General features: G+C 41.2%; 1 long non-coding RNA gene across 1 annotated transcript; it reads left to right on the forward strand.

Moving 5' to 3' along the window:
- The first annotated feature begins 48,767 nt into the window (after window positions 1-48,767).
- Window positions 48,768-57,228, forward strand: LOC121830439 (uncharacterized). Its single transcript, XR_006073651.2, has 3 exons — window positions 48,768-48,923; window positions 51,081-51,142; window positions 57,029-57,228. It is a non-coding gene; the product is annotated as an uncharacterized LOC121830439 (long non-coding RNA).
- Window positions 57,229-72,089: the final 14,861 nt, after the last annotated feature.

Genomic DNA, 72,089 nt, shown 5'->3' on the forward strand with positions numbered 1-72,089 from the left:
ACATTGACAAAAATGTACATATATGGTGTATAATATTTTGGTTCATTAGAACATCAGGAAATGCCTATAAATGTTACTTAACATACCACCTCATATACTTTATTTTGTAGTGAGAACACTTGTATTAGCGTTCCACAATTTTCAATTATATCACTTATTAACTGTCATTGACATGCTATACAGGGGATTTCTTAAACTTGCTCTTTCTATCACACTGAAAGTAGACTCTTTCCACCCCAATCTTCCCAACCCAGCACATGAACATCTCAGCTGTTAGGAATTTTAATTTACTTTATTTTTGTGACATCTTTAAGTAAGTTAAAGAAAGTGAACTATGACAGCACATTTTATCTCAAACAGTTTGGCAACATGTATTTTATTCTGATGCTATATGTAATTTTTCCTAAGTCTAAACTTCAATAATTTTTAAATTCTTAATTTTTCTTCCATTTTCAATATTCTGTTTCTTGGAATTTTCATCTTGGTCCCTGGCCACCATATGTGTGTAAACTGGTATCTGCCACTGATGTCTAAGTTCAAAGGTCATAGCTGCCAAACCAGACCTGATTCTCATTCTAATGAAACAAAACAATAAAACAAAACCAGATACCTCATCCTTATTTTAGACACTCTATGGGACAGTATTATGGATTTTTAAAGAAAAGAAAGTGTAAGAAATCACTTTATCAATGTTTTTTGTTGCACACAGCATTTTGCTCTTATGTGCAGGTTTGTTCTCTGAGGGTTAGTTGCTCATGATGAACTGGAGTTTGAAAGTATTACATGTAAAAGTTTCAGAAATAAACAGTTCACAAGTTTTATTTATTTGGGTTTTCTGTGATGGTGTTCAAGCTCACAGACTCACGAATGCTAGGTAAGTGCTCTCTTCCTGAGTTTCATGTTTTAAATGGTGTGTTGTTCTGAAAAACATGATAACATATCAGATTCTACCAACCTGTTCTGTCCAGAGCTTGAATCACCCCTTTATTCTGTATGTATGTAAAGGAAGACATATGCATATGTGCGCGTGTGTGTGGAGAGAGAGAGAGAGAGAGAGAGAGAGAGAGAGAGAGAGAGAGAGAGAGAGAGAGAGAGAGAGAGAAAGAGAGAGAGAGAGAGAGAAAGAGAGAGAATAATTTCTGGAATCCCCTGAACACCACCAACCCACACACAGAAGATGAAATTCCACACGAGTCAGCTCTTGCCGTTCTGGTTCCAAGGTTGAAGCGTAGAGCTGGAAATTGTGTTTTTAACTATGTGTGTGAGTGTATGAAGGTGGCCCTGTGAGGGAGAAGTGTAGGATCCCTTGGAGTTACAGAAGATTGTGAATGGGTGCTGGGAACGGAAACCACATCCTCTGGTCTGGGAGAGCAGTACATTCTCTTAATTGCTGAGCCATTTCTCCAGTCAGTGATCTTTCAGTAAGTGTGTGTTGAATGACAGGAGTACAAAACCCCACTCTACAAATGTCAGTGAATCTGAAGGGCTATGTTCAAACTTATGGTGAAGAATGGGTCATTCTTCTGAGTGATAACCAGCCCCAAATCAGGGCAAGCCTTCAGTGAAATCCTATTAAAATAAGCAAAGGCCTCTGGCTCTTCTGGGATGATAGCTGCTCTCATTTCAGAATGAGCCAACCACAAGCTCTACGCACACTTTCCCTCATACCTTATCCCTTCTATAGTCCTTTGGGACAGAGTTCCCAGGGACGTTCCTTCATGGCTGGGCTGACTGCCAGTGGGCCAGATAGAGCTAGAAGCTCGAATGGAATATTCTCTTCCAGGACAGCTTTAACCTTCCAGCCACTGGAGGTTTCATTATCTTTCCAGGGAAGGCTGTGTTCCTGTCAGAGAGATGGAGGGGCATCATTATAGTCCCAACAGAGTATCTAAGAGGAAGTGGGCACCAGGCATAGGAATGGCCTGGCAGGAAACCATAGCTATTCCAAAGCAGCATGTCACTCAGCCACAGTCTGTAACACATGCTTGGGTTTTCTTTCCCAGTCAGGACTGACTTCCAGGATTCTATGAGCAATACAGACACAAAGGTAATTTACTTTATATTTTTAGCTAGACATCTCAGTGTTCCCATCTAAATGAAGCAATAGTTAAGGACAATAAGGCAGCCAGTTCCTCAGACTTCAGCACAGTGAAACAAAAGCCAGATGACAGGAACAATTACATCAGAGATGCAATGAAGAATTATGATTCTTGCATTGGCACACACCTTCCTACCAGCACTAGGCAGGGGCAGAGGCAGGGGCAGGGGCATCTCTGTGGGTTCGAAGCCAGCTGGTCTGCATAGGGAACTCCAGGCCAGCTAAGAGTTCAAGTTACCATGACTCATACAGCATGACCCTGACTCAAGTAAATAAATAAGTAAATACTTTAAAATTATGAATGTTGAAATTCTACACTATAATTTCTGCAAGAGGCTGGGCCAGTTTCAGGAAGACTCTCTGAATCTTGTTCAGGTCCCTCTGTATGAAGATGGGAGGAGGCAGGGGAGAGTGTGTGGTGTGGGAAAAAGGAGGGAGGGCCTGGTGAAGGGTAAGTGAACTTGACTTCATGTGTGAAAATCACATTCACTGTCGAGTCATTAAATTCAGTAATCCTGTCCTTTTCATGTCTATGACAGTTTAGAACCATATGTTTTATGGAAAATGAATTAGAAGCATTAAATATTCGATTTTGTAGGAATTGGACAAAAACAGTGATCTTTTCCCCAACCACTTTTTTCCTTTTTTTCCCCGTTTCATGATTTCACATGTTTGCATTCTAATGAAGCGTCCCAACAGTCTCAAGGTACTGTCCCTGAGGGGATAAAAAGCTACTTTTATGCTTCCCCCCCCCTGGGCTAAAGGCATTTCCCTTTTTCTACAGAATTACCTTACATCTCTTGTATCCTTCTAACCAAATACAGGTGATTGTTGCCATCCTTTTCAGAGAACTCCCGTTTCCAGGCTGTCAAATGTTTTCAGCTCCTGGAGAAACAGATGACTTAGATGAAGGCTAATGGATGATCAGAGTCTCAAACCTACTCCAGTTCCCAAGCCTGATGACTTCACAGACATCTCTCTCTGGCTTCATTGTTTGAATCAATAACCAAGGGAGGGAAGGATAGTCTCACCTAGTTGTTTGTCCTCATATACATTAAATCATAAAACTAAGGACCCAAAGGAAATATTATGAGATAAAGCCCCTGTGACCCTGCCTCCAGGGAAATGTTCATTTGGATAACTTGAGAAAGCCAGCTACCCTGAATAGGGTCCAGAAGGGTCTTATTATTTCTTACAGGCACGTGATTCTTCACAAACTGATCTTAGCTAATTCCAAAACAAGCTAAAAATGCTGCTCTTTGCTTCATTTACAGCATCTCCAATTTCTGGAGAGAATGATTGGTGTCTAATATGTGTTGGCTGGATACCATTTGAATAAAGAACTACACAATTGAATAAATAAATCAAATTAAGCTGTATAACAGAGAAAATGGCATAATCATTCAAGTTACTGTGACTCATCAGGAAACTTAAGTCCCACACACCACTGTTAAGGCAGTATGTGTAACTCAAAGATGCCAAAGGGAGTATAGTCTGTTAAAGCTAGATTTGTGCTACTCAGCCACAGTCTAAGGCAAGCCCAAACATACAGAATCCAAAGATGAAGCAGCCTAAAAGGAAAGCATTTACACTGGGTCAAATCAGGATGGCCTGGAGATGACACTAGAAGGAGTTGGGAGTGACTTGGTAGAACTTGGGTGTTGAAGACCTCAAAGGCACCTGTAGAAAATGCAGTTGAACCACAGCCGTGTCTGGTCAGCTGTGCACATTTGTGCATGTGTCTGAGAGTGGTAATGACATCATTGTCAGGAACAGGTAAATAAGGGCTAGACAGATTCACAGAAGACCGTATTACAGTTACTATAGTTCAGAGTAGAACATAAAATATTCATCTTACCCCACACTGCTGTGGGACGGTCTATATGTCAAATTGCTCTGATTGGTCAATAAATAAAACACTGGTTGGCCAGTGGCCAGGCAGGAAGTAGGTGGGACAAAGAGAGAGGAGAATTCTGGGAAGGAGAAGGCTGAGGCAGAGAGACACTGCAGCCGCCGCCATGACCAGCAGCATGTGAAGACGCTGGTAAGCCACCAGCCACGTGGCAAGGTATAGATTTATGGAAATGGATTAATTTAAGCTACAAGAACAGTTAGCAAGAAGCCTGCCACGGCCATACAGTTTGTAAGCAATATAAGTCTCTGTGTTTACTTGGTTGGGTCTGAGTGGCTGTGGGACTGGCGGGTGACAAAGATTTGTCCTGACTGTGGGCAAGACAGGAAAACTCTAGCAACACCACACCATGTCGTAGGTGCCACAAGACCTGGAGGTTTTGTCCACTTGGTTTGCTGTTTTTTTTGTGGACTTTGGTGTGGTTACTGGAATATAGTTGGCGTGGGACATGTGTTTGTTGAGTGAATATGAAACATGATTGTGCTGAGGAGGACAAATTGAGGCCATGCCTTTGGGGGAATGGGTTAATGCCATCTTGTTTACAATTTCTCTGCCAGAATTAAAATTCAATCTGGTAACAAACAGAACATTCATTATTAAATAGCATTTAAGGTATAGATGGTAAAATAATGCTGAGCTTCTTGGAGTAATTTCAGTGTCTTCAGGTCTTTAAAAATGAGTTTAAATACTGAAATAATCGCAGATATACTTCTGTCTATACCACTGTCGATATTTTTAGACTAGCAGGAGAATAACAAAGCAGACACAAAAATGTATTGATTAACATTGGCCTGATTCTTAGAAGCAAGTTCTAGAAAGCAACATGCAAAATTTCATCTATGCAAAATTTTAGAATTCTCAACTCTTATAAAATGGATAATTTATAAGTGCTTGGGGATACTAACTGTAATAGGTATCGTGTGCTAGTTCTAGATAGAAGGTAGGTAGAGAAGAGAGCTATGGATGAGAGAAGGTTCATGGTTAGTGTCATAGCTATGGGCTTGAAAGGCTGCCTAATGGCCAAAGCCAGCATAGTTCATAGTCATTGGGAGTGAGTTACAGGCCATTGGTAATTGATTCATCATCAAGAAAACAATCAGGCTACACACACTCTCAGTTTTACAAACAGACTTACGTGAAAACAAACGAATATCTAATTTAAAATTACTCCTCAAATTGTGACCTAGTAAATAAATATATATAGTAACAAATAATAGAAGCCATAGTCAGAGTGATTAAAATGAGTTATTAAAATAGTTTTAAATGTGTGACCCAAGTTTATACACAAATGTCTCCAACTTGTAGGGTTATTGTGATTTCAACCATACTAATGCTTGGCAATCCTTAAGTACAATGCCTGATAAAAGTAAGCAGTCAATTGTTGTCACAGTATTAGTGTTCAATAAAATACAATCATCTTGGGGCTGAAGAGATGACTCAGAAGTTAAGAGCACTGGCTGCTCTTGCAGAGGACACAGTGTCCACATGGAAGCTCACAACCATCTATAACTCTAATTTCAGGGGATCCAACACTCTCAAATACTCTCTGTAGACACTGCAAGCATGTGAGGTACATACATACATTTAGGCAAACACTCATACACACAAAATAAAAATAAATAATCTCTATTTTTTTAAACTTTCATTTGCAATTACACTTTTTGTGAATGAGGATTGTCTAACTGTGATACTATGACCATTTCTGTGCTTCATTTGTATATTCAGTGAGCAGCTCCTATCTTTTTCCACTTTCCCAGAAGTAAGATATGGAAAAGCATTTGCAGTAACATTATTTTAAGTAGTTTATCATAGTATAGGATCCATTAGTACAATATCTTTGATGCTGACAGCGCCATTACACAAATTTAAACAAAGCTGTTTTATTGAATATTTACTTTGTGAGGGCTAACTGCCTTATTTCTACCATATATTGACACCAATAACACACTATGTTCCCAATAGATCTCTCTCTCTCTCTCTCTCTCTCTCTCTCTCTCTCTCTCTCTCTCTCCATATACCTTTAAATGTCCAAAGTGACTCAACAAACATTCTTCTAATTGTGTACTAAGCTTGCAAAGGAGAAATGAACTGTGCAAATTGGCAAGGTGAAAGAGGGATTTGAAAAGATTAGCTAGGAGCCCTTGTGTGGTTTGAATGAGAATACTTAAACCTAGCCTTCATTGGTATATTAGTCAGGGTTCTCTAGAGTAACAGAATTTAAAAAATGAATCTCTCTCTCTCTCTCTCTCTCTCTATATATATATATATATATATAGAGAGAGAGAGAGAGAGAGAGATTTATTAGAATGACTTCCAGGCTGTGGTCCAGCTAATCCAACAATGGCTAGCTATGAAAGGAAAGCTCCAGTATCCAGTAGTTGCTCAGTCCACAAAGGCTGGATGTCTCAACTGGTCTTCAGTATATGCTGGAATTCTGAAGACATAGGCTCTAATGCTAGTAAAGGAATGGACTTGCTAGCAAGGTGAGAGGAAGCAGGCAAAGAGCAAGGGCTCTCTTCTTCCCTGTCCTCACATAGACTTCCAGAGAAGGTGTGGTCCAGATAATATCTCAATTAAAGATCTGGATTAAAGGTGTGTCTTCCTACCTTAAAGACCCAAATTAGAAGTAGATCTTCCTATTTCAAATTAAGCAGAAATTCCTTACAAGTGTGCCCTCCATTTTTAGGTTTTTGTTAATTCCCAGATGTAGTCAAGTTGACAACCAAGAATAGCCATCACAATTGGATTATATAATATCCTGGCTAGTAAAGAGCTAAAAGATGACAGAATAAAACTCAATAATCAATATCAGATAGAGAAATAGGAAAACCAGACAAAGTATGATTCACTGAAAATACAGAGTAAGTTGAAAAAAATAAGAAAAGAAAAAGAAAATATAAGTTGAAAGAATGAGTACAATGACTTAAATTTGCAATTATAACTAGAGATATTTTTCATACTGGATTTTAAAAATATAGGCTATGGTATTTAGAGACATATCATAAAAATGATCCGAGGGACTGAGGAAAATAAGCATAGCACATGCTAACCGAATTTAAAGGAAGTTGCCATATGCACAAGTGTGTGCCCACGTTTTGTTTGTATATATTTTTCTTACACAAACACATACTTAATAGGTTGTTGAGATGGTTCAGTGGGCAAAAGTGCTTGTTACACAAACCTGAAACCCAGGTTCAATCTCTAGAATCTGTGTGAACATGCCAGATGTGGTGACATACAGCTGTAATTCCAGAACACCTACATGGAAATGGGAGGTGGAGATGGGTGTATTGTCTGAAGACACAGCATGGCAGAAACAAGAGAAAACCTGCCTTAAAAACAAGGTGTGGCCCTGGAGACACAGCTCACTGTTTAAGAACACTGGCTGCTCTCCCACAGGACCTGTGTTTGGTGCCCAGCACATATATGGTGGCTCACAACCAACCTGTACTCCAGTTCCAGGGGTGTAACACCATCCATTAGCCTTTTTGGGTGCTAGGCACACATGTGACACATATACATACAGGCAAAATATATACACAGAAAATTTTTAAAAAGTTAAGGGAGGAGAGAATGGACTTCAAAAGTTGTCCTTTGATGCTATACAATTGCTGTGGCATAATATACTTGCTCTCTCTCTAATAATAACAATAATAATGATAATAATAATTATAGTAATAATAGTAATAATAATAGATAATAATAACAACACACAAGTACTAAGGCATGAGATTATTTAAAATACTAGAGGTCAGTTTCAAGCCTTCTGTGATTTACACCTACATGTAGGTGTAAATCATATCACACTACTGTGGATTATTGATTTTTCAAAGCAATAACATGGCCTGGGGCTTATTATATAGCTCAAATTGGCCTCAAAATCATGGCAAACCTCCTGTCTAAGCTTCCCAAACATTGGGACTATAGGTGGTGGTCATCATACTTTGGAATAAAATGTTATTTTTGTTACATTGGATATCAGGGATAATCTTGATCTTGGGAAGAGAGGGAGAGAGAAAGTGAGGGAGAGAGAGACAGAGACAGAGACAAAGACAGAATATGAATGAGAATAGAGCCATATAAAATGTGAAGAAAGAGCATTCTAAACAAAGATAAAAAAATACCTGCATAGACAAAGCTAGGTTCTAAGGCTGGCATTTTCAAGGAAGCCTCCAATTCTGGAATGGCAGGAAGAGAGTAGAGATGTGAGATGCTGGACTGGAGTGTGTGAGCTCATCTGTAGGTACCAGAGACTCAGAAGGATGCCTGAAGTAAGGGAAGCAATCTCAGTGTTTTGATTTCTAACTTTAAGGCTTCCAAAAGCAGATTTCTATGAACCTCAGTTTCTTCATCTTTGATTTTCACCCTTTAATCAGATGTGAAGCTGCTGAAATATTTGAGCAGAGATGAGACCAATCTCGACTTACCTCTAAAATATCCCTCTGGCAAAACCCAAGCAGTGTTTATGTCTTCCACATGAGAAACATGGTATTTTACACAAAGTTTATTAAAAATGTAAGCTAAAAAGAAAATTGAATCTGTCAACATCATTTCTCTAAACCCTTTCTCTGGATTTGCCAGACATGTACTCTGGTATTAAAAATGGTATTAACAGTGGTAAAAATACCACTGACACAGAATGACTAGTAAAAGCAGCATATTGAGTCCTGGTCTTCCATTTTTTAGTTCTTGGGTTCTCACTTTTAATAGAATCGAACTTTTCTGGAAGAGAGGAAATTTCATTTGAGCTGAATCATAGGTAGGATGTGGAATTACACAGGCTGTGTTCAGTTACTTTTAAAATAAACTGCTAAAGTCTCAGGTGACTCAGAATGAAGTCATACAGGACAAATGATGAAACCTCAGTGTTACAGTTTCAATTAAATAAAATCCTAGCTATTCATGCTTAGTTTGAGAAATGATGATTGTTTATTGTTAGGCCCAATTTGAAATCTGAACAGAAAATGATTTCTTTTCAATGTCCAGATACCCTCTTTCTGTTCGAGATTTTTGAAAATTTTGCATTCCTTTACATTTGAGAGTTTCTTGGCATGGAAAATGAAATGTGTATGTCCCCCAAGGCTTGTTGTAGAGTATGGCAAAGCTTTCATTGAACTACCATCTAAGGAAATTTTCTTTTGGGGACTTAATTTTTCCTCATGTTTTACTATTTTCTCAAGCTTTATTGTTTTCTTTATTTTTCATTTCCTTCCATTTTGTACTAATTTTTACTATCTGATAATTTAACACACACACACATGTTGAATTATTATATTCTACCTGAGTTACAGATGGTTGTGAGCCACCATGTGGGTGCTGGAAACCAAACCCAGTCTTCTGCAAGAACAGCTAGTGCTCTTAACCACTGATCCATCTCTTCATACCTTGTGAAAGAAATTTGAAAATCAGAAGCACCTAATGAGATTTCAAGATGGCTTGTAAAAAACATACTGCCAATAAACTGTGTATCTGCAAACAACAGTTTATCAGAGCCCAGAGACTAGAGATGAGGTTGGCAAAATTGCTGGCTGACATCATAGAAAAAACAGAAGGGATAGAATGTTTTCAAATATATTGAAAACAAGTGGGTGCACGAGAAAGCAGGACTGCCAAGGACCAGGGATGGAGAAATCCATGTTGGCTAAAGTATCTTAAGAGGAAACTGCTTCGAGAGCTCTTGTGTCTGACAAGGAGAACATGCTTTGAGCAGTTGATGTCATGAGGACCCACTTCATTAGAAGATGATTTAGGCAGCCGATGGAGCTTCTGCATACCAATGACCAGACCTCAGTGTCCTTCAGCATGCCCACTGCTACCTGTACTAAAATGACCATAAAGTTAATTTTCTATCTAAGCCACTTCTTTATCTAGGTCTGCAGCCAGGTTCTGACTTCAGCCCCGAAACATCTCCACAAAATTAAAAAATTAAATAGAATCTGTGATGTCCCAAAGGACTGATAAAAATCCTACATAGCCAAAGCTGTGAGTTCTCATTTTCCTGTTGTCCTTGGTCTTCTTAGTGTCATTGTAGCCCCTGTGTTCATGTGCTTTCTGATCCATCATCCTGGTCATTATAGTCAGTTACCATTTACCAGCACCACATGGGTGGCTTAAACAAATTTAGTATATGCTGTGAATATGCTAAGCACAGTGTTTTTTGAACATGCTAGGCATAGTGTTTTTAAAGTATCCAAACAGGGAAGATAATGGGTTGGAGTCTATAAGCAGGAAGTTATTTCAATAATCTTTAGAGACAATGTGGATGAGAGGCCATGTACATAGTGTACAGAGGCAAGCTGTCTTGGTTGTCTCTACCTGAATGCTCATGCCAAATTACTAAACTACTCTAGACCTTCTTTCCCTCATTTGTAAAGCTAGGCTTACTTATTACAAAGAGAAAAAAGATAAGACATGTACTGCTTAAGGATCAGGGATATAGCTCAGTTGGTAGAGTGCTCTGGTAGCATGCAAGCCTGGGTTTGATCCCTCACAGTGTATAAACTGGGAGTGGTGCAGCACCTGCTTACCATCCCAGCACTCAGGAGGTAGAAGCAGGAGGATTACGAGTTTCAAGGTCTTTTGCTGAAACATAGCAGTTCAAGGCTGCCTTTGGATACAGAAGACCCTATCTCCAAAGAAGAAGAGGAAGAGGAAGGGAAGGAGGAGGAGGAGGGGGAGGAGGAATAGAAAGAGGAGGAGGTACAGAATAGGAGGAGGAAGAAGTATAGAAGGAAGAGGAGGAAGAACCACCCACTGCTTAATAAAATCAACGCCAGCTGCTATTTTTCTTAGACTCAAAGAGAATGCTAGAATTCTGCAACTACATTGTGTGAACGGAAAGAAAATGTGTTTATAATAGGCCTAGCTGGGCGGGGGTGGCACATGCCTTTAATCCCAGCACTCAGAAGGCAGAGCTAGGCGGATCAGTGAGTTCAAGGCCAGCCTGGTCTACAGAGCGAGATCCAGGGTAGGTGCCAAAACTACACAGAGAAACCCTGTCTTGAAAACAAAAACACCCTCCCCCCAAATAAACAACAAATAAAAGAGTTAGGCCTAAAACCTCCTTTCAGAATATACTGATTTTCCTTTCGGCATATACTAACTATGAGTAGAAGCTGAGCTGAGGTACTTGAAGATTCAGCTGTCACAGCTTGGCATATGTCTGTAGCCTTTAGAGATAATGATAAAGCACTGAGCTTTGGCTTGCTGTTCAGAAGGATACTAGGGACGGTCAATAAGGCTGGAAAACTACAAACAAGCCTGGAACTGTTAAAATGTACTGTGACCTCATCCGGTTGATGGTAATCTTAGGAAGTTGTCTCTCAGTCTCCCTTGGGGCATCAAAGGGTGTGTTTGTCCTTCTCACACCTGTACATTTGGGACAATATAAGGATTCTTTCTGCAATGGACAATTGTCTTGCTTCAGGTTATCCAAAGCTTGGGCCAGAGCAGGGATCTAGAGCAGGTCCCCAATACTGCTGATACTAGCCCATATACCTCATTATTGAGGAACCTCCCAGAGGGATGCTATAGGGGGTCCCTTGCCACTGGTGCCAGGAACTATTGATGGCCCCAGACTTGAGGGGCTGCTTGGAAGATCTAGAAACCAACAAGATCCTTGAGTTAAGGAGAATAAGAGCATGTCTATGGCAAAGCATCTCAAAATCTGGAATAATACTGTTTTAGAATTGGGTCTTGTCCAACATATTATTTTATTGATCAGCTCTTATCTTTATACATTTTGTTTTCTGTTACTTGTGGTGCACTTGAGACCAGGAGGATAAACAAAACATGATGGTCTCGATCATACCTGCAGATCCTGCAGTGTTTTAATCAATGGTAGTGATGGTGGTGATCTGGAGTAGCTCATGCTGCTGACAGTGGATTTTCCCCTTTACCTTTGCAAAAGGAGGTGCTTGTCACACCAGCAAATCCAAACCAGGAAGTACCATGTGTTTCAGGTGGCAAAAGGCAGTGAAAGGAAAGACTAACTTACACCCTTGGTTGTATTTTGTGTGGGAAAGGCAAGGAAGCGAAGGATTTAGGTTTGGCTAGTTTGAATAATCCCAGGAGGTTTGGAGGCAAGTGCTGGTTGTATGGTACCTTGTCTTGTGTCATATGTTGATGTGGGCAAGGGCTGGCTTGGTGTCTGTGACCATGACAAAAGTTGTTGGGAATGTGGATTGCAAATGAAAGACTTGTTCTTGGAGATCTCTTTGCTAACACTAAAATCTTCTCTCTGATAGGTGTACTCTTCGTAGTCTGCTGGGCTGCAAACACTACAACATCAAGTATACAGAGAAGAGGAGCTGAGTATACAGCTCATCAAGTAAAGTGCTTTCCTCACAAGCTTGGAAACCTGAATTTGACCCCAGTACCCATGTAAATAGCCGGGCACTATTGCTCTCAGCTGTAATCCCAGCACTAGGGAAAGGATAATAGGAGAAACCCTAAGCTCATTGGCCAGCCAAGTAGCCTCATTAGTAAGCCGCAGGTCCTAGTATCTAAGGTTAACCACTGGCATATATATATATATGTATATACACACCTGTGCAGGCATACACACACACACACACACACACACACACACACACACACATGCACACGCGCGTGCCCCTAAACGATAAGAGGTATGGTAGCACATAGCTATAAACCCAGTAATAATGAGAGAGATGCAGAACAGGGAGGATCCCATGTTCAAGGCTAGCCTAGACTCTGGAATACATAATGAGACCATGTCTAAAACAAATTGATCAATCATCATCACCATCATCCCTCCCCAAAATGTGTGTGTGTGTATGTGTGTGTAAAACGTATGTTGTGTATATATGTGTATGAGTGTATATATACATATATATACACTCATACACATATATACACAATATGATATGTGGATATATAGATTTTGTATGTAATTTGAGACTCACCTTTTGAAACCTGCAGTTGACTTCAGGTATAGAGTTAGTTACCTGGATTTGAATTCCTGAAAGTAGACTAGAGATTTACAGCTTGGAGTTAGAATATCTGCTGCCTGTCATTTGTCTATCTATATACTACAGTTTGAAAGAGTCTCCATATTTTCATGTGTTGGAAAGTTGGTCTCCAAATAATTATGTTAGTGGTACTGAAAGGTGAGGTCTCTCAGTGGTTGGATCATAAGAATCTGTCCTTATGATGGATTATTCCATCCCTCAGTTAATGAATCAATGGATTTTCAGGAGTCTGATTTTGTTGGGAAGGTGAACTGAGGAAGCTCTACCACACAGGGAAATATCCTCAGCTGCGCAGCACCTAGGAAGCCCTCACCAGGGGCCAAGCTGGCATTGACCCATGCTCTCCACTAAACAACCCCCCCTCCCACTTTAAATAGTCTCTTTTCTTCAAGGATTACATGGCCTGTGGTATTCCCTTACAGCAGCAGAAAAGTCCTAAGCATGTGTTTGCTAACTGATCTCAGGGTTTCCAAGAGATTCCCATGGGGAAAAGCATGGAGTAAGAAGAGTTATTTGAAGCCTACAGGAGCAGAGGGAGATGAGTCTGCAAAGGGAACAGGTGGCAGTATCAGAACTGGCCTTGTTCTGTGATTACTCCACAGCAGCCTAGTAGAGAGTATGGATCAGCCAAGCCTATGTGTGTCCTGCTTAGAACAGACCAAGAAACCCCACCAAATACCAGCTTTCTGTTTACCTCCTGAAATGTGCCAACATCTGTAAATTTTGTGTGCCATTTAAAGACTTTACTTAGCAAGGCAAGCAGGAGGGGAACCCTCATGTCTGCTTTCTAATGGACTTTCCTTTCCCACTATGATGTAATGTTGAGCTCTTGAATATCCTCAGCCCTTTGTCCCATTTAGGTGCCTTTGGCTTGGGTTTCTGCTCCCTGTTGGGTGCCATCTAGGAAAATTAATTAATTAAAGCACAGGCTTTGTAGGCAGGTGAGACACAGTTCACGTCTCAAGCCTGCAATTAACTTCAGCAAGTGAAGCTTTGCTTTCTTCACCAATGAAACGGAAGTGATTGTATCCATTTAATAATTTGGTTTTGAGGAGTAAAGAAGATGACAGGCAAATTGCTTCAGCAAGAAGATGTTAAAATTTGATACATGTTCAATAAATTAAAAGTGTTACTTTTTCTCTGACTGTGATTTTTGATTCTGGGCCATGTTCATTCAATCTGAAAATTGCCACCATTGTAGAATTTAGAGGAAGGTAAATCAAAAAGTCAATATGCTCTCAAACCATAAAATTTTGTAAAAGAAAAGAAGAAAGGACCCTTGAAAGATTCAAGCTTTATTTGCATCAAATTGTTTGGTCTCGGAGTTTTCCTCAGGCTCCCAGGCCTACAAGCCCACATGTGCCTGAGTGTGTTCCGCCTAGTAAGTTATCAGGAACATGATTCATCCAAAGGGCTCCATTCTGACAGAGCTATCTGCCAAAATATTCTCGCTGGCACCTTGACCAGAGGTCTTGGATCTCCTGATCCCTTTGATGTATTTGTATGACATCTGATAACCTTCCTCAGATCCTTCCATTTCTAGAAGATAATCTCACCCCCCTGCCTTTCAGCAGTGTCAGAACCTGTGTGATCTTCACTGAGTCCCTTTGCCAGACCCGGCCCATAACAAGATCTGATTGACCTTTGACTACCTCTTGAGCCTTGGACAAGGCGGTCCCCATGCTTGTCGTCCACTATTTTCTAGATAGATTTCAATTTTAGGAATTTGTGTGCTAAGTCATGTTTTCTGAACGTCTCTGAATAGCCATGCATTTATTCTTTCCCCAATCTTTAATGATTGATTTTTAGCACCACTGGAATCATTCTTAAGAACTGAAAGCAGCTTTCCAAAGATAGTTCTTATTAATGATTTTGAGGATGACTTTGATGGTCACTGTCCCATTACTCCTTGTAAAGTTAACATCAGAATGTCCCCTGCAGCAATTTGGTCTAGAATTTGTTTGTAGTCACACAGAATCCTTTCTTCTTTAGCTGTGTGTTGAACCTCTGACTAGTCAATATAATCTTCACAGCAGAAAATGCATATGATCCCATTTCATTGATCCCAATCTCAACTGAAGCTGACAAACCCTTATGCCTCATACCATAGACAGATATTTTATTACCTTTACTTGTATCTGCCTGTTCATCACCACTCAGTGTTCAGGTACTGGCATAATTATACTATCAGGTTCTGGTTCTAGGGTCAGAATAAGTAGCATATAAACTTCTAGAAGTTCCTTGGCTGACCCCAAGCCTTATCAGTGATCAGAACAAGACAGAGGGGAATGCTTACTGAACTCCCCAACAGCCTTCTATTACAGTTACTATTAATCAACTGTGTTTTTAATAAATACATAAGGAAGTTAAGTCATGCATGTGTGTAACTCATTGTAGTGTCCACTCACATTTCTCCCTAAGTCCATCCCCAATTACCTGTGCTACCTTCCTTTTATCACCTCCTTTTATTGCTTCTAATACAGCACAGGTAATCTGTTAGAAAACAAGGATCTTCTCTCTCTCTCTCTCTCTCTCTCTCTCTCTCTCTCTCTCTCTCTCTCTCTCTCTCTCTCTCTCTCTCTCCAACACAGCTGTATAACTACAGAGAAGAATCTAAAATGCCATTTGTTTGTCTGGAATATGTTCCTGATAATCCCATTGCCTCTGCTGCCCATTTCTGTCTTAGTTTCTAGAGGCTCTCTGTCTGTAAAATTTGCCTGCACCAAGTTTTACAAATTCAAGCACTCACTTTTCTGCTAGGAAGCCAAACAAAAACAAGAAAGTGCTCAATGAGCATTTCCAATTAGTTTTTATTCCTTTATTTTTTCCTAGTCTCCGTAAGTCGTGGGCTTCATATATACCATGATTTTTTTTTTTTTAGAAAAGTCTCACTATGTAGATCAGGCTAGCCTAGAACTCACAGAGATCCTCCTACCTCTGCTCCCTGAGTGCTGGAATTAAAGGTGTATGCCGCCATACAAGGTTTACTTCAATTTATAATGATGTCTCCCATTGGGAGTAACAGTTAGCATATTGTTATGGTGCAGAGTGTTATTATCTTGAGATTTCAAAAACAGTAGTGGAGTGTGGAGTGTAAACTAGAAACAGCTCTTAGCTACTTCAGTGAGTGAAACATTTTAGCTCTTTTTGCTGTTGTTTTCATTATTAGTAGGAGTAGAATGGATAGATAGCTCTTGGATTAATTCTTGAGAGTGTAGTTTTTAAGATTTATGTATTTATTTTTATTTTATGTGTTTATGTGTTTTCTTGCTTGTGTTTATGCGCATGGAAGCCATAGATTGTCCATATTTTGGAAATAGAGGTACAGGTTTTTGTGAGCCACCCAAAGTGGGTACTGAGAAATGAACATGGATCCTCTACAAGAACAGTAAACATTCCTAACCACTGAGCAATCTGTGCTGGTTAGTTTTATAACAACTTGACCTAAGCCAAAATAATCAGAAAGGAAGGAACTTAATTAAGAAAATGCCTCCATAAGATCCAGATGTAGGGCATTTTATTAATTTGTGATGGATTGTGGGGGCCAGTCCATTATGGGTGGTGCCATCCTTGGGCTGGGGGTCCTAGGTTCTGCAAGAAAGCAGACTGAGCAAGCTACAAGTAGCAAGCAAGTAAGCAGCACCCCTCCATGACCTCTGCATCAATTCCTGCTTACAAGTCCTACCTTGTTTGAATTTCTGCCCTGACTTCCTTTCATGAACAGTGATGTGGAGAATGATGGACCAGCCTGACTCTATCTTAAGATTAGAAGCCATCTTGTTATAAGGTCAAAATAAGTTCATTTCTATTTTCTGTAGAACTTAAGTGTGACTGTGTATTGACACATTTTCTGTAATTTAACATGTTCCATACCCTATACCCTGAAAGGATAAGATAGTCTGTCAAATATGCCAAGTTCCTATGTAACCAAGAACCCTTGGAACCCCCTAGCCTTGCAGTGTTGGTTGCTATAAAAAAACAAAACAAAACACAACCATTTCTTCTGTCTCTGGAAGCATTCTCTGAAATCTTACTTTAAGGGAGTTAGCTCTGTCTGACAGAAAATAAAGCTTGCTTAATTCTACCAAAAATTTGGGGTCAGTGGTCTTTACTCTTGTTGGGTAGGATTAACAGTACAATCAAAATAAACACTTTCCTCCCCAATTTGCTTTTGGTCATGATGTTTCATCACAGCAATAGTAACCCTAAGAAATTGGTACCAGGATAACAGCGTATTTCTGTGGCAGAACAGGTTACGTTTGGTGAGGATCATGGAATGACTTTGAAACCCTAGACTAGAAAAGCCAGTGAATCTTGAGAGCTCAGTGGGCTGTTTTGTCAGAGCTTTGAGGATAAGAATCTTGAGAGCTCAGTGGGCTGTTCTGTCAGAGCTTTGAGGATAAGAATGTTGAGAACAGTTCAGATGATAGAGGTCTGGCTCATGAATTTTTAGAGGGAATCAAAAACTCTACTGGACCATTTGTGCAAAGAATCTGTGGTGTCTGGTCAGCTGGAGCTAAAGAGTTGGCTGACTAGCAAGAGACTAGAACCACTAAAATAAAGTCTTTACATTACTGGGACAATTGATACTGGTCAGCTGGATTGGAAAAATTAGCTGTAATTAAGAAAAGACATCACTGACGTGAAATTTTCTGGGAAGTGTTTCCTTAGCATCAGCACACAGAAACTGTGTTCCAAAGGTGGCCAATGTTGTATCTGGAGCTGGGGCCTGAACTTGGCAATGTAATACTCTCTCATGTGGTACTGGTTTTGAAGGCCTGAAAGAGTCATGGGGAATAGCTGGAGTTTGGCACTGTGAGAGGCCAGGAGGGGGCCATTCATTGGTGAAGGTGCAACCTCAGTGGCAGATGAAGGCCCAGGATTGAAGGGGTCATGCATTAGCACCATAAAGAGAGCCTAGGAGAGCCTGTTGGTGAAGGTGCAGCCCAGCTGGAGCAGAAGACTCCAGCATCTTGGAAATGCCAGTGCTGTGGATGGCCACCAAGAATAGCAACAGCTTTGGAGTGGAGACTGCCCAAGCTTAGAAGACAAGCTGTGTGTGCTGCAGAGGGCAGAGCCAGAGAAGCGACCCAAGCCCCTTGGAGGAGCCCAGAAAATTGTGAGGGGATCCCAGACATTGATCATTAAGTTAGTTATACTGTTGGAGTTTTGTTTTGCTTTGATTTGGTGGTGTCTCTGCCCTGGTTCTTCCCTCTTAAAATAAGGATGTATTTAACTTATTTTTTATTTTTAAGGAGTCCACAGTTGAGATACTGAATTTTAAGAGAGATTTTAAGTTTTAAAAGAGACTTTGAGTTATTAAAAAAAAAACTGACTTTTAAAAGAGCTGACTTTGTAAAAACATGGGATTTTTAAGTTTGTAAAATGTGTTATATTGTAATACTGATATTAATGTGTGATCTTGGAGATGAACAACAGAGGAAAGTTTGTGGGTTAACAATGATACATTTGTGTGTCAAGTTGACAAGAGGTCAATTGTGCTGGATAGTTTTATGTCAACTTGACACAGGCCTGAATTCATCTGAGAGGAGAGAACCTCAATTAAAGAAATCCTGCATAAAATCATGCTGCAGGCAAGTCTGTAGGGCATTTTCTTAATTAGTGATTGATGCGGGGAGGGAGATCCCAGCCCACTGTGGGAGGTACCATCCCTGGGCTGGGGGTCCTGGGTTCTATAAAAATACAGGCTGAACAATCCATGGAAGCAAACCAGTAAACAGCTCCCTCCATGGCCTCTGCATCAGCTCCTGCCTCCAGGTTCCTGCTCCTCGTGAGTTCTGTCCTATCTGCTTTGGATGATGAACTGTGTTGTTGTTGTTTACTCTTTTGTCTTTGGTCTTTTGGGAACCCACCACCTAACTCCCAAATAAATCATACAAAGAGGCTTATTCTTAATTATAAATTCCTGGACTTAACTTGGCTTATTTCTTGCCAGCTTTTCTTAAATTATCCCATCTACCTTTTGCCTCTGGGCTTTTTCCTTTTCTTATTTCCGTATATCTTTCACTCTTACTCCATGGCTGGCTATGTGGCTGGCCTTTAGCATCCTCCTCTCCTTGTTCTCTTGCTCTTTCTTATTTCTCTCCCATGTTCCTCCTTCTACTTATTCTCTCTGCCTGCCAGCCCTGCCTATCCTTTCTCCTATTCACTATTGGTAGCTCAATTCTTTATTAGACCATCAGGTGTTTTAGACAGGCAAAGAAACACAGCTTCATAGAGTTAAACAAATTCAACATAAAAGAATGCAACACATTTGGCATCACTAAACAAATGTTCCACAGCATAAACTAATGTAACACATGCTGTAGGATGGTCTGTATGTCAAATTTCTCTGATTGGTCAATAAATAAAACACTGATTGGCCAGTCGCCAGGCAGGGAGTATAGGTGGGACTAACAGAGAGGAGAATTGAGAGAACAGGAAGGCAGAGGGAGTCACTGTCAGCTGCCGCCATGACAAGCAGCATGTGAAGATGCCTGTAAGCCACGAGCCACACGGCAAGGTATAGATTTATGGAAATGGATTAATTTAAGCTATAAGAACAGTTAGCAAGAAGCCTGCCACAGCCATACAGTTTGTAAGTAATATAAGTCTCTGTGTTTACTTGGTTGGGTCTGAGCTGCTGTGGGACTGGTGGGTGACAGAGATTTGTCCTGACTCTGGGCAAGGCAGGAAAACTCTAGCTACAAACACATCTTAAAATAATATTCTACAACAGAACTGTTTATGTGGAATTGTGAATAAAATAAGCCCTTTCTCCCCAAGTGACTTTTGGTCATGGTGTTTCATGACCATAATAGTACTCTAATGAAGACAAATTATAATGATAAAAGTTTCAAAGGAAGCAAGGTAAAATACTTCACAACCCACAAATAACTTTATACCCTTCAGGTATGAGATCACCATCACTATAAACTACAAACACCAGACCCCTGATATAATTCAAGGCATTCTATTCAGTCTATCTATGTGGGTATGAGGGTGAATGTGGCTACAGTGGACTGAGGATCTAGCAAGGTTTAGATTTCTGTGTGAAATCTCAAATCCAAATCTGTCTTTGCAAATGTGAAGACATGTTTCACAAATCCAAATTGGGATATATCATGAACTGTGAAAACAACAAACTCCCATAATGCATCCTGTATCAGTTCCTCAATCCTAATATTATATGGTTTACATGATAATCACAATGAGCAGTTAGCATTCTGGCTGCCCTCAGCCACAGTGTTATTTTAATGTTGCATCTGTCTGAACTAGTTGAAGACATTTGTTTGCAATTGCTCAACAATGAGAACATTCTGTTGGGGTTTCTGTAAGTGTCACAGACTGCAGGGAAATAATCCAAGTGAGGTAAAGAATGAAACTCTGGTCAGTACAACTTTAGCAGGTGCTAGGGCAAAAACTTCAAGAGTCCAACCTTACAGTTTATTTTTCTTACATATTTAAGGACAGTAAAACTTTTGGGAAAAAGCCACCATGTGACAATTATCACAACAAATCCTCAGGGATGGCTCTGTCAAAACTTCTTTGCAAAGCACACCTCTATAGCAAGGCACCTGTGACCTTTAAAATAAGAATGAGTTCTATTGACTGATAAACAGAGCTCAGGGGAAGGGCCTAGGGACAAAGGATTTGTAATAAGCATAAGGATAGATTCTATTGCTAGAGGTTGCAAAGTGTATGAGACCTCTTTCATAAGGGGAGGTTCTATTAACTGAGAGACAAAGCTCAGGAGGATTGGGGCCTGAACAATGCTCAGGATTTAGCGGGATTCAGGTGAAGGCTGGCTTCATAGAATAGTAAAAGATCATCAGGTTATTAGTCAACATCCACTCCAGTTTCCCTGGGTGAAAAGACATCATTTCCTTTCCTTGAAGAAAGTAGGCCTGTGTGTTCAACAATTCTGCTTTCTCCAAGCTGTGCCTCCTACGCATTTCTACCCCATTGTTCAATCAGCACAAACACACTCAACAAAACACATCATCAGAGAGATTACTGATTCTAGGAACTTTGCTGAACTTGAAATCGAAATGGCACTTAGGACTTTCTGGGAATATTTCTCCTTCACTGAAACCATAACAGAAAACATCCATGCTCCAGGGACCTTTTACCTCCTCTACACCTTCCCTTCATTTCTTCACAACTGCAAATTAACTGTCATCTCTAGGTCCCAGTTATCATCAAGAAGTTTGTTCTGAAAAAAAAAAAAAAAAAAAAAACAGGCCAAGGGCAAAATAAAATTCCAAAATGACAGTCTGACCAACAGCTTGAAACTTTTCTTCTCTTTCAAATGAATCAAGAAAGTAGAAAATGAGTATTAGCCTTGTCTTGAGAGAAGTTCAATAAAAGCTGAAATAAAGTGGGCTTCAGATGTAATGGCTGTAATGAACTGGGAGGAAAGAATGTCCTTCAACACTGCAGAAGCAGCTGGGGCCATAGTAATAATATTTCAAAGAAATGGGTCATACTAATGTTGAGTGTTCTGTGTATTGTTCAACCCACCTACAGTGCATCAACAAGCTTTTTTCTAGAAGTGGATTGACAAAATACTTGGAGCTGAGATCTGTAGCCTTAGGCTTCTAAAGAGGATATCTACTTGTTGTCATGGTAACTCACAGAGCGCCATCTTTAAAAGCACTGAACTCAAGAAAAATATACACTTAGAAATTTAGCCCTAAAGCAAACCCCCTCACTTGCTCGTTTGCCTGCATATCTCTGTTCCATGAAAGCTTTGCTTTGGTTTTTATTTACATTCAGTGCCCCAGAAATAGAAAATGCAAAGCAAGTAAACAAATGTGTTGGGGTTGTGCATTGAAGAATTTCCATATCACTTCTCTGCCCTTTAGCTAAGATGAAGCAGACATTATCCTGCTACAGTTTAGCTTTCAAGCCAAATGAGCACAGCTCCCACAAATCCAATGTTTGTTTGTTTGTTTTTCCTCTATGTCTGAACTTTAATTTGGAAACTTCAAGGTCAGTGGGTTGGAGAAATAATGCACTTCTCTCCCATAGCGTGTGTTTTTGTTGTTAGTTAGGGATTTACCTAGTTAGAAGTTTGTGTCTTCACTTACCTTCTCAGATCTGCTGTCATCCAGCTAGGTTATAAGTCAGATGAAGAGGGTCCCTTGGAACTCTTCATAACTCCAGAATGAAAACATCTACACACAAAGCATAGTAAACAGAACCCCAGTGTAGTGGTAACAGCACTGGAAGGAGCTAAGAGGCCATCAACTCTACTATTATGTTTTTGTAAATAAGAAAAATGAAACAGAGAAATAAAGTGTCTTGCCCAAGGATTTGTTCTGTTAATAACATACTCTTGGTGCTGCCGAGATGGTAAGATACCATAAAGGAGGAAAAGTAAAGTTTTAGCTCTTAGCTCTGACCTCTTGGCTTTCTTCTTTGCATTGGTTCTGTGTTTCTTATTTAATAAGACGGTTGGTTACATCTACAACTCTTGGTGCTGCAGGGATGGTATCTTACTTAGGGTTACTATAGCTATGTTGAAACACAGTGACCAAAAGCAACTTGGGGAGGAAAGGGTTTATTTGGAATACACTTCCATATCACTCTTCATTATGGAAGGAAGTCAGAGCAGGAATCCAAACAGGACAGGGACCTGGAGACAGGAGCTGATGAAAATGCCATGTAGAAATGCTGCTTACTGGCTTGCTCAGCCTACTTTCTTATAGAACCTAGTATAGCCAGACCAGGGATAGCACCATTCACAATGGGCTGCCTCCCCACAACCAATCACTAATTAAGAAAATGCCTTATAGCTGGATCTTATGGAGGCATTTTCTCAATTGATGTTCCCTCCTTTAGATGAGTCCCGCTTATGTTAAATATAGGCAGAAGTTTCAGTCCTGAAAACAGCTCCCAGCTTCCAAATAACTGACACAGAGGCTTAATGTTAATTATAAATGCTCGGCTGATAGCTCAGGCTTATTACCAACTAGCTCTTACATCTTTAATTAACCTATTTCTATTGATCTATGTATTGCCACGTGGCATGTGGCTTTAACTGTCCTCCAGCAGGTTTTGTTCCCTCTGTGTCTCCTGGCGACTCCACTGACTCCGTCTTTCTTCCTCCCAGCATTCTGTTTGGCTGTCCTGCCTATACTTCCTCCCTGGCTACAGGCCAGTCAGTTCTTTATTAACCAGTGAGAGTAATATATATTCACAGTGTGCAGAAGGATTATTTCACAGCAGTCAAGCTAATAAAAAACTAGCCAGTACAATTGACTTCTTGTCAACTTGACTTACAAACACATCATTATTAAGCCAGAATCTTTCTTTTATTGTTCATCCCCAAGATCACACATTAACATCAACATCAAAATATTAAACATTTTACAAACCTGAAAAGTCCCACGGTCTTTACAATTTCCAACACTTTAAAATTCAGTCTTTTTAAAAATCCAAAGTCTCATTTAAAACCTGAAATATTTTTTAAAATGCAGTCTCTCAGCTGTGGGCTTCTGTAAAATCATATATAAGTTAAATACTTTCCTACTTCAAGAAGGAACAACCAGGGCACAGTCACTATCATATCAAAGCAAAACCAAATTCCAACAGTATAAATCACTCAATGTCTAACATCTGGGATTCAGTCATAATCTTTGGGCTCTTCCAAGGGGCTTGGGCCACTTCTCTGGCTTTGTCCTCTGCAGCACACTCAATTTGTCTTCTAAGCTTGGGCAGGTTCCACTCCACTGCTGCTGTTGTTTTTGGTGGCCATCCCATGACACTGGCATCTCCAATATATTTTCCTTGATACTTTTTCATTACAGTTTGTCTTAGAGTTACTACTACTGCCATGAAACACCATGGCCAAAAACCACCTGGGGAGAAAAGGGTTTATTTCACTCACAATTCCATTTAACAGTTCATCAAAAGCAGTGATATCTGGCACACATACAGAGAAGGAATCTGGAGGCAGGAGCTGAAGCAAAGGCCATGGAGGGATGCTGCTTACTGATGCTTGCTCCCATGGTTTGCTCAGTCTGCTTCCTTATAGAACCTGGACCACCAGCCCAGGGATAGCATCACTCACAATGGGTTGTGCCCTCCCCCATCAATCACTAATTAAGAAAATGCCCTACAGGCTCGCCTACAGCCTTATCTCATGGAGGCGTTTTCTTAATTGAGGTTCCTCCTTCTCAGATGACTTCAGGCTTGTGTCAAGTCAACATAAAACTACCTAGCTCACAGCTGAAGATGATATAAACATGGGTATAAACACCCAATGCTGTGTTCATAAGAATAATCTTAACTATATGTTCCATAATGGTTCAGCAAGAATTTAATGAGAAGAGGTGAATAGCCACATTATAGTATAATTAGGGAAGAGGAAGGCCTTGTTAGGTTGCTTAATGTATGTGACTGTTGGAGCAATTCAGCCAAGTCTAATAGGCTTTGCTGTTTTTCTTTGCATAAATCGATGTTCGTGAAAGTTAATGGTAATTATGTTTCTTACTTATGAGAATTTGCTTAACAAATGATTTTTTAAAGAAGAATTTCTCTTCATGAGGCAAGTAGGGTTGTGCTTCAAATTGTCCCTACAGGCAAGTGAAAGAAGACTTGAGTGCCGATTTCACCCTCCATTTTGAAAGTCATTATTATTAAACAATACATAGACACCATACAACTTCGAGGACCAATCTGTGATTTATTTCAAAAGTTCTGCCAAGTACATATCACGACGCCAAGTTTCCCAGGACACAGGAGTATCTGGCAAGATGAAGCTCCGGCCCTGAGTCCTCCTCCCTGTTCCTTTTCTCTGTCTTTAATGGTGCCTCAAACCTGGCAACTGTTTTGTAATTGCAGAGAAACGGCTAGATGGCAACAGGTTCCCAGACCACGGTTATGTTCCGTCATGGTTGCAGAGAAGGTGCCAGGGACAGCAAGACCTCTGGCAGTGTTACACAATCACTCACACAGCCATTCAAGTCCAGGAAATTTCCAAGGCAACAATCTTTCTGATTATGTCTCATCTAGTGTGTATTTGTGTTGATTAAAAAACAGAGTTGGAGATTGAGTTACCTTTTCTTCACTGTGACAAAATACTCGAGATGAACAACCCAGAGGAAGGAAGGCTGGTTCATGGTTTCAGTCTGTGCTCATGTGGCTGTGTTGCTTCTGAGCTTGTGCTGGGGTAGAACACAATGGTTGAGAGCATGTTGTCATTGAAAGTGACTTCCTTCATGGTGGATAGGAGGCAGGCAAAGGAGATGGAGATACAGAGAAGGGGGGTGGTAATAAAAAACACCCTCAGGTAACACATTCAAGGGCACACACCCAATGGTCTCCTTCCTCTAATTAGGTCCCACCTTCCAAAATGTCTATCATCTAACATTCAGTTAAGTTATAAACTTGTCAATGGATTGCTGGGTGAGACCACAGCCTTCATGATACAATCACTTTTCAAAATCCCTACCTTGGAACGTGGCTGCTAGTCCTGAGCCCAAACCATCAACCCATGAGATTTTTGGGGGACATCACGATTTGATAAAATACAACAATTTTATGGCAGTGCCCCAAAAAGTGGCTGCAGAAAAAGATATGGTGTAAGGTATGGAAAATTATAGTTTTTAATCCAGCTAGTCAAAATCTTACTTTAAATTCTAATGGAAAAATGTTTTTATTTATCAGTCTAAGTGTTTATGAAAGGTGTCACTTATAAGTCTTAATGTAGCTGAACAACACCTTATCATTGACAAGCTGCACAGATCTGTCTTTTTGAGGATGCTTTTTAAGGGAGGATTTATAACTCACTGACCAGAAAGAAGAAAGGAATCAACATGACAAGGTAATAATTGAAAAAAAAAAAAGAGTTAATTTTCCTATTGGAAGTAACACATACATGCACGTTACATTCACTGTTAACACACTTCTTCATTGACAACTGTGATACCTCAGTAAAACCCCCCACTCTATCCCCTACAGACAAAGAGAAGCTTAAACCAGGATTCCTAAGTGTAGATAAGAACTTAGACCCCTTTTCCCCAGGTGGCTGTATCTGCTACAGGGACTTTGGAAAACAGTCAGGATATTCGACCAAAAGACTAAAAAGGGAGGCGGGTTAAAATAAATTATATGGTCTGTGCCTTTAAGAACTAGCCTCACAAAGAAAGGGGAGGGCTCCTTCCCACCTCCCTGCTGTGAGTGAGAGATTTGGAAGAGCCTCCCTGGAGACTTGTAAACTTAGAAAACACCTTACTTTTGCATTCTGTACCTAAAGTCTTCAGTGGAGGCTTTGGGGACTGTGATCTAGGCCAGGCCAGTTTCAAGTCCCCAGAAATGATGGCGCCAGCCCCAGGAACAAAAGAACAGAGTCAGGATGTCTGATGGTAACCAATTAACCACGAGATGCCCCTCTCCAGAGATAACAAGACCAGACCCCGGAGATGAGTTGTAAAACTCCTGACAGGGCAAACAGATAAGATAAAGTCCAGACCCGGGAAAAACTTGACCAATCAAGGATGGACCCGTACTAACCCCCTCCCCTCTAAGAAATTTTATGGGTTTTGCCTATAAAAACTAACTTCCCCAAGAAAGAGGCACTCCTCCCTGCCTCACTGTATTGGGTGTAGGAATGAGTCCCTGTCTAGACTTGTATCTGCAGAATAAACCTTGCTGTTGCATTCTGGACATCCAAAGGTCTACGGTGGTCTCTTTGGGGGGTCACAATCTGGGCATAACAACAACAGCCTGCAATTTTGTTTGAAACTGATTCTCCCTGGTGTGCGCTTCACTTGGCCTAGGCAGGCTCTACAGTGGAGAAGACAACACATTCCCAGAGGGCATCAGTGCATAGCATTTCCTGTCTTGTGATTTGTTTGTTTTAAGCACATGATTCAAGGAGGCCTAATCCGATGGATCTGAGACTTGCTCTCCATGCAGACTTGAACCTGGGAATACATCTACATAGCTTATAACTGCTATCCCAGGCAGACTTTTTTTGTTGGTTTGTTTGTTTTGGAAAGAGTCAATACTGGGAGAGAAATTTAGAGAGAAGACAGCATCCTGATCAAAGCTTTGACTCCTGTATTTAGCTATTCTTAGGAAACGCCTTGTTTGAAAATTGAAATAGGGAAGCTGGTACATTTCCTTAGTGGAGTTGAGGCTAAATAAATATTAGTGGGTGATATTCCTGAGAAAGGGAACTTCAAAATAAAAGACACAAGTTACAGTCACATTTAATTTAATGTTCTTTCCTAGTTTATTTGTTTCTACATGAACACAGGTAACTTTGGTTTCAAGTCTGAGGTCTGTGACCATTATTGTTCCCATTTAGGCAAAAGTGTCTATCAAATTGCTTTCTAAAAGATTATACTAATTTTATACTCCCAACAACACACACGCCATTATTTCTTCCCATATCTACTAATTCAGTAGCCAAACATTATCATATTCTCAGACTATATTTATTTATTAGTTGGAGATTGAATAATTTTTCTCATTTGCTTATTGATTATCTGTGGGATTTTTTTTGTGTGAATTCATGTCAATTTTCCATTTCCCTTTGGTATTTCATTGCTCTTTCTCTTACTGAATTTAAATTTTTTTTTATTTCTTAATCAGTAATTTTAAGTACCGAACAGGACACCAGTCCCCTTTCTGACACTCAGTGTCCTGTCACAAACGGAGTCCTGGAGTTGTCAACTCCTGAACAGTAGATATTTCCTTTCTCAAAGAAGGAGCTAAATTGACCACTGAAAACAAACAAACAAAACCAGAGCAAAACAAATCAAGTCTTTGTGTACAGTCATGGCCCAGTAGAGCTAAGTTTGGCAAGAAAAGCTAAAACATACAACTGACCTGTTACCAACTTAGCTACTTGAAGAAAACCTGTGCACTGTTTATTACACGCCATTGTATCTCACTGACATGATTTCTTACTTAAGGCATTTACTCGGTGTAAAAGCTTGCTGGAGGGTTTGAAACGATCCTTTCCCATAAAATGTTATCAGCTAGCCTGCAACTTTATTTACCAGAGGAACGCTTTTTGTTTTCTCAGAGTGTTCATGCTTTTCCCACTGGAATCACAGCACAACACCTTGTCAGTTCTTGCGCAAGAGGTTGTCTCCTCTCATTTAGATGTTGGGCTGTTTCCAAGGGATGAGAGACAGTAATAGGACTTCCAAGTTCAAGTCTACAAAATTATCACTTTTAAAGGCTACTTTTATTGACCCAATAAGTAAACATGGCAGTCTATTTTCCTGCTATGCAGAAAAGAAATATCAAAGGAAGGAAGGAAGGAAGGAAAAAAGAAAGGAAAGAAGAAAGGAGGGAGGAAAAGAAGGAGGGAGAGAAGAAGAGAAAGAGACAGACAGACACACACACACACACACACACACACACAGAAGCTTTTTAATTAAAATCATCATGAAAATCTCAAAAGGTTTTAGGTCTACCTTTCTTCCAACAATGAAATTCCAATTACCAACAGACCCGTTAATTTTGTGGTGATAGCTTATCTCATATGGAATATATAATATCTTAGTAAGTTTTTTCTCTCCTACAACTTTTTTGATCTCACCAATTAATTACTGTCCTAGAGGGATTGGAAAAGTGACATAGAGCTATTTCAGTGTGAGATTTGGCACTGCCCCCCACATTTAAATACAAGAATGGTGTTATAACACAATTCCTTAGTGCTAATTACTAAACACAAGAGGTCTCATTTTCCTCTTGGTTTATTTTATGTCTTTGTTCTACTGATTATATTTATCATAAAAGTCACTAAAAGTTTCTTTTGGAAAAAAATTAAAAGGCATATTTTGGGGAGCAGTGTGTGTGTGTGCGCGCCAGCGTGTGTGTGTGTGTGTGTGTGTGTGTGTGTGTGTGTGTGTGTGTGTGTTTGCTTGCTTGCAGTTAACAATTTCCTAAAAGGGAGCTAGAGAGATGGCTTACACTTAAGAGCACTGACTGCTCTTCCAGAGGACCCATGTTCAATTCCCAGCACCCACATGGCAGCTCACAACTATCTATCTCCAGCTCCAGGGAACCTAATACCCTCTTTTGACTTCTATGGGCATTGGGAACACATGAATTGCACAGAAGACATACATGCAGTCAAAACTTTCATACACACAAGCTAAACAAATCTAAAAGATTTAAATGGGTAAATTTCCAGGGAGAGATAAACAGTCAATAGAATGTGAGCTGTGTTTGTTTACTCATTGAAGAAAAGAGTCTGCTTGAAGTCAAAGGAAAGAGGCAGAAGTTCTCGTGTGTCTCTGTCTTCTATTTTGTTGGTAGAGCTGTGAGTTTCCTTAGCCACCTGTATTTCTCCATCCAGAAGTACACATCTAACTTCCCCAGAACAACTAAAAGGGAGCAGTAATAAGTGTGGAAGGATGCGGGGCATGAAGATATATGTATTTGATACAGACAGAGAAGAGAGGTGTGAGCTGGTAGGGTTGTGAATTCATGGTCAACAGAAGAGAAAGGGGGTAGAAAGATGAATGATGGGTTAGGGGGAGAAGGAGGAAGTCCTTGTAAGATCCGGAGGTAGAAGAAAGGCCTGACTCAAGAGCGTCCAACTAAGCGATGTGTAGAGTTGAGGATAGCTTGTCCAGAGAGGGCCCATGCCTACTACCCCAGCCATGGGTTAGCAGGAGAGACCCTTGATTCTTTCCTCTCCCCCTACTCACCACAGTTCCACATTCTCTTGATCCTGGCCCCCTAACATCCCAGTTCCACATCCACCTTCTTGGTCACCAGTGTCATTCTGATTTACCCTGAATAATTTTCTGACTTTCTGGAGAAGCTCTGCACCCCAGTTTTCAGAAACAAATCTGACCAGATCATCCTCACACTTAAAGTCATTTGAGGTACTTAAAGGAACTGGCTCATATCTATCTAAAGATGACATGTTTGCTTGCACTCTGGAACTGTCAGATGGTGTCAGTGTGGTGGTTTCAATAAAAATAGCCCCAATAGGTCCATAGGGACTGGCACCATTAGGAGGTGTGGTCTTGTTGGAGGAAGTATGTCATTGGGGGGAGGCTTTGAGGTCTGAGATGCTCAAGCCAGGCTCAGTCTAGCATTCTCTTCCTGCTGCCTGCGGATCCAGATATAGAACTCTTAGCTCCTTCTCCAGCACAGTGTCTACCTGCACACTGCCTTGCTTCCCATCATGAAGATAATGGACTAAATTTCTGAATGGTAAGCCAGCCCCAATGTTTTCCTTTGTAAGAGTTGCCATGGTCACAGTGTTTCTTACAGCAATAGAAACCCTAAGACAGGCAGACAAAGGTAACTTTAGGTTTCTAAGACAGGTGCATACATGCACCTCCTGAACCTCCTCTTTGGTGCTCTGTTCAGTGTCTGCTTGTTACAAGGAGTCCCTGAACTACAGGGGCAGCTAGTGACTCACCCTTTGGGAACATGGTTATAGAAGCTCGGGCTACTTAGCTCAATGAGAGTGGGTCATAAGGGGCTCTGTCTGAATCCAATGGTAAAGTCCTCCTGTGGCTCCATAGACTGATATGGTTCTTATTGGTGTAGCCCTAGGGTGGGCAGTCAGAAAGTGACAGGACTCAGGGAGGGTACCTGGAAGACTCCATATGTCCTAGGGATAAGGGCTTGTGGGGTGGAGTGGGGCTAGCTTGAGAGAAGATGCACCCTGTCACCTGGGTGTAACATACTGTGATCTTTATGTATAAAGGTTGTATAAATCATAAGGATTGCTAAGGCGAAAATGGCTCTTCCCTTGGGCAGAGTGAGGATCTAACCCTAGCCTTAATCTTGTGTGCATGTGTATGTATATGGAGAACAGCCCTGATGGCAGTTAAAAACAAGAGGAGAAGAAGAACAGATGGGAATCCTTCAGTCTTAGCATGAACAAGAAAACAAATGCAAGTTGCTAAGCTGTAAAAAGACGTATCAGTGTGGTTCTGGAGAAAGCCCTGACCAAAGGCTTGCTTAAATACAGACCACAGCTCTGGATAAAGGCAATGATATGCCTGTGGGTATTTATGAAACTTCTGGGCACCAGTTGTCTTTCATAACTTGCCCATCCATTGTGATCAGAAGGAAAAGAGATCACCTTTTCCCATCATTTCCCCCACACACATTTGATGGTGGCAATGGCCACAGTGCTTTCTGCTTTCTTCCAAATAGAACATTCATGGGAGGCAGAGAGGTTCTGATATCCCTTGGGTAGCAATAAAAGACTGTCTGAAGTAGCAAAGGCAATCCTCTCTCTTCAGCATGTGTGTATGACAGAACTGAAAAGAACTTTAAAGAAGAGAGTGAGGCAATGGTGTGGAGATTTACATGAGATGTCACCTCATGCTGGAGCCATCCCACAAGGGGACATTACCCCTGAGGCAGAGAGGATGGGGCTGGCATCCATCCTACCCCTTACCCACCTTTCATCTTAGTTAGGATTTCTGTCGCTGTGATGAAACACCATGACCAAAAAGCAAGTTGGGGAGGAAAGGAGTTATTTGGCTTACCCTTCCATAATGCTCATATTGCTGTTGATGATGAAGTCAGGGCAGGAACTCAAACAGGGCAGGATACTGGAGGCAGGAGCTGATGCAAGGCCATGGAGGAGTGTTGCTTACTGGCTTGCTTCACATGGCTTGCTCAATCTACTTTCTTATAGAACCCGAGAGCACCAGCCCAGGGATGGCATCACCCACAATGGGCTGGGCCCTCCCCCATCAATAACTAATTAAGAAAATGCCTTATAGCCTGGTCTTATGGAGGCACTTTTTTCAATTAAACTTCCCTCCTTTCAGATAACTCCAGTGTGTGTGTCAAGTTGACATAAGACTAGCCAGCACAACTGACCCCTTGTCAACTCGACACACAAACACATTATTAAGTCACACCTTTCCTTTCTTATTGATCCCCAAGATCTCTCATTAAAACCAAATAACTTTTAAAGTCCCACAGTCTTTACAAACTCAAACACACTAAAATTTCAGTTCTTTTTAAATATCCAATCTCTTTAAAACTCCAAACCCCCTTTTAAAAGTTCAAAGTCTTTCAGCTATGGGCTCCTGTAAAAACCAAAATTAAGTTAAATATCTTTTTCAAGAAGGAAGAACCAGGGCACATTCACAATCTGAACAAAGCAAAACCAAACTCCCAAGAGTGTAAATAACTCAATGTATAATTATCTGGGATTTATTCATGACCTTCTGGGCTCTTCCAAGGGGCTTGTGTCACTTTTCCAGCTCTGCCCTCTGTGCACACACAACTTGTCTTCTAGGCTCCAGCTGGCTCCACTCCACTGCTGTTGCTGTTCTTGGTGGTCATCCCATGGTCCTGGCATCTCCAAAATGCAGGGGTCTTGTGCTGCAACTGGACCGAACTTTCACCGTTAGCCTCTCGTAGGCTCTCTTCATGGTGTCAAGTCTCAACTTCTTTGCATAACTCCTTCAGTACTGGACCTTCAACTGCCACTGAGGCTGCACCTTTACCATCAACCTCCCCTGGCCTCTCACAGTGCCAAGCCTCAGCTGCTCTCCATGAACCCTTTATGCCTTCAAAACTAGTCCCACCTAGGTGACTCTTACACTACCAAGTTTGGCTGCCAGCACAAGGTCCAACCTTGGCTGCCTTTGGAACACAGCTTCTGTGTGCTGATTCTCAGGAAACACTTCACAGAAGATTTCACCTCAATGATGCCGTTCTCTGCTTAATCACCACTAAATTCTCAGCTCCAGCCAACCAGCATCAAATATCCCAGCAAAGCAAAGGTTTTGCTTTAGTAGTTCTGGTATCTTGTTAATTACGGCTTATTCTTTAGCACCAGCTAAACAGAACCACAGAACCAAAAGAGGAAACTGTCCTGATAGTGTCTTTAAACTTTCCTCTGAAACTTCATTCTCTGCACTGCTCTCAACATTCTTATCTTCTAAGTTCCCACAGAATATCCAACAAAACTCACAACACTCAATGACTTTTCTAGCCCAAAGTTCCAAAGTCCTTCCACAATCCTAACTAAAACCCAGTCAATACTGAACTCTTGGTACCAACTTTTGTCTTACTTAGAGTTCTATTGCTGTGAAGAGACACCATGACCATGGAAGCTCTTATAAAGGGAAAGATTTCACTGGGGCTGGCTCATAGGTTCAGAAGTTTAGGTCATTATTGTTGTGGAAGGAAACAGAGTAGCACGCAGGCAGAAACAGCACTAGAGGAGGAGCCAATAGTTCTACATGTGGATTGGCAGGCAGCAGGAAGAGAGTGACAGTGGACCTGTTTTGAGCTTCTGAAACCTCAAAGCCCACTCCCAATGATACACTTTCTCCAAAAGGCCACAACTACTCCAACAAGTACATCTCCTGATAGTTCCACTCCCTGTGGGCCTACGGGGGCCATTTTCACTCAATTACCACACTTATGTCACTCTGACAGATGTCTTCCCCGTTCATCTGGGGACAACTGAGCACGCTGCATGCATCACTATATGACCAGGCCATTGTTTTCCTCTATTAATAAGGACATTGACCATAATTATAGCTGGTGCTGAATTTATTATGATTTCAACTCTATGATTTAGACTGGGTCAGAGGGAAATTTTATAATTCCTGTATCATGAAGGTTTTAGTTCAGTTTTATGCCAGTTAAAGGTAAGAAAACATGTCTCCACAGTCTAGAACAATACAGGTTGCTCAATTTTCTGATATATGTCCAGTATTTAAATAAACAAATCAGAGTAATAAATCTTGTAATTGTATTTTTATGACTCTGGCTCTACATATTCAATATTTACATGAAGGTTTCAAAAGCATACTGAAACATTCATTTTAATATTGCCAATACAAAGTCAAACTTACATTAATAATTGAGAGCAGCTATAACTACAGAATCTGATATTAAGAACTTGTTTGTGTGTTTGTGATGGATGTGGGCATGAACGTGCCTGCTAAGATGTTCTTCCAGCAGCTCCTCTCCTGACTCAACCTACATCACTATGGTCATCACCCTGGAAGCAGAGGACTTGTTTGCCACCCAGACTGCCCCCTTTTCATTGTTATCCTTCCTTGACTGCACTTTGATTAGTTATTCTTATTATTGTAAGCTTTGTGTTGTCTGGAATTCTGTTTTATAGCCTGCAGAAATGTCTGGAGTAGAAGCTCAGTATTATTTGTGGAGTGGATGAATCTTGAGACATACAAAGACATTCTTTAAACTGATGGGCAGGAAGAGGTTATATGTTAGTCAGGGTTCTCTAGAGAACATAACTAATAAAATATATAAAAATGGGATTTTTAGAGTGACTTACAAGATGTGGTCCAACTATTCCAAGAATGGCTGTCTACCAACAGAAAGTTCAAAAATCTAATAGTTGTTTTGGTTCAAGAGGCTGATGTCTCAGATGGTTTTGGGTATATGTTTGAATCCTGAAAATGCAGTAATGCCAGTGAAGGAATGAACTTGCCAGAGAGTGGGGACATGCAGCCAAAGAACAAGCACCTCCTTTTTCTGTGTCCTTTAAAGGCTGCCATTAGAAGATGTGGTCAAGAAATGATCTAATCAAGAAAAGTCCCTCACAGTAAGGTATACCCAGAAACTTGTGTTTTAGTAAATTCTAGATGTAGCCAAGCTGACAGCCAACTATAGCCATCCTGGGTTACAGTGGAAAAATGGCTATAAAATCTCAGAGGAAATCTGTTTACTAAAGAGATGGCAGATGCTTAAGCTGACGGAAGTGAAGAAAACATACATAAATAAGATACCACGTATGTCTTTAAATGCAGTTGCTTTGTCCTTATTATGACTAAATACTTGAAGCAACTTCAGGGAGATGGATTCATTTTAGACTGTGGTTTGGGTAGATGCAATAGAAATAGCAGAGAAAGCGTGGTGGTGGCAGAGCTCTAGAGTGCTGGGAGCACTGTACTGCATAGGGCTGCATGCAAGAACAGTGTGGGAGTGGCAGCTGAGCTTCCTCACCCCCTTTCATCTAGGGAGAGCATGGAGCAGAAAGGGACCTGGAAGAGAATGAAGATATAGCCTTCAAGACCTGCTCTCCAGCGTTCCAATCACTCTAAAGCCACCCCACACAGCACCAGCCACTGAAGATGAACCATTGAAATACATAAGCCTGTTGGGGTCCATTTCACATACAATCCACTACAACATATTTGCCAACAACAACAACAACAAAAACAAAAACCAGAAAGCCAAAATGCACTGGTACCTAGTGTCTCCAAGATGTGGGATCTTGGGTTCCCTCTTGTATTGCTGGTGGAAGCCGGAACCACTACCACCTTTCTAGAAAGTAAAAGAGAGGTGAGCACGAAGTCCCACCCTTAGCTGAAGAACCACTGGCAATTGGCAGCTGCTGGTACAGACAGGCGGTTTTGTTTTAAGGATGTGGCCCCCTAGGTTGACAGTGCTCCAGTGGATATGCTGCCCACTAAGAGCATGGGGATGGGGCAGCACAATTGGACTCCATGGATTTTAAAAGACAATGAAAGACACCAAGTTGGAGAAGGGGATGGGGTAGTGTTATCTGGAAGGAGCCGAGGGAAGAGGTGAATGTGACCAAAATAAATTGTAGGGAATTCTCAAACAACTGACTTAAAAACCCTAAATATACATATTTATAAATTAGGTGGTCCTGGTTCCATGGGGTTTCAAAGGTTAAAAATTTCACAAGCTTCATTCCCTTTAGCTCTTCACTCATTCTTCTTTAAGGAAAACATTACAAAATTATAAATACAAAACGAAGTCTGGAGTATGTAGTGGGTATGTGCATCAGTACTTGAAAGCTGAAGTTTGAGTAGTATTCTAGCAAATCTTGCTTATGGACACATTCTGTGATGTGAAGTTCCAGGCCTGTGAATACATAGTACAGAATCAAATGGCCAGTGTATAAAAGACGCACATGAAAGGCTGTTTCCAGGAGCACCATTGTATTTGTTACTATTCTATTGCTGTGAAGAGACACCATGACCATGGTCACTCTTCTAAAGGAAAGCATTTAATTGGGGGCTGGCTTATAGTTGCAGAGGTTTAGTCCATTATCACCATGGCAGAGAGCATGGTTGCAGGCAAACATGGTGTTAGAGAAGTAGATAAGAGCTATATTCTGATGTGTAGGCCAAAAGAGAGACTTTTGTCTTGGCATGGGCTTTTGAACCTTAAAACCCACCTGTAGTGACACACTTCCTCCAACAAGGCCTCATCTCCCAATCCTTTCAAGTAGTGCCACTCCATGGTGACCAAGCATTCAAATCTATGAGCCTATGGAGGCCATTCTCATTCAAACTACCACAATCACTCACCATGGAATAGGAGTTGGCAATGACCTGAGTGTCTGTTAATAGTGGCCAAACAAATACAGTATACCCATTCCATAGATTATTATTCAGCTGTTAAAAATAATATCCACATTTTATCATACAGGAACGCTCACAGCTCCTGTAAATAGTATAATCTATTTTGATAAATGCAAAAAGAATAGAAAGAACAAAAATAAAATAAATACTGTATCTACATATGAATAACTTTGATTATGTGTATATGCACACGTGTGCTTCTTTACATAAAACAAAGATATGCCTGATTAACACTGAGTGCTCCAGGCTGGGCATAAGGTGAGAATAGATGTGGGTACAAATAGCAAAATTTTTTATACATCTTTAAATTATTTGACTAGTACAATGAATTTGTCCATACTTCTCTTTTTCTTCATGGTGCTGAGAATTAGACCTAGGTTCTTGCCCGTGCTAAGTAAATACCACTGAATTTTACTCCAATCCCTAGCCATATCCAGGGTGTGAATGCTACGTAGGTACCCCACAACTGAGTTTTACTCAAGCCTCCATTCATATTCTTATATTAAAGAAAAGAATAAAAAACTGTAAAATAAAAACTCTGAAGCCATCCCCCTCATTAAATGACGTGATGATATTATAGAGGAAGATGATGATGCCCACCACACAGTTCTGGCTTGTCACTTACTGCAAAGCAGAGTTTGGTCCCTGTTCTCAGGAAGCAAACAAAGGCAAGGAAAATGATAAGGGAGATGGTTAGAGTGTTTACCAAAGAATATATAAAAAGCAAGATATATTCAAAAAGATATATTCAAAAGGAGATAGAGGAGGGAGGAACTAGTGGTATGCCACATCATGGTAGAGAATAGCATAAAACTACCTTAATATCCAAGTGGTCAAGGGAATGTGCTGCCCTCAAGAAAGACAAATACTCAAGTAATATAGTGTATGGAAGGAGAAGTGGCTCAGTGGTTCAAAGTACTCGCTCCTTTTCCAGAGACATGGGGTTCAGTTCCCAATAGTTACATGGCTACTCACAACTGTCTTGTAACTCCACTTCTGGGAAGTCTGAAATCTTCTGGCCTCTGTGAGTACAGGTAGTACACAGATATACATGGAGGAAAAACACAGGTACATACACATGAAGAAAGGAGTAGAGGAAAAATAAGATCTCACAAAGATGCAGTACCATAGGCCAGGGCACAATGATCCCTTTTCCATAAAGACTATGAAGTGAGCACTCTCATGCTGCCCAGTTTACACATGAGGCAACTGGTTCAAAAGGTTCACATGACTAGAAATGGTGCTTCAAGAATTGTAACTTCTCTTAGAAGTGCAGTGTTTAGCTGGGCATTTCCCTTGCATCAGGTTTCTGCTTGACCTCAAAATGAACCCACCATCAAGTTATCTCTTTTATTATTCTCCACTCCATCTACCACTCAACCTGATCCCGAACCCGTCCCCAGTCCACCCAGGAGATCTCTTCTATTTTTCCCTTCCCAGGGAGATCCATGCATCCCCTCTTGGGCCTTCTTGTTACCTAGTCTCTCTGGGTCTGGATTGTAGCATAGTTATCCTTCATTTTATAGCTAATATCCACTTATGAGTGAGTACATACCATATTTGTCTTTCTGGATTATCTCACTCAGGATGATTTTTTTCTAGTTCTACCCATTTGCCTTCAAATTTTCTGGTGTCCTTGTTTTTAACTGTTGAGTAATACTCCATTATGTGTATGTACCACATTTCTTTATCCATTCTTCAGTTGAGGGACATCTCCCATCAGTCATCATTTTGTTGCTGTTTAATAGGTCCCCAGACCTTGAAACAACTGATGCCATGGTAGAAGTACTATTCAGGCCTTGGAACCCAGCATGTAGGCAGCAACACCTGCCAAAACAGAGAACAATGGCCTAATCCATCAAAGTCCAAAGTTCTAGAAAAGTCCCTACATGTACTAACCTTGCTTTTGGCTTCTATAGTTTCATTTCTTGCTAACAGGAGTATTAAAAAGGTCTTGGGACTGCCCTACGGTCCCAAATACCCAGTGGAATTGCCAGCTGGCTAAGAAAGACTCCTAAAGCTTGAACCCAGACAAAATATCTGAAGTAAACCAGAGAGAGGGGGGAAGTTTATTCTGACATGTGATGTCAGAAGATTCATTCCACACTCAGCTAGCTCATTGCTTTTAGGCCTGAGGTGAGGAGTAATTCCATATCAGAAGGTGTGGAAGGGGAAAGATACTCATTGAATTGTGGCCAGGAAACAGAGCCACAGAGACAGTAAGTGCTCAGGGACAAAATACCACCTTTGACAGTGTGCCTAGTGATCTACAACCTAAGTCTCCACCATCTTGCAGTAATGTCATCAAAATTTTAGTATAATATTGCTTTAATTCACTGGGGACAACAGAGACCTCTTGATGTAATCACTTCTCCAAAGCCCCACTTCTGAAAATGGCTGCGTTTTGAACCAAATCTTCAACATGTGAATCTCTGAGGGAGTGGGGGAGGTGTTGTATGAATACCATAACAAGATCCAATTCTGCACAGTTCAAGAGTGGCTCTTCCCGAAAAAGGTTTTTGTCAAAGTGATCCTTGACCTCATCTATGAGAAGCCTAAAACTGGACCAATGACTCTTGATCCTTCCACAGTGTTCTGTGACATGCAATGTGTTGGACATATTTTATAGAATACTTCAACTCAATAGCTCACTTCCTGATTAGAAATCAGGAAGGTATCAAAGAGCCAAAGGACAGACTTAGCAAGGATGTCCAACTCCTGGGGCCTGCTAGGGCACTTCTGAGGTGAAAAAGCCCAGATTAGGCAAAAGAAATAAATGGTCCACTGCTGTGATCATTAAGCATTAGAGCTTCTGGTATCTCTACCGTAGCCAGCTCTTCTAGATCAAAATGACTGTCTGGACACAGGTTTGAGATGACTCACAACACAAAATCTAGAAAATGAAGGCCTCTTTACCTCTACCAGTTTGTATCTTAGAGAAAAAAAAAAAAACAGCCTTCTAGACCAACCAGAGCAAGCTAACGCTTGTTTCGAAGCCACCAACCATGAAAATGGAATTGGTTAGGAATGCATTTTTTTTTCCTTTGGAGTTTCTTTCAAATCTGTTGATTAAAAAAGAATCTGGGGAAAAAATGATGACCCAAGTGAACACAAGAGGATGGGTGGGGCAAATGACATTTATGATGACTGGGACTTTCAATCTCAGCAGCTAAAATGATGACCTTGGGATCATGAGAACTGGAAATAGTTCACTTAACAGATGGTAGGCAGCTCTTGTCAGAGAGAACACTGCTCAGAGTGTGAGCCTAATTGAGTCATGCATATCTGTATAAATTAACATTTTAAAAGCTGTAGTATCCTCAGGAGAATTTTCAAAGTAAACATTTCAAGTTTTCCTGATCTTTCCAGTGGAAGACTTCTCACTGGACAAAAGTGAATGTAATCTGTTCGAAATAACACCATCCACATTCATATGGACAATGAATGCATCTTTAAAAGGCAGTGGCTAAAGATGCTCTTTCTTTTTGGCACTCACGGTATTTTTATGTAAGTTCTGTTGTCTGAATGGCTCCTTGGGGCAAACATCTGCCTATTTGAAATTTTATTAGGAAAATAACTTCATTTAAATCTTTCCTCATGGTCCTTTCATGCAAATTTCTGTATCCAGTCAACCCAGCTAGAGAAGTTGAAGTAATTATGTATGTCTAAATTAGCCTATTTAAAAATTTTAGGTATCATCTTGAGTCATTTTTACATGCAACTATACGTCTAATCCTGAATATTGATCATTTTCTCCTTTTGATTCACTGGGACTCCTCCAACAATATCTACAGCTTAGGCAGGGGATGATGTACTTGTCCAAGCTGTTCTTGGGATCTGTAAAACTAGATACTACTAATTAAATTGACATCTGTAAAGCTCAGTTTAAAGCTGACACAGTAAAAAGAAAACATCCTTTTAAATTGTCATTTCTAAGAGAGAGAACTGTGTAAGAGAAGGGATGAAATAAATAAGTCAGGGCCCAGGCTATATACAAAGAAGGAAATTCACTTCAGGTTGGACTAATAATACTTGGAACTATTTTTAAAAAATGTTTTTACATTCATTCATTCATTCATTCATTCATTCATTCATTCATTCATTTATGTGTGTGCACACTCACATGTGCCATAGGAGGTGGTTCTCTCTTTCTACTATTTGGGTTCCCTGGATTGAACTCAGGTCAGCAGGCTTGGAGGCAAGCATCCTTACCTTCTGAGCCATCTCACTGGCCCATTCGTAATTATCTTAAGAGTTCTTAGTCAGCAAAGAAATTTTAGTAATTCTCATCATTTGGGCCTAGGTGTCAAATCCAAATGTTCTACATTTTGAAATTTTGACAGTAATTACATATTCATAGTTTCAGACATTCAGGATGAGTAGAAACTTGCAAACTTAAAAATGTCTTTCTACAGCTCTGTAATTCATTATCCTAGCCCCGTCCCACTGCCTAGAAGGCCCAGTCTTGAAAACCGTCTTTTGTTGCCTCTTCCAGTGGCTTCTTCAATGCAGCTATATCATATGACTCCAGCAATATTTCTTGTGCACTTTAAAAAGTATAAAGAGATCCAGTAAGTTCCCATTATGAAGATAAAGAATTCCTCCTTTCTCAACTCTACTTCCCACTTCTCTGTTCTCATGAGTTATGTTATAAATTTTGGAAGTTGTTTGGCTTACTTTTGCAGCCAACTGTAAATAATGTGTTCAAGGCTCTCTTGATCACCCTTGGACAGTATCTCCAGATACCCATTAGGAGAGGACATACGACTTTGCCCACTGTTCCTGAGAGTGGCTCCATAACTTTTATGCCACTTTTATGTCAAAGTTGCCAGAGTTTATTTTCCATTTCACCCAAATGCCAAAGCCTTGCCCCCTGGGATGCTATAGTAGCCTACTCTTAGTGGATTAGAACTTTTTTAGAGACTTGTTTCACAGCCTTAGCCTAGACGTAAATTCAGCTCCTGATAGGACCAGGAGAGATGTTGGCAGGGCTAGAACTCTGAGAGACTTATAGGCATAGTTGTTTCAAAGATAAAGCTTCTAACTGTCATCAGATTTTTGCCTTGATTTTTCCCTTTCATGCCATCTCCTACCAGTATGGAGTTTTGAATTTCTTTTTGATATGGAAAAGGTACTTCTGTGGTTTTTTTTTTTTTTGTTTTTTGTTTTTTGTTTTTTTTTTTTTAAATCTACAAGGGTATTCTCATCAATTTTCCATCCTTTCCAGAAATTCACTAAGATCCCTGGCTGGCTAAGAGTCCTCTTTTCATTCTCAGTGGTAGTGAAGGTCTATTGATCTTTTATTGTGACACTGTGATATTGGTTTTGTGGGGGAGGGAGGCTTGGGGAAATGAAAGAATAACTCATACATTTTCACCAATGATCATAAGCAAAAAGTCTTGCCCTTTTATTTCATTTCTTGTCTGTATCTAACATATCTGACTCTGTTTTATTTATGTAGGAGTTGAATGGATGCATTTCTGGCCAGTGTTCTCTGTTAAAAATGGAGAACATCTTTCCCAGAAGTCATTTCCTATTCCTAGATCCTGAGGCATGTCTGATTCAGCTCCCACACAGAGCTACAATTCTGTTTCCCTAGATTTCATGAGTGCTTTGCTCCAGTTAGAAAGAATGACTCACTGTTTTCTAAAAGAATCCTTAATTTGCTACATTTGTGCTTTTTTTCTGCAGTTCTTCCCGACCCCTCCCCATGATGCTCTCCTGCCCCTCTCTGGGTCCTGAAGCACCGTCTAGCCAATACAGGTGCACAGTAATCAGCGTCAGCTTCTTTGGGTGTCCTCTGACATGAGCTGATTCTAGCTTGCTGTGCTGTGAGTTTGGAACATCTATTTCTCCTGTGGGACTTAGAGTTGCTTGGGGTTGTACCTATCTGCATAGTATCTTATTATCCTTCCACAGTCTCATCGAGGAACACACGTGTATCTATATAATTCTTAGAACATGGGGATCAACACTCTTTTCTGTCCCTGTTATCGCCATCAAAACTATTTCTTAGAATTCTTTTTGTATCAAAGGCATTGTTTTTTCAACAACTGGTCTTAAGAATTTTTAACATCAACTCCTTTTGCACTTGAAGATACTTCAGTTAGATGCTCTCTGCAAATGTAAGATGGACTTCAGTGTGGGGTGAGCTGGAGTGATGAGGAATAAAAGCAGTGTGAAGCCTAGCCTCCACACCATAGTGGTGTCCTTTAGGACCAAAAACACTGAATATATAAAGTATCTAGAAGCTTGCAGCAGAACAAGCGTGCTCATAGCTGAAAATATTACCCTTCAGATGACCTGAGCCCCAGAGGCTCCCAGGCACTAGAAAGAGGCTTTTATTTTGTAGTTGTAAGCAACTCTTGGTGTCTCTAACATTCAGTCCTTCTAACTTGTTCCATGGAAGCTGCACGCTGACCATGGTGCCGTTCTTTGTCTTCTGGATTCTGGGTACAAGCTATCTGAGGTTGCCTTGTCTGAGGTACACTGCTCTCATAGCACCAGTGATGTATGGCAACATTGCATGGTGATTTTATAAACTTCTGTGTTAGAGGGAATTTATCTAAAGGGAAAGAATGGCTTAAAACGTGATATGTACTACCCTGACTCAGAAAAAGCATCTAAGGTATCCTAGTTTGTATCTATTGTTGTAATTAAAAGGTGAAGACCAAAAGAACCTTGGGGAGCAAGGTGTTTATTTGACTTCCCCTGTCACACCACAGTGCATCATGAAGAGATACCAGGCAGGAACTCAAGGCAAGAATCTGGAAGTAGGAACTGAAGCAGAGACCATGGACAAGCTCTGCTTACTGGCTTTGGTCTTTATGGCTTTGCTCAGCTACCTTTCTAATACATCTCAGGACCACCTACTCAGGGAAGGCCCCACCCACAATAAGATGGGCCCTTCCAGGTCAATCATTAATCAAGAAAATGCCACACAGAGTTGCCCAGAGGCCAATTTGATGGAATCATTTTCTCAAAGAGGTTCCCCTTTTCCCCTGATGCTAGCTAGCATCAAGTTGACAAAAATCTAACTAGCACACAAGGTAATAATTATAACAAAAATAAGAAAGTAGTTAAAAACACAAATGGTTTCCTACATGACCAGACATTCATCACATTCTTCTTTAACAACATCTGGCAAATAAGTGGTATGCACACACTCACAGAGGTTAATTTAATAGCCTAAGGAAATTCAGCTAAGCTAGATAGAGAAAAAAATATTCTTAACCAGAGCTCCTGACACTCAGTGATAATTCCTGAAGTCTGTCACTTATCATAGGAGAGTAGTGTTGGCCATCTTCCAACACTTCCTGGAGCAAGATGGAGGAAGGAGAGAAATATTCAAATTAAAAGGGGGTGGGTGTTAGCATTTGCAGCAAACACTGAATCTCACATTGCAAAGCATTATTCAGTTAACAGCCTGCTTATCAACTTCTCTGCATGGTGGGGGTGGGGAGGGCATCAACAATGCAGGGCTTCCTTTACCTTCTTGATTCAAATCGCCTGTATGATACATGCATGCAAAGCACAACAGAGACCAGGGAGGAGATGCTCAAACAAGTCATCTCTAGTGAATTTAAAAGCTTTCTTTCCCCTGGCCTGTTTGTCAGGAAAATAGAGTCAGTTTGCTTAGAGGCCTCCTTAACTGTGGATTCACACCAGAAGTGGGACTTCTCTGTGGAATCATGCAAGGCTTTGCTGAGGTAATAATTACCAAGGTTGTCCTGATTGTTGGACCTATAATTAAATGAAGATGGAAAGCCAGAATATTCCAGGTATTACCCCATGTGGCAAAACCAATCATGAACAATGAGCAAGTAGTTGTTGTGTGTTAGTAGGGCTTACTAAACAGACCCTGAAACAATAAAGGTAATCAAAACATGAGATTTTTTTTAAAGCCAATGAAACACAGAGAATGTTCATGTGCTGGAAAATAGGACTATTCATGCCTCCCTCATATGACTAAAGGAAGAAATGGTATGAGGTTTTCAGCACTTGACAACACTTTAAATTATTATCTCCAGGTCCATAAAATCTCTGAAAGCAAAGATCTTGTTTTAGTTAGGACTCTGTATTTGGTCCAAGAGTGATTGTTGACTTATTATAGACCCGTAACAAACTTTTATTAAAAGGCTGGATGATAAAAAGTGATTAACAAGTAGTTTTAAAAATGAAAATGTTGAAATAAAAGGCAACAAACTGGAGAGAAAAGACTAAATTCTAGTTAAATATAGTAAATAAGTATGTAGAAATACAGGCACACCAGTTTCAAATCTTTAGAATTAGCAGAAAAAGGGCCTTGAAGGAAAGTCAAATTTCTGAATCACCTCAGGAAATGATTTCTGATGTTCTGCATTATGAGTCTGAGGGCACTATCCCATGGTGAGACTAAAGACTATTCTCATGAGAACACAATACAAGCATAGATATGTGCCACAAGAAAGCCAGTGATGAAACGATTCCACATTACTCCATGCCTCTAATTCTAGTTAGAATTGACCATCTGCAGGCAGTAAAAGGACAGACCCTTGTCCCATGAACACTAGAGCAGCTCAACCCTCTATCTGCATACTCTTATTTACACGCATCTCTGATGTGTTTATACGGTTAGAGTCAGTTGCTACTGGATACACTTTTTAAGATTTTGTACTGGTTGGCCCAGTACTCTGCCTCAAACACTCAGACCTAATGATTTGACCATTCAAGGCTTTTAAGATAATGAGTTAGGTTTTGCGGGAATGGTAACTTGTCAAATTGAACAACTCAAAACTCAACCAAATATGAAATTATGGCTTTTAGAGTTATTAACAACTAAATAAAAGATAGAAAAGCATCGTTGAAAGTACCCAGGTCAACACTGCAGTTCTGAATAGGGCCTGGGATATGACTTTTCATAAAATTGAGATTTCAATAAGAGGTTAATATGAGATTATTGTCAAAGTCAACATCATCTGGTGTTCTTGGAAGGCTATAGACTTCTTTTTGATGAGGTACACATAACATCACTCAGAGCACATTAAATATTAGGTTATATAGAGCTTAAAGCAAAGCAAAGTGAAATGACTTGTATGGTTTTTGAAAAATGAGTCACTAAAGGCTCCAGAAATTGAAGTCTAGACGGAGTGAGTGAATAAAGCCGGCAACAACAGAACCAGTAATTGCCATGGGCTGTGACAGTGCCGTCTGCACCATCTGTGCTGCTAGGGAGGCTATGTCAAGGGCTAGCTCAGAAGGGCACGTTCCCTTCTGCAGGTCTGCTTTCAGGCTCAGAATGAGCCACAGATTGTCTGTTTGATGCCATTGTATAGGAACGAACTTTACACAGAGCAATTATTCACTTTATAGTTGCCCCAAACTCTCTGGGGCTCCCACAGATGCTGCTACAGTGTAAATATGAGCTCTGCTCCTCCTCATCAAGTTAGGAAACATCTCAAAGCAAAGACAAAGCTTTTGCTTGTATAGTATTTCCATATCGATTCCAAAGGGAATAGAGTCTCTAAAGTTCTTACCAACCAGAAGGCATTGTCCTTAGCATTGAGTGGCCCACACTGTGTATACACACCTCATACAGAGCCCTGTACATAGTAGGTACTCCATAATCTTTGCTGAATTAAATGTGCTGAAATTCTTGGAACAAGTAATATTAATCTCTTCCTCAGAATTTCTTTGGAGAAAGTGATTCTTTATTGATTCAGTTTTCTCTCTCCCCTTCCTCCTTTTCCACTTCCTCTTCTTTCAGAGTGTTCTAGATACTCACATGCACCACCATACTATTTGTTGATAGTTATTGCCAAATTCTTTGTTTTTTTTTTTTCTGGTCGACTTTGTAAGATTTATTTTATTTCTATTCAGCATCAGTAGAGCTATAGTTCAAACATCACTCACCCCAATCATTTTACTGCCCATCACAAAGCACTTCCTTTCTCTAACAGGCTTGGTAGCAACAAGGCCGGGGTGTCAGGAGGTCTACCATCCAGCACTGCTTTCCTCCAGAGTAACTCACCATTTTCATAGCAGTTCCTCATCAGACTCTTGAGAACTCCCATCTTCTAGGTCTTCTCATCTCAGTGAGACAGGTTGGAACTTTCCATAAGTTTTATAAATATTGAAAGGAGAATAAAGGACATCAGAGTGTCCCATGCACATTAAATTAAACAGATTTAGAGGTTTTTTTAAATATATTTTAAAATTGTGTATGTGTGTGTCTATGTGTGGGTATGAGTATGTGAGTGTAGTGCCTGTAGAGGCCAGAAGAAGGAATCGGTTTCCCTAGAACTGGTGTTACAGATGGTTGTGAGCTGCCTGATGTGGGTCTGTGAACTGAACTCAGTTTCTCAGCAAAAGTAATACTTGCTGTTAACCACTTGTGATGGCTATTCTTGCTTGTTAACTTGACTGCACCTGAAATTAACTAAAACCCCAAAATGGCACATTTGTGAGGGGTTTCTGCTTAACTTGAAGTGGGAAGATTCACATCTAATCTGGGTCTTTGAGATAGGAAGATACAGTTTTAATCCAGATCACTTGAGCTGGAAAAAGACACACCTTTAATCTGTATCTTGAGGAGGAAAAACTCAATATTAATCTAGATCTTTTGATCTGGGAGAATCCAACTCTAACCTGGGCCACACCTTCTGCTGGCAGCCTATATGAGGACATGGAAGAAAGAAGCTTCTGCTCATTGCCTGCTTGCCCTCACCTTGCTAGCAAGTCCATCCCTTCACTGGCATTAGAACGTACTTCTTCAGGATTCCAGCATATACTGAAGACCTGACATCCAGCCTTGTGCACTGAGCAACTACTGTATTCTTGGACTTTCTGGCCATTGCTGGCCATTGTTGAATTAGCTGGACTGCAGCCTGTAAGTCATTCTAATAAAACATATATATATGAGAGAGAGAGACACACAGAGAAAGAGAGAGACAGAGAGAGAGAGAGGAGAGATTCATTCTATGAGTTCTGTTACTCTAGCGAATGCTGACTAATACTCCCTGAATCATCTCTCCATCCTTCAGTGATTTATAACATGCTAAAATTTCCAAAGGAGAGAGAGCCTGAGATTTATTGCGGATGTGGATATAGATGGTAAGAGCCCTTCATTACTAGAGAAGTCGGCTTCTAGAATGTTTTTAAAAACATAAAAGCTGACATGAATCTAAGGCCTCCTGGCACAAATTTTCTCTCTAGGGCCTTGTCTGGTGTCTCTCTGACACTGTTTAACTACACTAGCATCTCAGTCTTCCCTGCCCCCGCCCCCAGACTTCTATGCATGCCCTGTCACTCAGGCACCAGGGTGTTGTCAGGACCATCTCAAGCTGCTGACCCAGGGCAAGGTCATTGCTCCATCCAGCTTCTTACTCTGTTTTGCCCTTGCCTTTCTGCAAGAAATCTGTAGTTTCCCGAGATGTTGGACTGTAAGGCTGATCAGAGAGTGTCAGGCTATGTTCTCTATCTCCGGTCTGTGCTGGGAGTCATAAACCTGCTGTGTTCTAATAAACCACTGGCTTTGGTCAACGGATGGTCAGGTTGCATGGCTGACAGGCTAGGGTCATAGGAATAAGTCCTGTTTCTCTTTCTTTCCATCACTAAGCTGAAGGACACCAAGGGCAGATCAATGGCTATTTATATTAGACTGTTTTTACCATTGGATACCAACAATGGCTTTTAAAAACATATAACATAATTTCTTTATTGTTTATTTGAGAATTTCACATCGTGCACCCCAATTCCACTAATTTCCCAATCCCTCCATATCTGCTCTTCACCCTTGAACCTCAAAAGAAAATTAAAAAAAAAAAAACCAACCTAACAATAAACCTCTTTACTTCATCCCTCCATCTGTCCTGCCTCTCCAATGCCTCTTCTATCATCTTAGTGGCACTAGGAGCCTCAGTATGTCACACAGTATATCCTTTTGTCCAATCATCTTTCCTTGCAAATGTTCATTGCAACGAGTCATTGGTCTGGTTCAAGGCCTCTGGGTTCATCACTGGACCCTCATTAAGACTCCTCTTGGATATCCCTCTGCCACCTGAGTCACAGAGATCTTGTTCCACAGACCTTCACACACTCCAGCAGGTCAAAGATGGGATAGATATTAGGGTGGGCCAATCCAAGGCCCAGGATGTGGATCTGGGGGGTAGCTGAGCTGGTCAGTCTGAGCCACTGGGGCTACCCCCCCTTAAATGAGGGGTGGGACCAGTTCTCCTATGCCCATGTCACCAGTTCTCCCACACCATGGTGAGAGGTAGGGCCATCTGGGCCATCTCTCCCAAGTAGGGGGGAACAGCTCTCCTGTGAGAGTCAGGACCAGATTTCTTGCTGCAGTGTCCAGCAAAGGGCAGGGACAGAGAAGGGCAGGACTGGCTTCAGCATGGCCCTCTGATTTCATCACACATGGTTTCTATGGAACCCTGTGGTAACAGGGGCCACAAACATCAACACAGACCCCAACTGCATTAGGACCATGGACCTAGACATGGCCCTTGCCCAAAGCTTGGGGAGGCAGCACAGGCCACTCAGATCAGCGTGGCTCTGGTGACAGCATGGCCCTCAGAACAATGGCTTTTTTATGGGTAATTATTGAAGACATTTTACTCAGAACATTGCTTTGGGTCCTAGAATTGGGGAAAGTGAGTTGCAGAGGAAGAGGAGCATTCATCAGGACATAGGGGTTCCCAGTGTTCACTGGGACTTATTCAAGGTAGAATGAGCTATTCTCTTTAACTTAATGCAAATCAATCTAGTATCTTTTACCACTTGAATATCTTGAAAATAACTAAGTTCATATTTCTATAACAGATATTATACTTAGATGTCCATATTTTGTCCTTCTATACTTTTTATTGTTGCCAATTTCCAATGATTGGCAACAGGTACCAGTCAGGCCTGCCCTGACTTCTCTTTCTTCTAGCTGATGCTCTGTTACTGATACAGAAGCAATAGAAACACATCAACCGAAATTTTTTTAAAAAAATTATTTATATTTAATGTATATAGGTGCTTTGCCCAGCATGTATATCTATGTATCGCTTGTTGCAGTGCCTACAGAGGCCATAAGAAGACATTGGAAAGCCTAGAATTGAAGTTACTGATGCTTGTGAGCTACCATATGGGTACTGGGAACCAAACCTAGGTCCTCTGGAAGAACACCCAGCTCTCTGAGCCATCTCTCCAGCTGCCAGCAATTTTTTTTTAAATAAAGCACTTTTGTAATTTGAGAAGTAGTGAAGCCACAGAGAATAGGAATCCCTTCAGGTGGTTGATATAGAGAAAAGGATCCTGGAGAAGCAAATGGCCAACATTTGACAAGGAATATGGAACAGAGGGAGCTCATTGGTGGAGCCTGGTTTTTGATGCTCTGAGAGCTCCGTCTCAGGGTCATTGTCAAACAGTATTTCCTCATGTGACTGGCTGTAGAGTGGGCTGCCATGAGCTACTTCTGCTTGGAACTCCTTTCACCTGAGAAATGTTCATGTGACCCAGGATACACAGCTACACGAGCAGGCAAAACCAAAATGAGATGGGTGTGCTCATGTATTCAACTTTATTTGTATCTTTGTCTGTGATGCATGTCTGTGTGGATGTCACATGTGCTGGTGACTGTGGAGACCTGGAGAAGGCATACAATCACTTGGAGCTGGAGTAAGAGGCCATTATGAACTGCCTGATGTGGATGCTAGGATTGGAACCTGAGTCTTTTGCAAAAACAGTAAGTGCTTTTAACCACTGAGCCGTCTCTCCAGACCTTGCCTATTTATTTTCTTATAAAGAATTAAATCTTAGCTAAATATTTGATACTGCAAGACATAGAGCATCTTCAGCATTTCTCAGAGTCAGTCACCCGTAATACCACTTTTCATGTGTTTTTTATAGAATGGCTGAAATATATTTAGGAACATTTCAGAAATTACTAGAAACTCTGTCCTAATCTCAACCCAAATTTCATTTAACAATTTTTTTGTGTAACCCAAACAGGAAGTTTTAGATAAAATATTTTAATACAATTGAATAAAATATGCTAATTTGATATTTGCATGATGAGGAAGGGGTGTGGGAAAGCAGAGGTCTGTTTTTCTGTAATTAAACAATTACGCTTATTAAACAGTAGAAACCTTTGCACATATAGTAAAAACACGGCAATTCTTAATGTATGATAGTTTCAAACCTGCACTGAAGTATTTGGAGGTAGCACTGACTCCAGTTGAATAATATCACCACTGGTACCATGTGAAGTGGGCATGTTTTATGTTCAGAACCCAGGCTGCAGTGAAGTCACGTGATACAGCACTCATGAATGTTTCCAGGGATACCTCAGATCCATGACACTTCTGAGTTTGAATTCAGTTTTGGCCATTGCCTATCTTGAAAATTGTTCTTTAGCCAAATTTTTATGATCTGCCCCTATTCATTTACACAACCCATCTCAGATGAGATGGGGACCCATCTCAGAGTCTAAAGAGCTGTGGGTTAGAGGTTTGTGTCTGTTTAGGTGTCAGGGCCTGAAATGTTTCCTTTGTTGATGTGTGTTAACAGATTCTCTTGTATTAACAGTTGGTGTTAACCTAGCCTTTAGAATAGGTCTTCCAGCTGGACGATGATGTGACTGGCTGGTCCCACAGTTGTGTGACTGGGCTGGGTAGACAGTATCTATCCTAAGACTCCAAGACGGAGGGAGAAGACCTGATAGAGTGGTAGATGGTAGTGGTAAAAATGTGTGGCTTTCTTTTCAGGATGTCTTCTGAGAGGGAAGGCTGGGAAAGAGCTGAAGAAAGGAAAGCCAAAGAATGCTCAGGTAACAGTGCCCTCTTCAGATAGTTCAGGATGTCACTGTGCCAAGAAGGCCCAGGGAAGCTTATCTCCTCTCCTCCTTCCTTTTACCAAAAAACCCTCGAAACAGGATTTGAGTACACAAGAGGTTAAGTAGACATTGAAATTTTGGTTTGAGGATTTAATCACCACACGAGCTATTGCTCCCATGAGAGCTATAGTCTAATTCTCACACAATGGACTGAGACATGAAGCTCTTCAAAGTAACTGATTGTTGACTTCTCTAGTAGCCTCACAAAGAAATAGCGGGTATTCAAGTCATGATGGCTCCAGTTAGGATTATACCTGGATTCCTGACCTCATCAATCGAACATTTGGATCCTTGTGGGTTTGTGGCAATAAACTCAGTATATGTTGTTTCTTATGCAATTTTTAAGTTGGCTTTGAGGAAAAGCTACCTGCTATCCTAACATCATAAAGTACATTGTGAAAAACAAGTTTAAATAATGCAATTATAAAGAACTTACAAATGGGTTAACTTACTCAGGGCCAGACACATACAAAAAGCTACAGCCCTCTCTGTGTGATCTGCTCCAAGAAGCTTGTAATATTTTGCTGGAGACACATCCCTGTCTTTCCTAAGCCATCCTACTGAAATACCAGCATTGATTCTTGTGTTCTTAGGTGTGTGCATTGTGGACACTGGCTCCTTAATATATCACACCCCACAATGCCTGTCTTCCTAACTCCTAACTCAGGATGAGGTGAGATGATGCATGTTGTAGCTAGAGTTTTCCTGCCTTGCCCACAGTCAGGACAAATCTCTGTCACCCGCCAGTCCCACAGCCGCTCAGACCCACCAAGCAAACACAGAGACTTATATTTCTTACAAACTGTATGGCCGTGGCAGGCCTCCTGTTAACTGTTCCTATATCTTAAAGTAACGCATTTCTACAAATCTATACCTTGCCACGCGGCTCGTGGCTTACCAGCATCTTCACATGCTGCTTGTCCTGGCAGTGGCTGGCAGCGGCTGGCAGCATCTCCTTCTGCCTTCCTGTTCTTTTATTTCTCCTCCCTGTTAGTCCCGCCTATACTTCCTGCCTAGCCATGACCAATCAGGTTTTATTTATTGACCAATGAAAGCAACTTGACATACAGACCATCCCCCAATACAGCCAAGTGCAGACCATCTCAGACACCTGCACTCAGGCCCATGGTCCTAATCATCCTCTATGCAAACCTGCTGGGTAACGCCACAAGGAACCCAAGAAGGGCTCCCACAGGACATACATTAACATCCCACAGCAGTATGTTCTTTAAAGTCCAAAGTATTATGAAAGCAAAAGTCTTGCCCTTGTGCCCAGGGACATAAAAAATAAGAATGATAACAACTTCTGAGTGATAGAATGATTTTAATTATTGTCTTACTTTCTTTGTTGTTTTCTTGGCTTTTATTTTGCATTGCTTGTCTTGTAGTCAACTGCATAAAAGTTGTTTCATTTCTCTGAAAGCTAAGTGTGTATGTATATGCGTATGGATGCATGTGGGCATATCTGCACACGTGTGTGTACTCATGGATGTACATATATGTGTATAGATGTCTTTTTCTGTGTACATCTATGCATATATACATGTTTGTTTGTGGGTGTGTCTTAGTCTTATTCCATAAAAGGCAAAACCAATGTTTTATTTTTGCTAACATAATTTTAAGGAGTGAATCCCAGGGAAGAGGAAGGAGTGGTGTGAGGCAGAGAGGGAGAGCAAGCAAACACTGAGCTTGTTGCCCTCCATGAAAAAAGATACAGCACTACAGTTTCTCAACAGTCTCTTCAGATGATTGAAGTGGCTTCCACAGCCCATTGATGAAAACTCACCTGCACAGCCTGTTTATCCCTTGCATTCCTCCGCTACACATCTGGACTAGTGCACACCTGAGACTATGAAGCCACAGCAACTGCAGCAAGGAAGAAGTAGGGTCCTAGCAGGCCCCAGGAGGAGGATGCACCCACGCTGACGGAAGGGAGACAAGTGAAAGCTCTCGGTGTTAAGCAACTAAGGGTCTGGAATGAGACATGAAACACACACAGGACAAAGCGGGTCCTGTAAGGAAGGTCCTTTAGACAATGTCTGCTGCCGCTTGTGTGGAGTGCACTTTTGGAAAGGGAGGCTATTTTTGTTCCTAGTACTGCAGAAAGCTGTACTGAAGCCAGCGGTAATGAAGATAATTAGACGTATGAAGCTGATCAAATCTCGACTTGTAATGAACACTCTTGAGTAGTGGCAGGCTTGATGTGAATCTGAATTTCATGTAAAATACAAGGGGGTGGGGACAAGAATTATACAGAGAAGGGGCTGGAGAGAAGCTCAGTGATGAAATGTGCGTGCTGCTTTTCCAGAAGACTTGGGTTAAGTTCCCAGCACTCCTATGGAGTGGGTGGCTTTCAGTTTCCTGCGACTCCAGATTCATACACATGTGGTATACAGACACATACACATAAAGAAAAATTAAATGTTGAAACAAGAAAGAGAGAGAGAGAGAGAGAGAGAGAGAGAGAGAGAGAGAGAGAGAGAGAGAGAGAGAGAATATGCCAGAGAAGATCAGCTAAAAACGTAGAGGGAAATGTCTCCAAAGAAGGAGGCAATAGAGTTGTAGTGTGGCTAAGCTTCCTCAAGTCATAGAGCTACAATTTACAGAAAATGTGTGTATTACTCATGATTCTCTAGAAGTAGACATGATATATATCTGGAAGAGTTATATCTGGTGATAAGCTCACGCTGAAAGGCCAGAAAGATGGAGTGCGGTGTCTCTGGATGACTGATGTGGAGACAGACACACTCAGGAAGGAAAGGGAGTTGCCTCTGTTTGCTGACTGCCTTCTTCTTCCCCCATCTCCTTTCCATTTGGGACCCCAGGCCATTTGATGATGATGCCCATATTCAGCACAGCTCTTTACCTCCTCTGCCCAGTCACTGTCCTATCACCCCACTTCCCGGAATTGTTCCTACATAAATATTCACAGCTATGTCTTCACAAGCCTTAGAGTAAGGTAGTTTAAGGTTGAGCCAGGAGGCAAGCAGAGTCCTATGTGTTTGACAGGTGCACAGCTGAGGACTTCTCAGGTTGAATTGATAATAGCAATTTAGAAACTAATCAATGTTGAAAAAAAAGAAAAGAAGGGGAAATTGAGGTAGGGTGTTGATGGATGTTTCTTGTCCCGACTGCCCAGTCCCAAATAACTGACTCAGAGGCTGAACATGAATTATGAATGTTTGACCCATAGCTCAGACTTATTATTAACTTGCTCTTACATTTTAAGTTAACACATATTCCTCATTTATTCTCTCTCATGTGGAAGTACCTTTATTAGCATGGTATGTTCATCTCCTGTTCTCTCTGAATCTGCTGGCAGCTCCCGACTCTACCCTTCTCCTTCCCATCATCCTTAGTTTGGTCACGCTACCTGTACTTCCTGCCTGGCTACTGGCCAATCAGCATTTTATTAAACCAATTCAAGTGACAAATCTTTACAGTGTACAAAAGGATTATTCACAGCAGTAAGGTGCTTTTTAGGTCTGATGCATACTGTTGTTAGCTGGAGTGGAACATAGACTCCTGTTGTGCAGCATGGTCGATACACTAGGGAACCAAAACCAAGATGGCCACTGTGCAGGAAGAATGCTATTACAATGTGGGGGCTGGGATCTATCTCAGTGGTAGATCATTTGCCTGCCATAAGCAAGGATGCAGGCTTGATTCTAACACATACCACTATTACCTCTACCACCACTACAACTACCACAGCCGCCAAAGAAACCTAAAGAAGGCTGAAGAGCTGATTCACTTGGTAAAGTAAGTGTCTTCCAAGCATGAGGACAGAACCTATGTGAATAGCTGGAAGAGGTGGTGTGCATTTGTAATCTCAGCTGTTATGAGAGGGGAGGTGGAGACAGGAGGATCCCTCTAGTTTACTGGGCAGATGCAATAGCCCACTTGGCAAAGTCCTAGACCAATGAAAGACCCTACTTCAAACAAAAGATGGGAGGTAGAAGCTACTTGAGGAATGATACCCTAGATCTGACCTATACACACACACACACACACACACACACACACATCCCTTTCTACAAACACACACATAAACATACAACACGAACCCATGAAGAATATCATGTGGCTCCAAAATGTGACCTCAGCAGTCTGTCCCCACCTCTCTTTAACTGTCTGATGCATGATCACTTTACTCACATTTGGTTGCCTGGGCCTTGGAAGGAGTATTGTCTATGAGTCTCAGTGGAGGGCAATTTTCACTCAGCTTGAGGCCCTGGGACTAGTGGAAGCAGGGGAGCAATAACAACAAACAGTTTTGTGGCACGCTAAACCTGGATTTCTGACAGTGAATGGATGAATGTTAAATGCAGAAATAAATGATAAGGCAAAAATCCTGATGACACAGGATTTGTGTATGAAAAGACCAAGGGGATGTCTACCAGCATTGAAGAACCACTAAGTGGCATTTGTATTTGCTCCTGGGGTCTAGGTCATTTTTCAGGGCTTATAACTTGACTATGAACATATATTCATGGTGTTTAAATCCAAACCCAAGAACAATTTGTTTTAAAAAATTCAAACTTATCATTCCCAAACTCATTCTGGCACCCTTTTGGGGCTTGATGAATTGTTTCAGAGATGTTTATTGCTTTTAAACCTGTTTTATTGCCAAGCTTGCAGTCTGCAAACTGCTTTGAATTTTGTCACAATGGTGAGTGATTAGGCCGTGACATGGCATTAAAACAGAAGACAGCAAAGAAGTCTAAATGGATTAAGAGAGAATGGTACTTTTTATGTAGTTAGGCTGCTTTTCGGAATTAAAATATGCCTCCTCTGGGTTCGTTTTTTCCATTGCATCATATAATAAGCAAGAACATGGCAATGTTTTTTTAGAGGGGGTGGTGGTGACGATTTGTTACATGTCAACTGCAACATTGAGCGTTTCAGATGGTTTTCAGCTGGGAACATCAAGTTCTGAACAAATTTCTGAGTCAGCACCTGTGGAATAGATATTGCTGTGTTTGGTCATTGATTGAACAGTAGGTAGAACTGATGCTCTTGACATTGGTTTAGCTTCCTGTGACAAAGACAAGTGGCTCAGAACATGTGGGTGCTTCTTGAGCCAAGAGCCTCTTTAAATGTCAAAGTCATTGTCAAGCATGGATTGCCTTTCAAAAGTGTAGCTGTTCAACTTGATGCCTCCTCCTAAGTTCTGATTGCTAGTTGCCTTTAGTCGTTCTGATTGTTAGGTCTGCAAATTAAACCAGGCGAATCAAGTAAAAGCAGGTGAGCTATTATCAAGTATCTGGGATTTCACAGAACAGAAATGCGTGAAATCAGCCACACTGCAGTGAAGACTGTAATGTGGGAAGCAGTGAGCCGCGGGAAACCCACACAGTCCCCATTCAGGCTTTCGACTACTGCCCATACTGAGCCTTGATTGGTCTCTTTCCACTAAGACCCATTTTCTGCTCTTTCATCTCCAGGGTGCAAAGTGGCCATTCTTAGCTGTCACACGTACACATTTTGGTTTGTGTCACCACCTCTGTACATCCATATTAGTCATCAGTTACTGTGTACCAAGTTGCACAAAACTTGATGGCTTAAAGTGACAGGCTCCTATTACGTCACATGTAAGATGGATTGGGAACCCAGGTGTGGGTTTCTAAGCATCACTTCTTCAACATCTCACCTATCCACATTGGCAATCCAAGTGTTGACTAGGCTAGGGCTGCAGACTCTTGTGTGCTCCTAAACTGACTCAAGGGGGGTGGTTCTGAAGGATTTAGTTCCTTGTAGATTGTTGGAATCATTGTCTGAGAACTCTTTCAACTCCTTGCAACCTGGTTCTCTCCACAGGTCAAGACCTGGCGGTCGCCACTTGTTGGTGTCACAGTGAGTGAGTGAACAAGATTAAGAAAGTGACGTCAAGAGCAAGATGAATCATAATCTTGGAAGTGGCTCTTCATTGTGCAATTTTACCTCTTCTGTCCTCTAGGAAGTGATCTACTACCTTCTGCTTCTACTAGAGATGATACATCCCAGAGCAGGCGGTGTCACAGAGGTTGCTTTTGTCCTTGTTTTCTCCCCTTTCCATGTTGTCCCTCTCACAATTCCAGATTAATTGGCACAGGCCTCTAACTGACTCAGTCTGGGTCAGGGACTTGCTCCAGTCATCTGTTGTGGAGGCCGCAGTCACAGGATATGTAGTCTCCTGGTTTTGACAGTCATAGTGAAACATGAAGGGGACCATACTGGAAAGTATCAAAGAACATGGAGCAGAGTAGACTCATAATATGACCACAAGCTCACTCGGCCTGTCTTTCCTCACAGGAATGGAATTTCTCAGCAGGCCACATCTCTGAAAAAACTAGTTTTAATCACATAGTTTATTTGGCATAATTCAAGTCTGACATGATAGTTCTAAAGCACATATGCGACCGTGTTTATCAGCTTCTTGGCACCGTGAAAAAAATGTCTGAGGGAGTCAGCTTTCAAAGAGGAAAAACTTATTTTGGTTCACAATTTGGGAGACTCTAGTTCAAGATAGACAGGTGCATCATTTTGGAGGTTTAGGTGAGGTGACAGATTGTAGAGGAAGTGCAGGAGAGGGGGCCTATTCAACTTCCGGAGGACATAAGGAAAAGAGAGTGGAACAAGCCAGAATTCAAATGCCTCCTTTAAGGACGCTCCCACCAGTGACCTAACTTCCTCTACCAGGCCTCATCCCTTAAATGCCCCACCAGTTCCCACACGGTGGGCTGTGGAGCCAGCCCTAGCACAAGGGCCCCGAGGGAATATTTCAGCTCCCAACTACAGCAGTGACTAAGGCTGAAGTGGGCTTTGAAAAGAGATTTATTTTTGTTTTACATACATGGGGGTTATGCTTGCTTGTCTGTGCACCCCCATACATGCATCGCGTACACAGGCTGGAAGAAGGCATAGAATCCCTGGGTACAGGTAACTGTCAACCACCACGTGGGTGCTTTGAATCAAACCCAGATTCTCTCCAACAAATCACAGAGCACTCTCAAACACTGAACTTTCCAGTCCCCTAAAGTGGTCTTTTCAGAATCTATTCCACATGCTATTATCATTTATATTTAAAAAACTTTAAGTTGTGGATAAACCCATGTAAGATAAGATTTAATAATCATAACCATTTGTAAGTGTACAACTCAGTGGTATGGATCATGTTTGCACTGTTGTGCACAGCATCGTTACCATTTATCTCCAGGACTTTTTCATCTTCCCACACTAAAACTCCACAGGCAGGTAACAACTCTCCATTTCACTATCTTCTGGCCCCTGTGGCCTCCAGTCTCTGCGTCTGTGAGCATGACAGCTATACATATCTCACAGATGTGGTAGGGCACAATATCTGTCCTTCTGTGATTTGCTGCTTCTACTTAAGAGATTCTCTTTTGTGTTCATTCCTGTTCCATTTTTAAAGCCTTCATTTTTAAAGTCACATAGTCTGTTCTGCGTACATATAACTACAACCTGTTTGCTCATTCACCTGTCCGAGGGTCATTTCCACCTTTTGACTGCTTCAAATCAAGTGCCTGTATAATGGGCATACATATACATGAGTTTTACATTCTTTGAGTTCTATATCCAGAGACAGTATGGTAATTTTCCAGTATATTATTGAAGAACTGCTATTCTGGATTCCATAATGGTCATATTATTTTTATATTACCGCCAGCAGTGCCAGGATTATGATTTTCTGTCTCCTTGCCAATACTTGTTCTCCATAGTTTGCACCTGCAAATATGTTTGTGTGATATCCTTCCCAGTAGGTGAAAAGTGGTACATTGTGGTTTTGATATATAGTGCTCTTCTTAATATCACTGAACATCTCTTCATGTGCTTAATCTGCCATTTGTGCTTTGTGGGATGAATTTCTGCTTGAGTCTTTCTGTTGCTGTGATAAACCACCCTGATCAAAAGCAATTTAGAGAAGGAATGGATTATTTCTCCTCACAGGTTACAGTAGACCATTAAGTGAAGTCGGAGCTCAAAGCAGAAACAGAAGCAGAAACCATGGAAGAATGCTGCTTCCTGGCTTGCTCCCTCTGGCCTGCTCAGCTACTTTTATTATGCAGCCCAGGCCTACTAGAATAGGAGTGGCACTGCCCACGTGGACTGGGCCCTCATATATCAATTATCAACTAAGAAAATGCCCCGTAGACATCATAGCTATGGCCATGGGACAGTCTGATCTGGGCAATTTCTCTACTGAGCATCTGTCTTCACAGATGACTCTGGGTTTGTGTCAAGTTGACATCTAATGCTCTCTATGACAAGCCCTCTATTTGCCCATGTGGTAAGAATTCATTAAAAAACTTACAGGCCAGGGATTACAGGCCTCAGGCCTGGCTAGCTTAGTTGGTAGAGCATGAGACTCTTAATCTCAGGGTCATGGGTTCAGGCCCCACACTGGGTGCCAATTGTAGACAAATTTCTAAATAGTCTTATTAAATAAGAAACACAGAGCCAAATACAGGGGTGCAAGCCACAGAGATCAGAGCAATACCTGCCAACTAACCTTAGCTCACCACATCGCCATAGCTTCCCAAAGGAGCCTCTTCCTGTCTAACCTGTGCCTTTATTGCCTTGCTGTCCTGCCCTCTCATTGGCTCTAAGCCCAGCCACCTCACTTCCTCATCACTGCCTGTCTATACAGACCTCCAGGTCTCTATGACTGGTACTGGGATTAAAGGCTCGTGTCACCATGCTTGGCTGTGTCCTTGAACACACAGAGACTCTGCCTGCCATGTGATCAGATTAAAGGCATGTGCTAACACCACCTTATTTCTGTTTATGGCTGGCTATGACCTCTGATCTCCAGGCAAACTTTATTTATTAACATACAAATAAAATATCACATTTCAGCACAAATGAAATATTACCACAATGTTTAAACTCCTTCTGTCTTTGCCACATTTTTGGAGTTCTTTGTATATTCTAGTTGTTAACCCATTGTCAGTTATAAGATTTTCTTCTATTCTGCAAATCAGTTTTACCCTTGTGACAATGTCATTTGACGCATGGTTGTTTTCAGTGTTTTTATGTAGTCCCCTTCAGTTTTTCTTTTGCTACCTCTACTGTCGCTGTGGTACACAAGTAACTATCAACAACGATAATGCCACTTAGGTCCCCTTTTAGTTTTCTTCCAAGAGTTTTATGGTTTTAATTCTTACTGAGATATTTGAATCATCATCTTTCATAGATCAGCCCTAAGATCCTAGAATGGCATTGACTTCACATTCTTTGGTTAAGTGTACAATCCACCGTTTTTATTCTAAGGCATAGAGGAGAAAGCATTGCCAGCACCTCCATCCTCCTAAGATATCTGAGAACCCCAAACACACACAAAACTTAACAGGCATTTAATTTTCCAATCATTTCACAAGGTGTCTCAGTCTGTCTGGTGGGTCATTATAGTATTACAGAAAACATGAACTCCAGCATAATGTAGCAAGTACAGTTAAAAGCTCTGGAAAGGCTTATTAACATAAGTATGGCTTATGTGAGCTGACTCCTCACTGTGTTTAATGGAATCTGTTTGCCACGATAACACCAGTGTTCTGATACGCAGCAAATGCCTGGAATCCTGATCATGCTCCATTCCATTTATCTTCCCTTTGCTAATCCTGGTTTGTTTCACCACTCAAATCTTCTCCTATGCATCATAGGTATTTATCACACACCTGATCTTTGCATACTCAACAGTGAGAAAAAGAAAACATTTTCCCATAACACAGGGCATTAATCAGAGCAGCCCCTGTATGAAGACAGCATCCCTCTCTGGCACCTGTGGCTCTGTTGCTGTGGGAGTCAGTGGAAACCTCACAGGTGACTGAGTGGATGTATTATATTAAATTGCTGGCTTTTTATATTTAATTGAGGCCCTGGGATACCAATTCTGGGCTATCCAGCTTCAGTCAGAAAATTGAGAAAGACCCTAGAATGGCTTTATGGGTTTTGTGCCTCGAGTGATTCACCCAGGGCTGGATGAACAACAGCCAGTGGGAAAAGCTGGTAATTTGTGGCTCCTCAGGCTGGTGCAAGCTGCTTCCCAGGCTTGGCTGGGGCTGAGAAAGTCAAGGTGTGGCATTTCCTTTCTCAACAGACAGTACTGTGGTATGTGACAATGTCCAACAATTGAAAGCTGCCCGGGGCCATTGCAACCCATCCAGCTGCCATCCCAAATCATACTCTGACAGTATGCAGGAGACAGAATAGGCCCACTTGCTGTAGAAACAGATCCAAATATGACAGTTCAAAACAAGAGAAATCTTTTTTTAAAAAGAAATGAACTTGGACACATCTCAAATAAAAATATCTCTTAACTTTCAGGGTATTTCCATGAAAACCTAGAGGTCACTTTGTATTGTTATTAAGGCAGTGGAAGTGAATTCCCTTGGGAATGGAATAGACTTGTTTCTTTGTCCTGTGATATGAGAAAGTGATTTTAGCCAACATATGCCAGGAGAACTCAGCAGTAAGTAGCAGAGAGGAAATGTTCCCTCATAGTTCTGGCTTTATGTTCTCTCTTGATCTAGCTTTGCATCTGTGACTGGTCCAGAACTCTGTACCCTTTTGCTTTGACTTCTGAAACACTGGGTTATAGGCTTGTACCACTACATCCAGCTGAACTCAGTTTTCTATTATATCTACATTACCAATTACATTATTTGTGCATACCTCCACTATAGAAATAGCAATCTTTAGGCTTTTCAGCCTAAATAGCTCATTAGGATTTCAGCTTACAATATTTTCATAGACAATTCATTATTTCTGATGAATTCACACTATTTACAACTGTGTGGTGATGCTGTGTGGTAGTGAAATATATGGGTTCAGGTGGCCCATCCATTATAAAATCCCATTTTAGCTGCTTATTAATGTTCTCACACACAGAAATATATCAGTCCCTGACACCCCATTTTAAAATATGATAATCAAAGCCATTCTTTAGAGATATTAAATAGTTACGCAGTTTTATTCAGTTCTTCTTATTCCACTCAAGACTGGGGAATTAGTAGAAATGAGTTCAGATGTGACATGTAGAGAGTCTTGGGTGATTTGGATGAATGGTGAATCACCTCTGCAGGTTCTGATGGAGACTACTTGGCTCCAAAAGAGGTGAGAACACAAAGGTGCATGCAGTTAGAACAATGTGGGAAGCAGAAGTTGCTTTGCATTTTGTTTGCCTGCCTAGCAAAGATTCCCTCTCTTTTCTCCCACATCCTAGGACTGACTTCCTATGTGGCTGTGGCAGATCTCTGGAACTCAGTTCTTTCTCTAGTGAATAGGATGATCCAGCCTCCATGGGGGATGCTGAGGAATAATGAAAATAATTCTGCAGAAGTCTTTGCATGCTGCCCAGTGCATACTAAATGCTGGGCAGTGGTGGCACACACCTTTAATCCCAGCACCCGGGAGGCAGAGGCGGGTGGATCTCAGTGAGTTCGAGGCCAGCCTGGGCTACAGAGTGAGTTCCAGGACAGGCTCCAAAGCTACACAGAGAAATCCTGTCTCAAAAAACCAATAAATAAATAAATAAATTACCAGTGAATGTTTATTTATCTGTTCTTACCATTATTTCAAAGTAGAAAAGTTAGAGACTTGGAAGAAAATGTTACCTACATACATTAAGCCAATAAGGAAATCAAATAAGAAGGAAGAAATAAAATCCAATGAAAGAACAATTCCTAGGGTTACCATTAAATATAATTTATAGAAGAGATGAAATTATGTTTTGACAAAAAACAGGTGACCAGCTGTAAAAGATCCCACCTGATCCCCTGTATTACCAATACTGTCTCGACCCAGAGCCTGAAAAGCCCACTGTAGCTATTAGTCCACCACTGAAAAAAAGGAGGCACTTGCAACCTGTAGGCTATTTTCAGGAATGATTCTCTGAAACATCTAAGGGTCATTTGGTCATAAAAAGTCTGTGTTATGACTTGAATGTGAAATGTTTCCCACAAGTTCTTATGTCAGAGGTGCCTTTTGGGAAGTTCTAGAATCTTTAGCAGGAAGTGTAGCTAGAGCAAGTGAGTCATTTGGGGTGTGCTCTTAATTGGTGTATATTGTTTGGACCCCCTTCATCACTCTCTGTTTCCTGTCCACCACTATGTGAGCAGCTTCTGCCACATGTTCTTGGTGCCATGATCTCAGCTTTACCACAGGCCCAGGTGAAGCTGAGTCAGGGACGAAGCACTGAGGCCTCTGAAACAGAACCTTTTACGTTGTGCTATTAGGCACTTGACCATAGCAGTGACAATTCTGACTATCACACATGAACACCTTCTGAGTTCACTGAAGAAGGGTCAAGGCAGAGACCTTCTGAGAGAGGGTGGAGCATGTTGACCAAGAGTCTGGTTTTCTGATGGCATGATGCAGGCCATATGAGCACAGGTGTTGAAACATCTGCTTTGTTTGATGATAGAGGGATGAGAAATGAGTGGTAGTGATCCTACTTCAGTCACAAGGTTTCCTCCAAGCTTGTCCACCATGAGGGTCAATGGAGGAAACCTGCCAAGGAGCTTCATCTTACTCTCCAACTTTTCCAACATACATCATCATCAGTGAGGCCAACCTGGCCATCCAACTCTGGTCAAGATGGTCTAGATCAGAACACTGCAGCCTACTCAGACTTAGGAGGAATAGTAAATCAGCATGGCTCTGAGCTACCATATCTGGGGATGGCTTTTACTCAGGTAAGTGATAGTCTCTCTCTTTCTGCCTCTCATCTTCCTTCCCTTCCCTCCTTTTCCTTCTATCTTCCTCTACAAATCTAGATAAGTCCATGCTTTCAGTTTGGAAAAAAAAGTCAAATATAAGAGTTGGGTCTTAAATTCCCAAAAGTTGCATTCTGTCATGGATATTACTTGGAAATACATCTATAAAAATGGGGTGATTCTTAGAAACAAAATAACTCCTGCATCCATGGATGTTTCAGGAATATAAGCTAGTCTTGTCACAGCTGGCATTTAATTCCCGAGGCCTAACTAACCTATGGGATGCTAAGTCCTGAGAAGAAATAAGGGAGCCTGTGTCCATGATTGATGAGATTATTTTGAGGAGATATATGTTGGTACCAGGCTGGGCCTCTGTACTCATCATCCTCACACAGCTTTGCACCCCAAAGAAGTTTCTAAGTCCCATCAAAAGTATAAAGACATAGTGATAACTTCTCCCTCTTAGACTGGGAGTTAAGTAGCTGCACTCAGTGCTGATGATCAATGGGAGGCATGTACTCTGGGTCACAGCTGGAGCCTTAAAGGTATGGGTTTGAGACTTACTAAAAAGAGAGTCAAAGTTCCCTATTAACCACAAAGGAAGGAGAAAATAAAAACAGAGAGCCCAGGATTTATAAGGAGAACATGAGTCCTTAAGGAATAAAGATGAGGTGGGGGATGGGGGGGTGGCACATGCCTTTAATCCCAGCACTTGGGAGGCAAAGCCAGGTGGATGTCTGTGAGTTCAAGGCCAGCCTGGTCTCCAAAGTGAGTTCCAGGAAAGGCACAAAGTTACAAAGTTACACAGAGAAACCCTGTCTCAAAAGAAGAAGAGAAGAAGAAGAAGAAGAAGAAGAAGAAGAAGAAGAAGAAGAAGAAGAAGAAGAAGAAGAAGAAGAAGAAGAAGAAGAAGAAATAAAGATTGAAGTGATAAAAGGCCTTAAGCTGAAGCTCCTTGAAGACAAACTCCACATCTTACTATCTTATTCCACACCAATCTAGGATAAGCAAAGAATTAAGAGAAACCAGGCAAACACAGAGGATGCATAATCTCAGAATGCAAAGTGCAGAAGAGTGTCAACACTCACCAAGTAACAGCAGGTGTTGTATTGTGTCTACCACGGCTGGTGCTATGCTCAGCTTTTCTTAAGCACTGTCTTACTTCATACTTCTAGTAATCGTATGGAGCAGACACTATTTTACTCCAAAGTATAAATGAGGAAGCTAAGCAGACAGAGTCTTAGGAAATTGCTACATTCTCATGATAACTGTAGCAAATCTGGGATTTTATATGGTAAATTGGATTGCAGACTGCTCATCACTCTACCTTCCAAAATGGGAACTGTCAATTATTCTAAAACCAGCAGATAACACCCAGAGAAAAAGAACACAATAGAGACAATTAAGTCTGGTCAGGAAAGATTATTAGCTGTACTGGGGGCAAAGTGGGGCATCTTGAGTGGCAGAACTTTAGAAGGAACAGAAATCAGGTCATGATGAATTAGCAGTCAGGAGACAGTGGTGAGTTGAAGCTGTGAGTCCAGAATCACAGTGTAGGAATTGCAGGACTTCAGTGGAAACTGGACAGAACAGTGGGATTTCATGAAGCTTTAGTTATTTATTAGTCTTTGGCTGGGGCAGTTGGGTCAATCTGCAAGGACATGGGGCTCCATGGGGTAGGCAGCAACAAGTGACACCAGAGTAAGCTAGGGACCAGTGAGAGGGTGGCAGAGCTTGGAAACACCATCCTAAGAAGTGAACTGGAGGTTAGCAGCAAGGACCCACAGAGAACAAGGAGCTCCCAAGAACTGAGCCTGCTCTGGTGTACGCTCAGACCAGAGGTCATCACAGATGGAGAAAGAAGTGGAGAGAAAAGGAAGGGACTGGTTTAGTCTGTTCTGTTCCAGTCTCACTCACTCCTAGACTTCCAAGTCCTCGAATACAATGACTCAGGTCTCAGGGTTTTACCCATATTATGCTCCCTGCTTCCTTTGTGTGTCTTATGCTTTCCCCAGATTTCATCAAGGCTGGCCCCATTGAATTTCAACATCTCTTCATCTCTTCTTGAAAGGTTCCTCCAGCTATCCTTCCTAATAGTCATATCTTCTTACAAAGTCTTTTTTTTTTTGAGACAGGGTTTCTCTGTGTACTTTTGTGCCTTTCCTGGAACTCACTCTGTAGACCAGGCTGGCCTCAAACTCACAGAGATCCGCCTGGCTCTGCCTCCTGAGTGCTGGGATTAAAGGCGTGAGCCACCACCGCCTGGCTTCTTACAAAGTCTTATTTCTTCCCAAAGGGTTATTACCATCTCTCATATACTTATTTATTCTGTAGTCATGCTCCATAAATGTGGAGCTTTTACTGTTTTCAGTGTCCTATCTACGAAAAGCAGAGAAATGCACGGTACATACTGATGGCCAGTGACCTTTGACTTAACACACTGGAGATTTGGTGTTCAACTTGTGAAGGAGGTGGAAATATAATGTGATTATCAGGACACCCAACCCCAAACAATATCCCTCAAAGCTTTATTCTTTCCAGCATGCTCTCATTGCTTACAGGGTCAAGAATGCTGAAAAGTGTTCAGGGTGGTTTATAATGGAGGACATCAAGGACACTTGTATAAGTAAGAAGGTACGATTAGAATTTCAGGGATGATCACTTGATGTTTCTGAAGCAACTGGAGAAGTTGAAAGTTGGAAGCTGAGAGTAAACGGTTCCTGGGAACAGAAGACGTCCCCCTTGGAACAGATGAAAGCCAGGCAGGAGTCCCTCCTTAAAAAGTCTGCATTCACTAACATCTTTGTTTTGTTTTTGTTTTTTCCAAGTGGAGTCTAAAATGTCCTCCATGGGTCCATGTTTTGAATGTTGGTTCCCAGCTGGTGGTACTGTTTTGGGAGGTTTTTAAAAGATTTAAGAGGTGGAGCTTGGAGGAAGAAGTAGGTCATTGGAGGTAAATGATCCTTGGCTACTTCCTGTCATTATCTGTATTCTCTCTACTATAATGTGAACTGCTTGGGTCTACCACCTTTCTCTCCAGGATGGTCTAAAACTTTTGAAACTGTGAGCCCAAATAAGCCCTTCTTCCTTTAAACTGTGTGTAGTAAGAGACACAAAGGAATTAATATGGTCATCTTTCTCTGCATTCCATGAAAATGTTTAACAAAGCAAAGAAATAATAAAAACATCCAGGGGAATGGTGGCACACCTCCAATCCTAGTTCTACAGGAGCGCTGTAAGTCTGAGGACAGACGGGGCCACATAGGTATTTCCAGACCATTCTGGGGTACCTAGGGAGACTTAAACCAAACCAAACCAAACCAAACCAAACAAAACCAAACCAAACCAAACAAAACAAAACCAAAACCTAGTGACACTGATCTTAAATAAAACCAGTCAACTAACTGTCTCAAGTTTGGGTATCTCAGCCTGGGCCCATGCCAGGCCTGGCTACCCATCCTCAATAAGTGAATATGAAGAGCCAAGTTGAAAGTGAAAAGCAGAAAAAGGAGACTTATACAAGGTGGTCACACTGGAAAAGGAGACAAAGTCATTCATGGAATCCCCCAGGTCCATCTTGGGTATCCTCAGTGAGGTCAAAGTTTAAATAGAGAGCCAAGGCTGTGCACATCTAAGCAGACACAGTCAAGATGTGGTCCTGCCCACCATTAACCCATTCTTGTCCAGACTCTTGTCCTATCCTGGGAGGGGGGCTGACAAGTTGTTAGAACTGTGTGAAAACTCTCTCCGGAAGACAGGTTCTTCCTCTGGTGGTGCTGGCACCTTTTCTTTCTCCCAAAACGAGATTACTGGGGGAAATTCCAGTTTCTTTGGAGTTCACTGTTTTAATAGGCTGATAGTCAGATTGAGAAACACTTTAGAATATTCTCATTTAATTTTTATGATCTATACCACTGATAAAGCTGAACTTCAAATAACAACTAAGAGTTAATTCTTACCTTACCCCTTGATAAAAAATAGCTGGCTACTGCTTCCCATTCCCCCATCCCTCCCCTCTTAGTCCAGATGTGTAGGGTGTGTAGCAAGAGGCAAAGCTCCAAAGTCTCTCTCATGCCAGGATTTTTGGTTTGCAGTGTGACTAGAGTCACTGTACCAGCTACAGAGAACACTAGCATAGACTGGCTCACCCTGAGTACTCTCACTGAAGATGCTTCCTTTGTCAGTACCCACTATGACTGAGGAAACTGGAGATAAAAGTGCTATGTTCTTACCTAAAATACCCCAGAAGACACGCCATAGTCTCTATGTGCTGGTTGTAATTGTAGCTGGATTACAGAGAGTCTAGAGGGGAAGTGGAGCTGTGTAGGATATCTATAATCAGAAGAACCATCTGTAAATCTCCTAGTCACTGCTGCCTGATTACAATATGGGACATGTTTTCTAATTTCTCCATTCTTGTCATTATTGCCATTAACACAGAAATATCAGTGGTATTTCATTCCTAATAAAGATGTAAACTGTTGAGATGGCTCAGTTCCTGCAAGGCTTGCTGCACAAGCTTGAGGACCTGAGTTTGGATCCCTAGTACCCACATAAAGCAAAAACAAACCAAATCAAACCAACCAACCAACCAACCAAACAAACAATCAACAAACCAACCAACCAACCAACCAACCAATCAGCCAGCCAGCCAACCAACCAACCAACCAACCTACCTACCAAACAAACAAAACCCAGATGTGGCAGTGTGCTCCTACAATCCCGGTGCTGGAGACATGGAGACAGGAAGATCCTTGTAACTTGCTGGCCAGCCAGCCAGTGAGCCCCATGTCAGTGAGAGACTGTCTCAGTAACAAGGTGGAGAGTAATTGAGACTCCTTATATTGATCTCTGGCTTCCACGCACATCTGGACACACTGTTAGATAATACAAGTAAAATATTTGTATAGTAATCAGGTGCTAGAAAAAAAGTCAAGTCAACCAATGAGTAACTTTTGGAAAAGCACTTACTTTTCCTAACTCTCAGTTTTCTTCTTCCATAAGATGAAACTCTGAATTCTGCAGGAATCTTGATGCCTAACATGACTGATGTCAGCAGTTGGGTAATTAATTAAAAAGTGTGTACCTATAATCCCTGTGGTAAAGATGTAGAAAGAGGAGTGTCCACCATCAGAGCCAAACATGCTCTTTGTAATATTCTTAATAGCTTAAAGCTTATCTTTTATCAAAAGATTTATTTTTATTTGTGTGTATGTGATGTGTGTGTGTGTATATGCATGTGCATGTACAGTGCACACCACATATGAGCAGTTACTCAGGGGCCAGAAGGAGGTACTAAATCCTTGGAGTGGAAGCTATGGCAGAGTGTGAGTCTCCATGGAAGCTGGGAAGCACACCCAGATCCTCTGGAAGAACTGTGTGCATTGTTAACTACTTATCCATCTGTCCTGCTCTGTAGATACTTTTCTCAAATACATGAAGGTTCACTTACTACCAGATGCATGTTACCCAGAATTCTTTGGAAATGGTTTCCTGGTTGGAGTCTTTGCCTTTCCTATAAAGCCAGCACTGATCAGGATTCCCAAGGAGATCCTGCACTTGTTTTAAATAGAATGGCATGATGGGAGCTTGAGTGTAAAACTTTATCTTATCCTGGCTTTTTATCTCCCTTCCCAATTATCCCCTCTCCTGTTCTTACAGTTGGCTGGCCCATGACTAATTTGATTACAGTTGCTTTGTTTTTTAAATTTAAGTGACTTTTCTTCCAGATCATTCTACTTACTTCGTCTGCACAGAAACTAACAATTGTCTTTTCTTTTAATTCCAGGTCATTGATATGTTAATTACCACTCCATTAAATTGCCTAATTACAATTGCAACCAGTTTGTGAACTGGTGTTTCCTAAGCAAAGAACTCAAATAGAGTGTAAAAGCCAGTGAGCATCTAGAATGGCAGTCTCCCAGCTGGCTATGGATTTGGGGCAGCCTAGAAGAGCATCTTCCATCAATAGAGTCCAGATACCTCAATATAGGAACATCAAGTCTCTAGGGACAGTCGTAAAGTGGTCATGAGCATTAATGGAAAAATGAAGGCTAATCCAACAGCTTCTGGTTGAAGCTTCCCCATGGGATTCAGAGCCTTCCAGTATCATGACAACCATGTATGGAGATCAGTTAGATAATTAGGCAATCAAGACTGTGGTTTAGATTTTTAAATTCTTTCACACCTTGCACCCTATTGCTTGAAAACTGCCCCATCTCATGGCACTCTTTGGACAGTAGACATTTTCTCCCTATACTACAGGGACTTCTGGTTCTCCTTGGTGCCATGACCTTGACAATGTATAACTTTCATTTCAGTTGAAACTGGGAGAAGGCTAACATTAGGTGTCCAGAGTAAAGTCCTAGGCAGATTGCCCTTTAAAGGCTAACTGCAGTTGGGGCTCCATGTGATTTTGCTTCAGGCCTGGTGAGGTTATTTATAGTTGATCTCATCATATTCTGTGATGTTGTACAGTAGAATTCTTGAAAAGTCAAACAGGAGAAAGTATCTTTCTTTTTCTGCATTATGTGTGCAAAGATAGCACTGGGAAGCAGTCATGCACATCATTTCTAAATTGTGTTTATTTAAAAAATAATTTTTGATGCTGGCACAACAAAAGGAAGAAAAGGCAAGTGTGCTTTTCCTGATGAGTCTGACTCTTCTTTCCTGGCTCAGCAGGATAGGAATTGTGTACACTCCTGAATTCACTCTTCTATTCTGTCAGGGAACTTCCTCTCTGGTAGCTTGTCTGTAGAGACTAAAGAAATACTTAACTCCCCATGCAGCTGCTGATCACTTATACTGGTGCTCAAAGAGAAAAGCATTGTTTCACCAGCCAACAGGATCAGGTGGGAGAAGGTGATGTTATAAGTCTGGGGAGCTCTGTCTTTTCTGTCTTTTTAAAAATACTCTTCACTAGCTATGCATTTTAGAGCCAGGGATTTGCTAACTGTTGGTGTAAGGGGTCTGGACACTCTGCAAAGGCCCTAATTGTGTGAGATCATCACAGCTGCTCACAAAAGCCAGCAGTGAGCCATCATAGAGCCAAGGGGCAACCAGGATCCTTTCTTCCTCTTTGAAGCCACTGAAGTGATTGGGAGCAAGTTCATAGAGCCAACTCTTCTTGGACAGAAAGACTGTCTTCTGCCCAGAGTCTCTTAAGATGTGTTGTGCATGAAGAGCAGAGAGCTGAGCTCCTGACAAATGTGTTGTCCCCATGTGTCAGAGGCAGGCGAGTCTTCTCAACTCTGGGCACAAGCAAGTCCTCATTTCAAGAGAGCTCATTTCCTTTCCCAGATAAATTATGATAAGATGCCTATGTACAGGGTGGGAAGGAAAGGAAATGGGGAATCTAGGCCTCCCATGAAAACTTTTTTGTTTTTCTGATACTAGTTGCATACCTTTTGGTTGAGTTTAATCTATGGAGTTCACTCTCTCCACACCATTCAACACTTCTAGAGTAAATATGTTCGTCACTGCTGTGGGGTATCTTTCTGTATCCTGTGAATGTGTGTGGCTCCCATTGGATAACAAATAAAGCCATTTTGGCCTATGGCAAGAAAGCTTACAGCCAGGCGGGAAAGCTAAGCAGAGATACAGAGAGAAGAAAGGTGGAGTCGGGAGAGATGCCAGCCACTGCCAAAGATGCCAGCAGACTGGCAACACCATGACCACATGGCAACATATAGTTTAATAGGAATGAGTTCATTTAAGATGAAAGAGCTAGCTAGCAAAAAGCTGAAGCCATAGGCGATACAGTTTGTAATTAATATAAGCCTCTGAGTTTTTATAAACAGCTGCGGGACTACAAGGGCTGGGTGGGACCAAGAAACTTCTCGTTACAGGTCACAGGATGAAATTTATGATATTTAAAGCACATACACACATACAAAATACCTACTTTGTAAAAGATGGTACCTATGACTAAAATTATAGAACCTTTTAAATGATCCTTAGCTTCAGCTGTCACGTCTTGGTCCATGTTTGTTTGCTTACTTACTTAGTTTATTTATTTACTTTTTATTTATTTGTCATGCTCTTATTTATTTATTTATTTATTTATTTTCATAACTCTTTGGAATTAGATCATTTTAAAGAGATTATTTTCATAAAAAATCAAGAAAAAGTCTAAAAATACCCAGAAAAAGTGCTATTTTCTGAAT

The sequence above is a fragment of the Peromyscus maniculatus genome, chromosome 6 (genome assembly GCF_049852395.1).
Source record: "Peromyscus maniculatus bairdii isolate BWxNUB_F1_BW_parent chromosome 6, HU_Pman_BW_mat_3.1, whole genome shotgun sequence".
Taxonomy (NCBI): domain Eukaryota; kingdom Metazoa; phylum Chordata; class Mammalia; order Rodentia; family Cricetidae; genus Peromyscus; species Peromyscus maniculatus.